This window comes from Perca flavescens, chromosome 7, assembly GCF_004354835.1.
Source record: "Perca flavescens isolate YP-PL-M2 chromosome 7, PFLA_1.0, whole genome shotgun sequence".
NCBI lineage: Eukaryota > Metazoa > Chordata > Actinopteri > Perciformes > Percidae > Perca > Perca flavescens.
The window spans coordinates 34,533,806-34,605,626 of record NC_041337.1 but is presented as its reverse complement, the minus strand read 5'-3'; the positions used below and the strand labels follow the sequence as shown (position 1 = coordinate 34,605,626).

The following is a 71,821-nucleotide window of genomic DNA, read 5'->3' as shown; positions in this document are numbered from 1 at the left end:
GAAGCGACTGCACCAGGGCTGCCACTAACTATTATTTCCATCCTTCGATCATCTGCATAGATGGCTTAGTTGTTCGGTTTATAAAACGTCAGATATCAATCTATCTTTTGGTCGACAAAATGTCAGAATTTAGTGGGGAAAAAAACTAAGATATTTAATTTAATTGTATATTGCAACGAGCAAACACTCACATCTGGGAATGTTTGTATTTGTTACTTAAATAAATATTACTCAACCCTTGTGTTTTCCCGTCGATCGTGCAATAGGGCTGTGCAATTAATCAAAATTTAATCGTGATTATGATTTCGGCTCCCAACGATCACAAAAAACAGGATAATCGAGAAAAACAATTATTTAGCTCATTACGTTTTGCAAGTGCGCCTAAACTCTTATTTTCTGTGTTCTGAATGAAAAAATTAAGTTTCAATAGGAAAAGTATTGAGGCAAAGTTCACAGTTGTGTTTTTTTTGGGTTTTTTTTTTAAACTGTTTTTCGTTTTAAAATCGTGTCAAATTATCGTGATTTCAATATTGACCGAAATAATCGTGATTATGTTTTTTTCCATAATTGAGCAGCCCTACCGTGCACTTTGGTTTTCTGGCTCAAAATTTTTAATTTAAACTTTCATCCTCATCGTTTTGGTTGTCTTTTTCGACACTCGTAGCTTTGTCCCTTTTTGTGGCTTATTTTTTTTCACGTTTATCGTTTTGTTTTTGGTCACTTTTACCTTGCCCCCACTGCTTAAAAAAAAAAAAAAAAAAAATAATCCTAAAAGAAAACACTGCTAAACAATTGATGGATTATCAAAATAGATGCAGATTAATTTAATAGTTGACAACAAATTGATTGACTGATTAATCTCTGCAGCTCTATTATTATTATTATTATTATTATCCAAAAGTGTCTGAAAACCCCCTGAATGTCCCTTTAGTGTGCGACAGAGTAATGTCCTTCGCACGGATGGAAAAAAAATAAGAAATAAAACACACTCGCCACGTCACACAGAGAGGTGCTAACGAGTAACGTTGGCACTCACCCACACGCCACGCTGCGGATCTTCCAGCCACACAGATCCTGCACGACTTTGGGGTACATGGTGGACTCTCTGGAAGTGTTCGTCACGCCCCAGAAAAACAGACCGCCTGCAAACACAACACGATCACACATCTAAGTACACAAGTACAGCGGCACACAAACAGCATCATTTACTCTCAGACATGACTCTGAGCCGACTTTATAGCCAATAGGTAAACCATCTGTGCAGTCAATCGATTTAAATATTTACTCAAGGAAGTATTACATGATTGTCCATAGTTTAACTCGCGATTCCTCGCACATTTATCGGTTCTAGATGTACTTCGAGGGCCACTAGGAGTTCGTAATGAGGCACAGCGGACTAGGGCTGCACGACGTTTTGTTTCGTCGTCTGCATTGCGATGTGCGCGTGGCGGGGGGGATGTGACGTAGCGTTAGTCCGAAGAGGTGCGTTATGGGAAGTGAAGCTCTCACGTGTGTAGAACAGTGTTACACATACTTCCCCCATGGGTAGTGAAGCTACAGAAGTCACTGTTTTATGGTCGCTGCAAAGATGTAATAACTCACCCGATTACCGATTAATGCAACGTTATCACGACGTCTCCCGACCATTTTTCACCGCAGAAAGCTGCTACCAGCCAGGCCAAAGCTAATATAGTTAGGCCGGCTACACACTGCCTGAGTGGCGTGTCAGCTGCGTGGCGTTTGCGTGGATTTTTCTTTAGTCTTTACCCACCAGAAACGTGTCTGACGTGGCGCTGCTGCTGCTAGGCTTGTCTGGACACATGTAGGTTTCCCATTGATAAAATGAAATACCACGTTAAACATAAACATATACTGATCCGATTAGAGCAAAGACGACGTCGGCAGTATTGACGGCAAAATAGGCTCCAGAATATTTCCTTCTGTATTGACGTGCAATATTAGAAAATTAATTTTTTTTTTTTTCCAAAGACAGACAGACATGTCTGTCTGTCTGTTTGTCAACATGTCATTTCTTAATATGTATTTGTGTCAACATGACACACAAACACCTTTTCCTATTCTATTTTGCCAGGAAACGCTTCCAACACGCTGGCGTGTCGCGTGATCAATAGTTCTATTTCTAGCGTGCACACACGTTTTCGGAGACGTGCGTGTCACGCGGGCAGCGTGTAAGCTCTAACCTGTTAACACGGGAGCCGAAATAAAAACCGACACGCCACGCAGCAAGTGTGTAGCCGGCCTCAGCCTAAAGAAACAAGGCGTCTGCCCAATTAAAATCAGGGTTCGGAGCCACGAAGCTGGAACGTAAAACTAATTTACAACAGCAGTCTGTTTGTGATACAACGTAATTTAAACTGATCTAAGTGCTCTTGGATACAGAGTTTGTCGCTTGTGTGTGTGTGTGTGTGTGTGTGTGTGTGTGTGACATGTAGGCGCTGCATGGACAGCAAACAACCAATCACAATCAATGTTGATCAATTTATCAAAACAACCAAAGCAGACCCCGCTAGTCGACCACAACCTGAAATTTGGAGGAGGAAGCGACCTGCATGCTTTATTAATATCATTAGCTTTAGCCTGCATCGATAGTATTGTATGAATACAATGGTGTCATGTCTCCAAAATCACTTCAGAAGAGCAGTCACAGCGCTTACCTTAATTGTGATCATTTTTAAACTAGACCACTATCTAACCGAGCCTACTTGAGTCAGACGGTGTCCAGAAATTGCGCTCTCGTCTTACCCATTTCACTGACCGCGAAGGAACACTGGTAGCCCGAACAGATCTGACTGGCGCCGCGTCCGGGAAAGTCAAACAGTTTGACAAGCCGAGGAACCATCTCGTCCTTCGGCTCCGTGTGACCTAGACGCCCGTAACCACCGAAACCCCAGCTGAACACGCGCTTCTGGGAGTCCAGCACCAGCTGCAAAAAACACAGACACATACACACAGTTTTAATGCTCCGTCTTAAAGGGTAACTTCTGGGTTTTTTTTTCAACCTGGACATATTTCCCAATGCGTTTGTGTCTAATTGACCGATGGCAACAACGATCGGTCCAGTATTAAGTGAGATCGCTGCAGTCGGCAGCGGTGAAACAAGCTACAGTGTAAGTTAATAGGACAATGGTATAACTTGTATTTACCTTCACAAAAGTGCTGGTTAAGCCACTGACAGACTCAGTTTAATATTAAGTAAGTGTCTGACAACATTATGGGAAGGATTTCTAAGGAGGTCGACCCTTCTGTTAAAAGACTAAGATCCTTGGCCTTCGGCCGAACCCCCGAAAATCTGGATTCGGTGCATCCCTAAATGAAACCAACGAGAGCACTTTCTCACCGTGTGGTTGCAGCCACAGGCCACATCTCGGACCACCACGTTGGGCACCGGCGTGACCTGGCCGTCCTTGGACTTCTCGATGAAGATGGCGACACGGCGAGGGATGAGTTCACAGTCGAACTCGATGCGCTGGGCGCGGGCTATGAACTTGCCGTCGCTGTTGTGACCTGCGATATAAGAGAGAGAGAGAGAGAGAGAGAGAGAGATTTATTTAGGGCGATATGGAGAAAAATCACACATGAGTTATGATAAATAATCACCAGTAATGTGGATATAATGACTAAGTGGAGTGAAAGCAAATAATAGAACAGCTAGAACAGTCTGGTAAGTTCAGAAAAGGACATCACTTTACTGTAATATGTACAGTGGCGTGCATAGGTTTACACACCCATGCTAAAGTTGACTGAAGAGGAATAAAAAATAAATAAATCATCTTTTGGAAAATGATCTTAATGCCTTAATAAAAAAAAAAAAATTAGGAAAACTCCAGCCTTTAAGGGCACCAATTTTCTTTGTGAATGAATAATGTATCATTCATAAATAAATAAATGTTCTTCCTTAAAATACAGGGGCCATAATTATACATACCCCTATGTTAGATTCCCATAGAGGCAGGCAGATGTTTATTATTAAAGGCCAGTTATTTCATGGATCCAGGATACTATGCATCCTGATAAAGTTCCTTTGGAATTAAAATAGCCCCCCCCCCATCATCACATACCCTTCACCATACCCCCACATCATCACATACCCTTCATCATACCACCCCATCATCACATACCCTTCACCATACCCCCCATCATCACATACCCTTCACCATACCCCCCATCATCACATACCCTTCACCATACACCCCCCCATCATCACATACCCTTCACCATACCCCCCCATCATCACATACCCTTCACCATACACCCCCCCATCATCACATACCCTTCACCATACCCCCACATCATCACATACCCTTCACCATACCCCCCATCATCACATACCCTTCACCATACCCCCCATCATCACATACCCTTCACCATACCCCCACATCATCACATACCCTTCACCATACCCCCCCCCATCATCACATACCCTTCACCATACCCCCACATCATCACATACCCTTCACCATACCCCCCCATCATCACATACCCTTCACCATACCCCCCCCCATCATCACATACCCTTCACCATACCCCCCCATCATCACATACCCTTCACCATACCTAGAGATTGGCATGGGGTACTATCCATAAAATCATCTCTCAATTCAAATCAAACCAGCTATTAGGCTAACCATGAAATAAAACCATGCCAATCTCTAAGCAAACAGAGACCTTTGGCGACACAGACGCCAAAGGTCTCCATTAAAACACTTTAAAACAGAGTGTCTGTCTGTCTGTCTGTCGTGAGCGTACCCAGCTGTCCGTACTCGGGGCAGCCGAAGGAGTACAGGTTTCCTTTGCAGTCCACCACCATGCTGAATTCGGCACCACAGGCCACCTTCACCAGCGGCTGGCCGTTGTAGCAAATCTACGAGAGCGAGAGAGAAGGAAGACATCAAGAAGCCACTCTAACAAGCTTCCTACGAAGCATCCATTTTCGGTGGCCCAAATGTAAACTTTTAAAAACAAAACAAAGAAGACATTTAATGCAACTGAACACAGCCTTATACCTGTAACACTTCCACCAATAAAAAAAGACAGAATGAGAATATATAATTATGTATTCAAATTGAAAACTAAAGTTCTTTGTAAACATTTATATTGTTTCACAATCTCTTCTTCAGTCTGTTACGATCTGTTGTGTCCAGAAGTGCTCACAGACAGGGTTGGAGGGCTACGGGTAGGCTAAGGCTAACTCCTTATTGGCTAATCTCGTTCCACTTCAGGAAATTCCACCAGATGCATGTATTGTTTTCTCTCGCACGACTATTTTCAGCGGCTCTGTGCAGAGCTTAGCACCGACCATTGGTTTAAAGAAATTCCAATAAACCAGAGCACGTTTTCCTCCCATCCCCCAGATGCTGTGTAGACTAGCAAGACCCTCCTTCAGCGCACTTTGGACGAGGGTCTGGCAAAGCGAGACTATATCCCCCCCCCCCCGACTCCTTTCCTGGTTCTCCTTCTCCATCAACAACATGAGATCAAGGAGAGGGTTAACTTCTCCTGCTCCAGATCTCCCACCGTGGTCAGAAAGAACAGGGGAGACTCTTCTCTCACTAGGACTCTAGAGTCGCTACTCGCTCCGAAGCTAATCGCCGTCACTCTCTCACTGATGCCTCTCTGCGCACACACACACACACACACACACACACACACACACACACACACACACGCTACGGCGAAAGCCCTGTGTGGAGCTTCCACAGAACCATAAATCACGCTTTAGACGTAGCCATATTTCCAAATCACTAGTTGGAATTAGAAAAAGATGTATTGCCAGGTAAGTAGCACATACGAGGAATTTGCCTCGGGTGAAGGTGCATACATATAAAACATATTTATACAATAATATGAAATAAACAAATAACACATAAATAGAACTATTTAACATTTAGAAAAAAAAAAAAAAAAAAAAATGTATAGCGTGAGTGCAGGGTGCTAAAAAGTTTGCTTTTAGGACTGACTTAATGTTGGGCCCTATGGAATCTGTCATAGCTATTTTAAATTCTCAATTTCACTATTCTGCCATGATTCTGTTATCACAGATATTATGGTGCTCTACATTAATGCTGCCATCGGTCTGAGACTGGCCCCACGGGGCTAAACAACTTTGTGGGGGAAACCCTGGAGCCCCATCTGTTCCCCGGCTCTACAGTGTGTGGCGAGTGCGACGGTGATGGCGTACCGGTGCTGGGCTGAGGACTGCGTCGGTCTGGTTGCCTTGGCCGAGTTGGCCCAGCTTGTTCTCGCCAAAAGAATATGCAGTGCCGTCCTCTGGGGGAGAAGAGAATGACATCAGCAAACACAGCAGCATATCACAACGCTCACATTCTGTCTGTTAATTAAGATCTGGACCAAAAAGATATCATGGAACAGGTTTCCCTGCCACGGCTGTTGATGAGTTTTCATCTTTGTACTATACAGGTATGTGTAATTGTTGTCTAACTCTGTGTGTGTGTTGTTGTTTTAAAGAATTTAAAAAAGTTGATTACATCATTTTTGGAAATCTGCTGTTAATGTCCAATGAAATCAAACAACTTCTGCATTAAATTATGACCCCAGAGTATGCTGCACTCAACAGATGACCAATTAAAAAAGGCACTAAGGGCCCTTTCACACCGATACGTATAGTGCAATCAGAGATGGTCCAATACCATTTTTTTTTCTTTCCAATATGGTATTAGTGTGCTAAAAAAATACACACATTTTATCATATTTTAACAGCTGTACACTACTATCACTGTATGGATGGGATATGATTGCTATCAGGTTAACTTCTGTGTAAAACATAAACATACATCTTTCTTTTATTGTCTAGTTTGACAGTCGGTCATAACGGAAAAAGAACAAAAATGTGTGTAATTAAGCTGAGGATTAGATGAGGTGAGCAACATATTGCCTGTTTGAGGGTATATTCATATGGTTTTAAAATTTCTGCTATATTTATTACATTGCTAATGTATTAGATTTATAGTGTATTTGTCTTGATTTTTGTATTTTAGAGTGCCTGTTAAGACCTGGCTAGGGACAACAGATGGAAACTAGCACTTGTAGCTAACTCTGGCTTGTTTACAGTAAGTAATTTGTCTGTTGATCAATGAGCATTGTCCCTATCAAATAAACAAACAAACAAACAAACTACTTTAAAAAGGAGATTTTCTTCGGGCCTAAATTACGTGGTATCGGATCGGTGAATAAACTCCAGCACTACCGATTCCGAGACCAGCGTTACAGGCGGTATCGGAGGCTTTTCCCGATACTAGTATCAGAAGACAGTAAACAGAACGTCGTCGGGGCTCAGCCTACCTGTGAGTGCCAGGGTGTGATTGCGTCCACAGGCTGCAGCAACAATCACGTGCTCCGCCAGGCCCTCGATTAACTTGGGAGCCTCCAGACGCTTGGTGTCGCCGTGTCCCAGCTGACCTTTCTCGTTGCGACCTGCAGAAGCCAGAAACCGAGAGCTCAGAGGTGGACGACTCGCGCCGCTCTAGCCTCAGACACGGACTACGTTTACATGCACGTATTATTCCGGTTGTTGCCCTTGTTCCCCCAAAAAGGCAAAATTAGGACTAATCTGTACACATGGCTAATGAAAGTAAATATTCCTCTAATATTCCCGCTTACATGCAGCCGTGCAAAACAGGATTTTTCTAAGTTTCCCAGCAGTGGAGGACTTGTTGGACCGTGTGAACACAGCGTCCCTCTTACATTCCTTCAACCAGCTTCTTAAAAAGGTTTGTGCATATCCAAAAACCTGTTTATATCCAAGTCTTTGATAATATTTAACGATAGCAGTGTTTCTGCCTTTTCTTTTTGGCCGTGCATCTCTACCGCAGCCCTGCAAACTGTCGGCTGATTGGTGTACAGTAGGGCTGCCACCTCTTAGTCGATTAGTCGACTAATCGGTGGTGTTGGTCTTAGTCGACTAAGATTTCTTTAGTCGACTAGTCATTTTTTATGCTTATTCATGCTTAATTACTTATTTCCAAGAAACTTCTGAGCACATTTATGGTAAACACAAGATTTAAAGTGGTGCTTTTGCAGGATTAATTGTGGAGAAACTCAGTTTTACAGATGGTTAATTAACTACATTTATATTGTGCTTTTCTAGTCTTAACCACCTCTCAAAGCTCACAGCTCTGTCAATTAAATCAACTAATCGATTAGTCGTCAAAATCGTATAAGTGTTAGTCGACTAAGGATATCTTTAGTTGAGGACAGCCCTAGTGTACAGCATCCATAGCAACGCACAGAGCTGACCGTAAGCCCTAAACAGGCGAGAGGCCGTAAACTGTCACAAACTGTAAAAGCCCTGATTGAGACGTAGATTTTAAATGCGCTGGATGTCCAAAGAATGCCTCTAAAACCTGAATAATAACAGCTTATCTCACATGTCTTAATCGGAAAATGCTATACTGAGAAAAAGGCCTTATTCTGTATATCCAAACAGAATATGACCTGTATCAAAAGGCGGAATAATATTGGAATATTAGTGTGCATGTAAACATACTCTGTGTGACACAAACATGTTTACAAATCCACTTCCTTGAAGTCAGTAATCCCAGCTGTATTTCCTGGGTATCAACTCGTAACCGTACACAATATTTTAAAATCAGGAACTTCATTTGCGGCTGAGTGCAGCGCGTCACTTACCCCAGCTCCACAGCTTGCCCTCGGTGGTCATGAGGAGACTGTGCGCGGCACACGGACCAGACACCACACAGCTGACCTGAATATCATTCAGGCAGCCGTAGCGGTGAGGACCCCACAGATTCTGGCCCAGGTTGCGAAAAGCAGCTGCAAAACAGACACAGACCACACATCATATGAATCATTAGGTTATCCATTTAAACACACACACACACACACACACACACACACACACACACACACACACACAGTTCCTTGAGCACTGTACGAGAGGAAATCATAATGTAATGCATCCTCGTAAACCAACCAAAGCCTCATACTTACCACTAAGGTTCTGACTTATTCTTTAAATAAAGGGGTTTATATTAGTGGGGTCAGGGTTCTCCTAATCCGCGATTCGAAGTGATTTTAAGGTCACGAGGGACAGAGAGAAAAAAAATACTCTGGGAATCATGCAGATCATGCTTCTGATTTCGAGCCAATTTCGCAATTTTCGATTCAAAATGGAAATCAAGACACCCTTACTTTATATTCATATACATTAAACTGAAATCTGCACTCTCCGTGCCTGCAGTCTAGCCTAGACTTTAAGGGCCGCAATGGAGAAAAAAAATAAAAATAAAAAAAGTTTATTGCGATATCGTAATAAAGTCACAAGACTTGTTTTCCGGATATCATATCCTGATTAACTAGAGTACTTTAAGCGCACGTATTCTGCGTTATAATTCATCACATCACTCTTCATGTCAATAGTACTATGATGAGCTGTTAGTTACTAGAACCAAGCTAGATCACTCCAAAAAATAAAAATAAAAAAATCACAAGATTAAGGCTAAATTCAGACTGCAGGCACAAGTGGCCCAAACCTGATTTATTATGGGTCAAGTGACCAGGTCAAACTTCTTCAGAAGTAATGTGAACACTCAAAACTTGCCCAGATCTGATTTTTTCAAAATCAGATTCAGATCACTTCCATATGTGGTCCTGAATCAGATCCAGGTCTGATCTTTTTCAATCTTATTTTGTGCATGCGGGTCAGTTCGAAACCGCACAACAGTTCACACTGGAATCTGATGAAGGCCACATTTTAAACGTGAACAGCCATACAAGAAATCTGATCGGAGCAAAAAAATCCAAATTAAGCATTAAGACTTGCGGTGTGAACGTAGCCATAGTCTCCATTTATTTGAAAACAAAGGCGGTTCCAATCAAGACAAACTACTGCTACACTTCCACCAGAAGTGCTGAACATACCCAACCAAGCCTTTATATGCAAGCACACTAGAAAACAATGATTGGAAAGTGTTTTGGTGCTTTGGTAGTCGCAGCATCTCGCCCATCCAGAGATAGTCTTTGTCTATGCAGCTGCTCCGGCTGACACCCCCCACCCCAACCCCCCTCTAGTCTCAACAAAGCAGAGTTATCAGCGCGTACCAGAGTGGAGAAGCGAGGGTGGAACAAGGCAGAGCACAGCCTACCCCAGGCATCAGCGGGCCAACACGCATACATATGAAAAGACATTACTGTCACAATCCATTAATGGGATCTCACCGGGCTTTTAATCCATATGTGGCTTGTGCATACCCAAACAAAGAGACACATACGCCCTAACATGTGGTCACCCTGAAGCTTGATTTATGGTTCTGCGTTGAAGCTACACTGTAAGTACGCAAGTAGGCACACGTAGATAAATTACGGACCCTACGCTGTAGGCGGACGTACACCCCCGCAGAAACGCAACTACACGCGTTCCGCTCGGTAGCGTCGCATTGGTCTCTACTCATTTCCGGGAGTTTTCTTCTACCGTTTCAGCTGCCTGTGGAAACCCAGCGTCAGAAAGAAAGAGAACGAGTGTATTTCCTTGTTTATTGAAAGGGGGGCCTTTAACGGGATGGGTTGCACTGAACATCTTTTAAATCACGACCAATCAATGACCAGGTCACCTTGTTAAGACCCCACACTACTTCCTGAAAAGTCTTCACAGGTGCATCTTAAAAAAAAGCCACCAGGCCAATGTAGACACATTTATCCAAGACAGAACCTGACGTTAACTACTAACTTTACTTTGAATACTAACTTAACTAAATACATTACTTTACTACATCCATACCCAAAGGAAAAACTTTCCCCCAAGACTCTCGGACACTTTATTATCACATCTAAATTGTTACTTTAAATGCAATTGCGTAGCTGAGATACAGTTAGTGAAGACGCGTTTTGGCTCTGCACAGACCATGGTACCAAACATAAACTCCATACACACACACTGCACGCAGTCACTGCACTGACTGTTTGCCAAGAAACAGTTCCAGCATGTAACTGCCTGTAAAACACATTGACTCCTGTTCAAAAAGGTGACAGCTGCACTTGCTTTAAGTTAAGTTTCAAAATGTTATCACAAAAAAAAAAAAAAAAAAAAAAAAAAAGCATTTCTTCTCACTGAAAAGGAGACACATGGCTTTACCATGCCAACGGCTTTCTTCTCTTGGCTTTAGAGATGATAATAGCTAGGGCTGGGTTAAAATAATCCATTCTCCAATTAAAATCAACCTTGGTTTGAGTGATCCGATATCGATCTTTTAGGGGGCTTTCGGACATCAAAGTCCGAACAAAGGTCCGAGCCAAGGTTCCCAACCATCTCTCTCATGCACACTAAGCGCTGAGCGGAGCTTCCCCGGTCTTCTAACACGAAGATAGCCTTGCTTTCACACTAGAAACAAACCGGACCCTGATTCAGTTTGGTTCGGACCGTGGTCCGGGGGAGGCTTCACACCTCTAATTTTGGTTTGGATCAAACTAATAAGTCCGGACCAAACGAGGTAGATGTGAAAGCCCCCTTAATACACGCCTTTTCACCGTGGATGTATAACCGACAACAAACTTTTTGGGGCACAATTCTCAAAGTGCTCATATTAGGGTTCATAATTGTATTTTAGAGGTTATATCAGAATAGGTTTACATGGTTTAAATTTTCAAAAAAAAAAAAACAACCATATTTTTGTTGTACTGCACATTGCTGCAGCTCCTCTTTTCACCCTGTGTGTTGAGCTCTCTGTTTTAGCTACAGAGTGAGACATCTCACTTCTGTTCCATCTTTGTTGGGAGTCACACATGCTCAGTACCATGTAAGGACTACTAGCCAGTCAGGAGCAGAGTATGAGGGCGTGTCCTGACAGTACCTAGGTAAGGACTACTAGCCAGTCAGAAGCAGAGTATGAGGGCGTGCCTGACAGTATCTAGGTAAGGACTACTAGCCAGTCAGAAGCAGAGTATGAGGGCGTGCCCTGACAGTACCTAGGTAAGGACTACTAGCCAGTCAGAAGCAGAGTATGAGGGCGTGCCCTGACAGTACCTAGGTAAGGACTACTAGCCAGTCAGGAGCAGAGTATGAGGGCGTGTCCTGACAGTACCTAGTAAGGACTACTAGCCAGTCAGAAGCAGAGTATGAGGGCGTGTCCTGACAGTACCTAGTAAGGACTACTAGCCAGTCAGGAGCAGAGTATGAGGGCGTGTCCTGACAGTACCTAGGTAAGGACTACTAGCCAGTCAGAAGCAGAGTATGAGGGCGTGCCCTGACAGTACCTAGTAAGGACTACTAGCCAGTCAGAAGCAGAGTATGAGGGCGTGCCCTGACAGTACCTAGTAAGGACTACTAGCCAGTCAGAAGCAGAGTATGAGGGCATACCCTGACAGTACCTAGTAAGGACTACTAGTCAGTCAGAAGCAGAGTATGAGGGCGTGCCCTGACAGTACCTAGGTAAGGACTACTAGCCAGTCAGAAGCAGAGTATGAGGGTGTACCCTGACAGTACCTAGGTAAGGACTACTAGCCAGTCAGAAGCAGAGTATGAGGGCGTGCCCTGACAGTACCTAGGTAAGGACTACTAGCCAGTCAGAAGCAGAGTATGAGGGTGTGCCATGCTAGCAGCTAGGTGAGCATTATAACGTGTGTTCCAAAGTGACCACGTTGGTCTCTGAAGTAAAGGCTGGACTACAATAGAGCTGTTTGGAGCAGTTGGTGAACAGTGTTTTCTGTTGGAGATGGTTAGTCCATTTGGGGGGGACTTTGGGCTTTTTATTCACTTTGTAAACCTATAACGTTCACAAAAAAAGAAACATAACACAATAAAGGGAAAAAGCCAAAAGCATAATATGAGCAGTTTAATATAAACATGAACCTGGTGCATTATAAAGCAATATTTCAGGTCTCTGGGAATCTCTTTTGTAGCCACGCAAAATTGGTATTGTAGCTGAAATTTCCCTAACCTCAATGATATTGAATCGAATAAGAAATTTAATCAAATCGGGAACTTGTAAATCGGTACTGAATCGGGAAATCCTTGGCAATACCCGTCCCAAATAATAGCTATAAGTTCAAATGACTTTTATAGGATACATATTTGACCATTGCTAGTGTGAAATCCATGCAGTAGTAACGTTTGGCTGCCGTTATCAGCCACAGGTATCGGTCCTACTGTAGACCGGATTCAGACATTTGATATAAAAAAATAAAAAGATTCTACCTTGTTGTTTGGGCACCTCCTTTCGTCCAATCAAATCCCAGTTGGTTGCTCCAAAGATGAGCAGTTGACCTTTCACCTTTGAGCCCTCAAGTTTCTGTAGAAAAGGACAAAATGAGGTCAAAGAAAAAAAACTGGTTATCTTCTGCACACACGCTGAAGGATGTCCAAACAGCTGACATGTTGCAGGTTAATTCACCAGGTTCCCTACATGTGGGAGAATAGCGCCGACACGCGCTTCACACCGCGAGCGGGTACACGCCACACTCGGCGGAGAAGTTGAGAGGAAGGAGAACGAGAGCGTGCTGGTATGTTGTCAGTTAATTGTAGCGTTGACCGGCACGAAATCGCCATATGTCACACTGACCTGCCGGTCACCGGTCACGGGCGAGCACGTGAAAACCGGCCAATTCCGGTCACCGGCCGGTCTATCGGTGCATCTCTACTGATTTTTAATCACTATACTGTGTGTAACTATCCTTCTGCAATCATATTTAAAGAATCCATCCTTGCAGACGGCCCTGTGGACATAAGTACGCTTTTTGAAGAAACTAAGTGTGCAGCAAAACTCATCCTGGGCAGAATATTCACTTTTATCAGAAAGCAGATAAAAGATGTTGAAGAAAACTAAATTCCAGGCCAAGGGTCAGACTGTCCTCCATCAAGAGGAAAACACTAAAACATAAACACACGTGCAGATTTGTAAAGAAAAATAAGAGTAAACGACTGACTCGCTGACTGGAAGTCATCACAATGTGGTACGAATTCAATATTCTGAGTTTACGAGCTACACGTTTGTTTTCTTTTTTATCAAAAAGGAAATCAAACAACGGGTGCACACACTTTCCACCTCTGCATTTGATTTATTTGTCGACATTTCTGTCGACAAATAATAAATGGACACGCAATAGTCTTGAGAAACGTCGACAAATAAACTAAATGCAGATGTGAAAAGTGTGTGCCGGAATCAGGTTTTTTATTCTATATGGATCTTCGGCAGATTTAATTCCCGGCACCACTAATGAGACTAAGAACGTGGTGTGCATGTTGCAGACTATTCATCTCTCTTTTTAATAGTTAAGTAATTGTCACACATAAACAGGGTTTCTACGGGTTTTACCAAATCAAATTTAAGACTTTTTAAAAGACCATTATGAATGAAATTCAAGACCTACGGTATATCACGACATAAAAAAAAAACAAATCCCCCGATTTCCTCAATGACATTACAGGACAGGACGGCTAGATTGGCTGCAAACAAAGTTGCATGTTGGTCTCATTTGTAGTCCCAATACAGCGAATTATATTTGGACTAGCGAAAGAAAGAACTACAACACCACAGAATAAAAAATTAAAAAAAGAACATTGTAAAGCGCTGCGGGAACCTTTCACTGAGCATTAGACATTGCGTTACACTGACGTAGGAAAATTAAGACCTTTTTGAAAATTATTTAAGACCTAGAAAACAATACTTCAGCAAATTTAAGACAGAGGTTTAAAATGTTCATTTTGAAAGATTTGACTTTAAAAAGACCCCGCGGAAAGCCTGATAAAAATGGGATGCCATACAAAAAGATACACGTTTTAAAATTAAAAATACAATTCTGGTAGTTGTCTTAAAATAGCCAACTGGCAGCGCAAGTTTTAAAACCGAGTGCATCAAACCCACTATTTTCTCTTTGACGTCGTCTGCCACAGTGACGGGCTGGAGACCAGACTTGGCAGAGAGCTTTCCCGGTTTCTTGTTGTTTTCCTGTTCGTAATCAAACTCATCGTCGCTGCTGAAGTCCCTCTCTTTCCTCTTGCCGCTGGCCCTCTTCTTCTTCACCCCACCGTTCCCTGAGACGTCTGTCACCTTCGTACGCGGCATGTTTTCAATCCAAAAGCTGTTTGTGGGAAAGAGTTTGTACACAGAGAGAGAGAGAGAGAACAACACCAGTGTTATTAGGGCCGCACGATATGAGGAAAAGGTCAAATTGCGATTATTTTGATTGACATTGCGATAAGGTTCACGATATCAGAGGTGGAATGATACATTTTTTTGGATCATCATTCTCATTGAAACAAAGATGAACTATAGTCATGTAGTGTGATTTTTGCAAGAATCTGTACCAAACAAAGATGATTTCTTTTGTTTATCAGTGTTTTTTGCCCCCAACGGTGCCTTCCAGGCAGGCACTGGTTATGGCTACGTTTACGGTTAAGGTTAGGTGCCTTGAAGGCGCCGGTCGCAGCGCTGCCTGGAAGGAGCAGTTAGCATTTCTTTTAGTCTGAAGGATGGGATTTGTAGGCCCAGGACGTCTCTGCAGCCCCCACAATACTTCATTCAGAACGGTAAGACACATATTTTGCAATTAACAAATATTGCGCCCCCTCCCCCTTATTAATGCGATTTGGATATTGCACTAGTCCATATTGCAATTTGGATAAAATTGCGATTAATTGTGCAGCCCTAAGGGCGCCTGGATAGCTCAGTTGGTAGAACAGGCACCCATATATAGTGCTGCATGTCATTCTCCCCCCCCTCTCTCCTTTCATGTCTTCTGCTGTCAAATCAAAATAAAAGGCTGAAAATGCCCAAAAAATAACCTTTAAAAAAAAAAGAAAATTGTTATTGGCTGCAAACGGGAGACATTTGAGGCTGTGGTGGGAGAGGATGTCACTGAAAAAACTCTTATCTATCACGGTTAACCACTTCATCACTTAGTGTTTGATAAGACTCGTATACATCACAACGCTGCACCAAGTGCAACTTGCACAGACATAGGTTTTACTTTTATTAATACTATTTATTTAAGCAGTTGTACATTTTTATTCCCAACATGTAAATATACATTTGTACATTCTCCACTTTGTATTTTTTAAATCTTCATTTTTTGAATATTTGTTTTTATATTCTATCCTGTTTATTATTTCTTGGAGACTCTGTATGTGTGCTGTGTGTCTGAGTTTCCCATTTTGGGATCAATAAAAAAATATATCGTGTAATTCAGACTGTAACTGTACTTGATATAAAAATATGCAATATAGTTGTTGAATAACAGCATAAGATACTACTTGCGGTAAACAGATAAAAGTGAACATTGAATTGAACATAAAAGGTAGCACTAAAAAGAAGAATGGTAATTACATTTTGAAGTGCAGTTTTCTACTTATATTTTCTTTCAACCGACACAAAAAACTCTAAGTGCCTTTTTATGATACGCAGCAGTCTTTCGCCATGCGTTTATTGCGCAAGTTGATATTGCAATGACAATAAAAAAAACGGTTTATAGCACACATCTACGTGAAATAAATAGTTTTATTATTTTATAATTTATTTTTCCGCACTTTTGGTTCAACCTTCTCCAACTAAAAACGGACAGCTGTCCCAGTTTCTGCCCGTTATAGGAAAACAGTTGTTTCTGATGAACTTCGGCTAGCATTTTACTTCTTTTTTCTTTAAATGCTAAATTCAAGTCAATTTAGCTCAAGAATAATTTAAACAGGACTGCATCTCTAGTAAGTATGAATTATAGAAGCGTGTTTATAGAAAGAAACAATTAGGAAGTAAAAATAAAATAATCTAATTTGTTTGATGCGCAAAAATAAAAACTGGCTGACGTTACATTAAATACGTAGCACGTCAAATAATAAATACTATGAACACACACACACACACTTATTCAAGTTGTCTGTATGTGTTTACCGTTATTGTATGTGTCTTTGAATAATAAAGTTTTAATAAAAAAAAAAAAAAATAAAAAAAAAGGAGACCCTACACATATGTCAATGACCCTACAGTGCGTCTTTAAATGGACCAACGTTCGAAGTAGTAACGTAAGTTTAACGTTACTATACGTAATCCAAGCCTGGTTACCTCTATTTTCAAGTACCGGCCATTGAAATTGAAAACGTGGCCACTTTTCTCAAATTACCTTCTTCAATGACAGTCAAATCATTAGCCAACGGAAACAAACTGCCAACTAAAACATGTAACTGGTGTCCGTCTGGTAGCTAGCGTTAGCTGCTAGCTAGCTTCATTAGGCTAAGCAGCTAACGCACTGCCGTTCTTTGTTCACATAATGGTTAGGTAGCAAGCTAGCTGATGCGCTAACGTCCCTAACACAAGTTACATAGTTAGCCGCTACACTAACACGCTAGGCAAAGGCTGTGCGTTATATAAAAACAGCAAATTCTCAGAAACCCAGACTTAAATAAAGTTGCGCAAGAATTGCAAAATAACTGACTGATAGGGTTAATTAAGCTAACGTCCCCCCAGTTACTGTAAGCTAACAGGCAGTCTAAATAAAGCCATGGAAACTAACGTTACATTAAACGATGCTACACGACAAAAAAACTTTTTCAATCTTTTCAAGATTGGACACGTTTTAAGTTTAGCGTACGCAAGTTACAATGTCTGTGATTTCGAAAAAATATATAAGTGTAATTTCGTAAAGCTACGACTAAATAAATGTAACGTTACCGGTGATTTCCTGATTCAGCAGCTCTCTGGCCGTCTCCGGTTTGATTGATTTGAACAAAAGAAGCTGCAGTCTGCTTTCACACCACGTGGTTGGCATTAAGTATTCATACAGGAAACCAAGCACTCACCAATACAGCTGGACGCAGAAACCACACATCCGTACGGCAGAGATCCGTCTTGTATAAAGTAATTGAGTAAAAGTACTAGTATCTTACCAGAAAATGACTTTGGCAGAAGTTATTAATAGTAATAATGTATACTTTATTAATCCCACAAAGGGGAAATGACAATGTTTTCACTCTGTTGTTATTATAATACACATTACACACAGGCCTGAATTACACACACACATGCTCAGTACCTAGTAGGGCTGCTTTCTTAGTCGATTAGTCGACTAATCGGTCGTTTTGGTCTTAGTCAACTTAGATCTCTTTAGGCCATTAGTCGTGTTTGATGCTTTTTTTCATGATGAATGACTTATTTCCAAGAAATCGTACGAGCACATCTCTGGTAAACACAAGAATTAAAGTGATGATTTTGCATGACTCTTTGCGGAGAAACTCAGATTTACAGATCTGTCATATAAAACGACTAATCGATTAGTCGATACAATTGAATGAGTGTTAGTTGACTAAGAATTTCTTCAATCGAGCACAGCCATAGTACCTAGATACTAATGGAGAGATGTCATAGTGAGGGGGGGCTGTCCATTAAGAGGCACCCTGAGCAGTTGGGGGGTTCAGGGCCTTGCTCAAGAGTACCTAACCTCAGCAGTGCCCAGGAGGTGAACTGGCACCTCTCCAGCTACCAGTCCACCACCATCCTTTGGTCCGTACGGGGACTTGAACCAACAACCCTCCGGTTCTCGGCCCAACTCCCTTCTTCCTACTGACTGAGCTACTGCCACCCCCTAAAGTCACCTTTTGGAATATTTCTTGAGTAAAAGTCTTAAAGTATCTGATATGTACAAAGATATCAACAAAGAGAAGAAAAAAACAAACAGAAACAGAATAGCAAAATGTAAAAGCAAAATGTAGCCCATCGGAGTAAAAGTAGGCTATTGCCTAGGCCTACATTTTAGGTATTTTATGTAATGTAGGCTAGTCCGGTAAAAGTAAAGTTTCCAAAAATATGAATAGTCTAAAGAAGTAAAGTACAAATACGTTAAAATTCTTACTAAGTATTTATACTTCGTTACATTACAACACTGTGGACCCCAGGAAGAATAGTTGTAACACTTAACAAATCTATCAAAACTTGGAATGCTTACAAAAACTTACAAAGATACCTAACAGCTACAAGTGTATGCACTATACCCTATTATACTTTATCGACAGGGGTTGATAGGTCAACAGCCAGCCACAAATAGTCTATAAACAAAGCATCAGGCTGTTTTTGAGATTTCACGTGAACAACGGTTAAAGTTACTCAGGCTACAGAAGAATACCATCATTCCTCCGTTCAGTTGGGCCTAAGTGACGCATCCCAAGCTTCCATCCTTAACCGTTTAGCCAGCAGCGTGTTAGCATTTGAACAAAGTGCTGTGTGTCCACAGTGTGTGCAGACTGTAGTTACAGTATTGCCTGAGGCCTTTTGGAGGAGCAACACTCAGGTTTTAGTTTGTGATCTCCCTGCAGGGGAAACGGCCTCTAACATGTTCCGTTTGAGCTTCAACTTTACTCGGCAAACAAGAGTGTATCGGGAGTTGCACCTGGAATCGCCTCCAGCCTGATAATAAACTTTTGCTATTAAGTTGTGAAAAGGGGGAAGTGAAAAACATGCAGCTGTTACTTGCATCTATTCTGACTAAAACCAAAGGATGCAGCCAATGGCCAAGTGTGACTTTTGCTCAAGATGCAAAGGCTTTATACTGTCAGCTATTCCATCAGTCAATAGATGATCTCTCTCACGGGTTAAAGATGACACAAGGGCTAACAAACAGCCATGTACTGTATATCAGCTCTTCCAATCTCTCCACTGCTGGCTGTTCCAGTTTAATGGGAGAGAGGAGCAAGAGGGGTTAGGATGGCCTCTGACGAGCTGTTACCACCACCATCTTCAGCCAGAGAGGACATTATTTCTTCAGCTTCTTCTTGCGTTGTCACCCCGGTGGGAGGTGTGCCAACAGGGCTTGCAGCAGGTGAATCGGTCGTGCTATTAATGTCATCGCTACACAATTTCTTAGTGAAACCAAAATCAATTAAACTGCCTTGTTTTCTTTTTGCCATGGCTATATGACTCTAACTGCAGAATGGATTTCAAGGACTTGCTCATGACAAGAACAGCATGTATAGTTAGTTATCTTTATTGAAGTGAATTAGATTTAAATCGCTGTCATGCATGAATGAATGATATTTTTGCAATTTTACACATAATAATCTATTATGATCACATTACACAAAACTGAAATTGAACGTCAAAATGACACACTGTTAATATTTTGATTTTTTGATTCTCAGTGTTGTCCAGCAGAGAGCAGCATAGACAAACTCAAAACACTGTCATTTTTAGACTTGGACGTTAACCCTTGTGTTGTCCTTGGGTGAAATTTGACCCTTTTCCAAAGTTTTTTTATATCAGAAATATGGGTTTCTTTCAACCTAATTGCCCAAAAATAACACGGATGCATCCATGTATGTCGCAAGTAAAGTGAATGATTCCTTTTGTTGCATTTTTAGAGTAGGCTCTTGGTAGGCGGTGTCTGACGATGCCGGTTGGGGGGTGTGATGAACAGTGGCGATAATATTCACGATAAAGATAATGGAACAGTGACTACAAATGGTAGTCGTTGTCAAAGGCCTTTACATCTCTATGGAAACAATGTTAACTGTTTGTTGTAACATTAACACATTTGTTAATGGATGAATTAAAGATAGATTCTGCCATCCCCTCTCTGCCAATATTATTTGCATAACATTATTACTTTTGGCCTTTATTTTGATAGGACAGCTGAAGACGTGAAAGGGGAGAGAGTGGGGGGGAATGACATGCAGCAAAGGGCCACAAGTTCGAATTGAACCCCATCATTTATTTTTGATAACATAACTCACAGTTCAGATATCTGTACTAATTTAACAAGAGGAGCCAGTAGGGGGCAGATGATCGCACCTTTACCAAAATCCAATAACCTGAAAAAAAACTCTCATTTATAGAGCAAGTTCTTTGTGGAATAAAATAACCAAGTAACATTCGTTTTATCACAGGAAAGGTATATTTTAAAAAGAAAGTCAAATCTTACCTTCACTTAAATTATTTATCATGAGGCTTCTTATTGTGTGATTAAAAATATTTGTATAAATATAATTTGCGCCATGTAATATATTGTAATATATAACCTTTTTTCAAGATATTTCTCTATTTGCTTGGTTTGTCATTGTTTTTATTTAATTTTAATGTCTTTTTTTGTTATCAAGTTCTGTAAGCAGATGTTGTATTTTCTTTTCTTCTCTGTATATGTTGTGAAATGTTTTAATATTGTCTGATTAAATGCTGTTTTGGAGACTAGCTGGTCGTCTAGGTGTCAGCTAATGGGGATCCTTATAATAAATACAAATAAGAAAAAAAACCTGCGGCCGCTGCAGCAAGGACTGAGCATCTATACATGGGGCGCACGCTCTACCAAGTGAGCTACCCAGGCACTCCAAAAGGTGGTGAAATGATGATGAAAACGCTATTGAACTGACAATTCTCTGGAGGTTCATCACTACTAGAGACACCTTCCACATTGTCACACTGTTTTCACAATTTCATTTGATACGCCTACGTTTTTTAAGCCAAGGACCCCTTAATTGAAAGAGAGACGGATCAAGGACCCCCTACTACAAATATTGTATAAAATGAAGTTGCATATTAATCTGGTCCTACAATAACTTTTAGGGCAACCTAAAGCATTTATAGATACCGTTTTTGCATAGAATACTAAGCTATTCATATAGCCTAATAATTGTTGGCATACTTTTATAAATCATATTTTAATGTTAACCCTTAAATGTGAAACAAATGTGGAACATTCAATCCTTTGGGATGAACTGTATCTGTGGATGGCTACCTTAGTGACTACATTACTTACTGGCCAGTAAGCCTACCATCAGTGGATTTATATTTGCTAATAATATGTTGGAATCATGTTAGACTTTTTAATATTTGAAAAAACTTTCAAAAATTAACAATAATTTGGAGGCTTAATTTGGAGATTTGTTGAAGATCCCTGGCCTACATTGTTACTAACAAATATAGATACCGGCTGTTTTTAGTAGAAGTCTTGACTAAAGCAACTTTTATGAAAATAAGTACAAACATCATACAAAAATCACCACTTTATCAAATAAGAAACCCAAGAAAGGACGGATGCAAACTTTATTTATACTTCACATTTAAGACACAGTGCTTCACATTGACAAAAAGGAAACTAACAAACAAACAATATATACATACAAATATACACACATACTGTGAATAAATAAATAAATTAACAGCACAGATAAACAACAGCTACTACTCCCCAAAAAAATCTGCTTTGAGATCAGGTGACTCGTTTAAAAAACTACTAACTAAACTATTCTTATTTATTTTTTTAAGATGATTTTTTGGGACTTTTTTCTTTATGAGATATAGACAGATATGAAAGGGAGGAGAGAGAGGGGACGATACGCAGCAAAAGGGCCGTGGGTTGGGTTCGAACTACCAGGTAAGAGGTCGCCCCCCAAAAAAACTATTTTTAATAGAGTTTGTCCAATGCGTATTTTTTACAAATAAGAAAGCAAAAAAAGAAACTGTACTATTCCTTTAAAGGTGCCCTGCCACACGTATTTCATGACTTTGTGGTGATGTCTGAAGTTCTACCCTGGACTCTGTAAAACATTTTTGTGGAAAAAATGCCTTGGTTACCTTGTTTCAAGCCATTCTAGCGCGGTATAGAAAGCCTATAGGAAGACTCAGCTCGATTTGTGCCAGTTCTCATTAATATTCAACGAGCTAAGCTGCTTGACTCTGATTGGCTAACAGCTAGCCAATGAGAGCCTGGCTATCAGCATCCTTTACCCAGCCCAACTGGGCGAGCTCATGAATAGTAATGAGCTCAGGCAGTATGATGTCAGACTGACCAGCTGTTGTGATTGGTCTGATTTCTCTGCTTATTTCTTTTCAGTGGCTAGAGGTGACAGAGGAGGTAGCAGTTCATTTTCACATTCACCACATAACACAAACACATATGGACCTGACATATTTCAAAAAATGCAAGTAAAACGTTTTTGTGAGGCAGGGCACCTATAATGTGACAAGTTATCACATTATTCAGCAGTTATTACACTACCTATGACAAACAAATCCCGGTCATTCTCCTGGGTCGACTGATGTTCCCGTAGAAGTCCCGAGCCGGTTCCATGTGGATGTTCGGAGACAGGCAGTAGGTCAAGGTTCGCATCTGAAGCTGCTCCTATACGTTGGCTGGTTCGTCTACTCCCTGCAGCCCCCCAATCATGGAGCCCAGGGTGCCGTAGCCGCCGTTGTAATGCTCCATGTGAGCCGCCACGCTCAGGCCGGGCCGGTCTGAGGAGGGAAGGGAGACTGCGGTGGTGGTGTTCTCACTGAGGCTCTGCACTGTCACTGATGACTGGCATAGAGGTACGTATGTGAGGGAAACTCATGACATATGTATGCATGTAAATAACATTTCCTACAATTTCATAAAAGATTAAAAAAACGTAAACATTGTACATTGTGCACTGTGCTGGCGGCAAACTTATTAAGTTCTTCACATAAAATCATTGTGTCACTGGGTGGAGCCATCCAACCATAAATAACTAGGGCTGGGTTAAAATAATCGATTCTCTAACCAGGGGTGGAGGGACGTTGTAAACATTTGGGGCTTAGCCCAAACCAATGGGGGGGAGGGGGGAGGGGGCAGCGATATTACAAATCCCACTATGGCCACGCCAAGACCTGCCCTTCAATAGCATTCACACACTACTATTGGCCAGGCATCCATGCTTAAATTTACCGGTCCTATCCCCTGACCAATCCTTTAACCTTAACCACTCGAGGTGAAATGCCTAACCCCAACCAATCGAGCTGCTTCGTACGGCGGGTCTTGGCGTGGCCATAGTGGGATTCGTAATTTTGCAGGGGGGCATGCTCCATTTACGCCAGCTATTTTCAAGCCATTTGATTAAAGAATGCCACATAAAGGCTGATTTATGGCTGTAGGTAGGCTCCATGCTGACGTAGCGAGTGAGAGAGTAATGCTGCGTTCCAGACACAATTGTTAGCCTATAAGTTACGACTTCAAGTCACGACTCACAACTTGGTAGCGTTCCTGGGTTCAGGTTAGGCTGCCTAACGTTAACGTTAGCTAACGGCTACCTAACGCTGACGTTAGCGAGCACTAGCGGATACTAGCAATTTCTAGTCGGCAAATTAATTTGGGCTTCATTTAATCAACATACTGTAACTGTAGTAGTACACAATCATATGTGTATTGTTTTGATTACAATGTGCGGAATCACTTTACATTGCCTATTTATGTCTATTTAAGCACACACGGAGATGAGAAGGGTATGTATTGACTTGTCTTACTCTGGGGGTTACAGTGAATAAGCTAAATTCCCAATAAGTCGGTGTGTTCCTTTAAGTATATTCGTTCAGTATCTCATCTTATGTTCATCCGACTGTTGAGAAAAATGTATTTCTATTTCTCACCGTTAATCACCGGCGTCTGTACAGTGTCAACATGGGGCGCCATTGTTGTTTATGTGTGTGTGTGACGTCAAAAACTGTAACTGGGAGTACAACCATCTGGTACGAGTTCATGGGTAATAAGTTACAGGTTTGACTGCTGTTCCAGGGCGCTTTTACCGGGAGAAGGTCGTGAAAACACGAGTTACGGGCTGCCTGGAACGCACCATTAGCTTTGGAGGGAGTACCTCTGTGCTTTCTGACCACGGCCGTGAAGCTGTAGCATGAAAAGTTAACCCTCTCCTCGATTTTATTTAGTTCACGGTAGGGCTGTCAACGAATATTCTAAATTCGAATATATATTCGAATAGTTTTTAAAAACGAATTTCGAAGGTGAAAATTAATATTCAAATAAAAAAAAAATAAAAAATGTGGAAAAAAACGCTTGCGGTAGCAGAGGCTGTCCGGCTGTCTGCTTTGCTAGCGCGCCTGAAAGTCGTTACATACCGGACGCAGCCCAGCTGACGCATGCAAATGTGACATCATGAGATCACCGTGACTATTTATACCTGCGCTGGTGGTCGCGACACTAGCTGCAGTCTTCTTGAACAGAGGTGGCACTAATGAGCAAAGGCTACCAACGCTGCCCTTTCTACGGACTAGAAAAAGAAGAAGAAAAAGGTAAACAACGGCAGAACTGGCAGCAGCATTGACATCAATGCTTCACTTTGATTCAATGACCTACTTGGTGGGATCGAGCCTTTCGTTCACCATAAAAGAACTCATCTTAACCCGGTAAGTTTACCAGAGAGACCTGCAGTCACTCTGAGAGTCCTGGCATCAGGTTGTCGGCGAACTCATTCAGGCTCCTGTTTCCGCTTTGTCGCGCGCGATGAAAAAAACAGTCGTGCGCGAAGGCGCGACCTCGGCTCGAGCGCCATAAATCGCGCCGGCCAGATATTACATCATTTTGACATCACGATGTCGTGCGCCACCTTGTGATGTTCGAATAGTTTGAATATTCTGTGTTTTTTTAGAGGGAATATTTGAACGTCATTTTTGAGCAATTTTGACAGAGAACCCAGAAACGAACAGGTGGAAATGAGATACTCCCAAGCCACGGCCAAGCGGACCAATCACAGTTGTCTGCATCGCCGCGGCATGTAGTTACATTACTGGGAAGATGCATGACAGGCTACGGCGTAGGGTCCGAGTCTACGCGTACCTACGTACGTACCCACGGCGCTGATTCAACGCAGAATCATAAATCAAGCTTAAGGCTCTGCGTAGAGCTACTGTACATACAAGCATAAATCAGCCTTTAAAGGACAAATCCGGTGCAAAATGACCCTACGGGTTAATAACACGTGTGTACCGAGTTTGACCGTTCTCTGGGATATATTTTCATGCTAATCGAATGTGACCAGTTTTCCCATCTTGGGAAAACAGTCCGACTGGTCGAACAATGAACGCTGTGCAACGTGATTGGGAAACCACGGACCATGGGAGATTTCAAGTGACGATTCAGCTCATGTTGCACGCCGTTCGTCGTTTGACTGGCCGAGACTGTTTTCCCAAGATGGTGCCCGCCTGTAAACTTGTAAAACTGTAAACAGTTTATTAAAAAACTCTTTTTTTAAATAAACTGTCTGTACAATTACAAAGTTCTCGATTCTTCTGTTTACATGTAGGGACCTTCATTATGCTACCGTGGAAGTGTGGTGCTATTTTGAGCCTTGTTAGTGGTGTAGAAATAGAGATTTATTTTTACTTTACCCTCTGCCCCGACGACTAGCGTTATAAGCTAATTAGAGGTTTGCGCTAAAACTGGTCACATTGGATTATCATGAAAACATATCCCAGAGAACGGTTGACTTGGTAGACGTGTGTTATTAACCCCTAGGTTCATTTTGCGCCAGATTTGTCCTTTAATGGTGAACACATGGGAAAACTTTAACTCACATTGGCTGCAGAGACATCAGTGCCGGCCACTGTCTTCTTCTTTCTGGTCTTGTTAGGATTCCAGTGGCAAACCAGACTGTCATTCTGCACACTGTAGTTCTTATGGCCGATCAACCAGTATGTGTTCATTTTGCCTTTACCCTGGCACGGGACGGAAAGACACAAGAAAGGAGCAGTGACAATTAGGTGTGGTTACCAACCCGTCAGAGAAATGACTGTTAATGAGAAATCCAACTTGAAGGGTCTGTTCACCCAAATCAACAAAAAATCCATCCGATACCAAGGGCGCTTCCACACCTGTAGTTCGGTAGAATCGGTGCGATTTGGGGGTGAGGTTGCGTTCAAACTGTACTTTGTCAAACGCACCAAACATTGTAAACAAAAGTCACACGGTGGAAACGGTCGCTCGTCTATTGGACAGAATATCTGAGTGAAACTCTCCAACACTTACGTATATATCGGGTTTTCTGGTTTTTGCTTCACTGTTTGTAATATTTAAGAAGAAGAAGAACAATGTGATCAGCAAGTGAATGGGAGAGATGATGATGATGATGTCACACAGACGACCAGCGATGTGTGCTCAGAAGTCAGAATAGCTTATGGATCTGAAAGTTATCGTCCCTTAAATCATATAGAAGTCTTTAAAGCCCCAGTGTGTAACGTGTTTAGATGTCCATTATCAAAATCTGTGTTGCCCGTTCACAAACGTGTCCTTTTTCATGAATATTTACCACCACCATCAATTCCAAGTATTCCTTTTGGCCTAGACGCTTCATATTCATATCACATACTGCTGCGTCTTTCGTGTTTTCTCTGTCACATGATAAACTCACACTGCTAATGCTGCTAACGGGTATTGTAGCTTCCCGGCCTACGAGTTTTGAAGAAGGATACATGGAGGACCACACGTATTCAAAATCCAATTTTCAGGAACAGGAGTCTTGTTCTTGCGTGAAGCGTGAAGGCTACCGTAGCTGTAATACCTACTTTGAACTGCGTGGTGCGAGAGAGCTGATTGCGATATATGATCTCAACGCTAGATGGGAGAAATTCCTACACATTGGACCTTTAAATTGTGTGCAAAGTTGAAATGTCAGGCTAGTAAATGCTCTGTTTTTTGGTTCACTTCCTGTATTTGGGTCGGATCACGTTCTCACCTGAAGCGAACTGAACTCTAGAGGAGTGGTTCCCAACCTTTCTTCCTTGCCGCCCCCCCCTACTCATTTCTAAGAAAAGCTGAGCCCCCCCGAAACCTAAGTTGAGGTAACTCTCGAGATAGAGCCTTACTTTCTTTTTTGATACAGAGGAGTTATCAGCACTTTTACATTTCTCCGCCATGTTTCATTCCTAAAATAGTGATGCCGTGGCGGCAGGAAAAACGAGGATACAACTAAATATATCGTTTTCATACAGACTTTTGTATACATTATATATTCTAATGTATCATCATAATTTGTTTAACATGTGCAAATATATATATATATATATATATATATATATATATATATATATATTTTTTACCTCAACCTCAAACCAGATAAAGACTTGCGCCCCCCCTGTGATCTTTGCCGCCCCCCCTGGGGGTGCCCGGACCCCAGGTTGGGAACCACTGCTCTAGAGCACTCAGTGGCAAACAGAGACCCCCGTCTTTAAGCGGACTAGAGTTCGGTTGTTTGGTCCGCACCAGAGCTCAAATGAGCTTTCACATCGCCCCAAACCAACCGGACTATCAGATCAAATGCTCCAGGGTTCGGTTAAAACTGACCAAACTGCTCACGTGTGAAAGCAACCTGAATCTCACAAAAAAAAAGAAAGTTAAACACAAGAGTAGACAGTACTTGGACTGTATGAGAAACGAATGTTGATTTGTGTGAACGGACCCTTTCATTTTGTAAACTTTGTAAATAAAAAATTGTCCTGGGACATGACATAACATATGAAAACTGTGACTGAATTTAGTGATTTTACATTTGCAGTATGAGGCATGGATTTAAAGGAACACGCAGACTTATTGGGAATTTATCTTATTCACCGTAACCCCCAGAGTTAGACAAGTCCATACATACCCTTCAGCCTGCAGAACATGCAGGTGAATGGTTCCAGTAATCCTACTGCTCCGAATAAGTGACAAAATAACACCAACATGTTCCTATTTACATGTTGTGATTTATAGAGTCACAGCGTGTACCAATAACAACGTAACATGAGACACAGCCATCTTCTAACTGTAAACAGGAACTATATTCTCAGGCGGAAGAATAATGTACTTTGGCGGAGCAAGCCTGTCTGAGAATATAGTTCCCGGTTTGTTTACTGTTAGAAGATGGCTGTGTCTCATGTTACGTTGTTTTTTTGTACACGCTGTGACTCTACAAATCACAACATGTAAATAGGAACATGTTGGCGTTATTTTGTCACTTTTGTCACAATTCGGAGCAGTAGGCTAGCTGGAACCAGTCACCTGCAGGATCTGTGCTAGGCTAAGCTAATGCTGGAACCCTCAGACAGCGTTACAGCACGCACGGAGATGAGAAGGGTATGTATCAACTTGTCTTACTCAGGGGGTTACGGTGAATAAGACAAAGTCCCAATAAGTCGGCGTGTTCCTTTAAGTATATTCGTTCAGTATCTCATCTTATTTTCATCCGACTGTTGAGAAAAATCAACAGCTTCCTTGATGCAATAAGAAACCTAAGGTTTGACTGCCTCACTGCTACTCAGAAAAGGAGTTTGACGGCTCGGTTGGGATCTTTTTACCTTAACCTCGATCTCTCCGCGAAGCTGCAGCTCGTAGGCGTTGTCTTTGATCAGAGCCAAGTAGGTTTCGGAACTGGTGTGGATTCTTTGAGCTGACACATGAACAACAATACATACTGTCAAACACAACTGAGGTTTGGCCAAAGTCAATTAAGCAAGTGCGTAACTTTGGGTTCAACATTGGGGGTGGAGGGGGGCGTTTGAGATCTCCACTTTTGAACATTCAAATTTTGAGCATATCAAACACTTCATTTCCTGCATTCTGGTGATTTTTCTGCAACTATTTGTGCCTTTTCTGTATCAAGTTATGTTTCAAATGTCTTTATTTATGTAAAGGAAATTATAATAGGTTTTTGGAGTGGGTTGCACTGGCCAGTTTTGATTATTTGGAGGGTTTGTAACCCCCCATCCCCCCTTGTAAATTACGCTAATGCATCTACTTACAAATTTAAAATGACCATTACCATTACCAACAATGTATATATAAAAGCACATGTGTAAATTGTAGAAGTTATTAGAAAGTATATTTCAGAAGCGGACACAAACACACATGCACACAGATGACTGTGTTTGTGTGTTTCGTGTGCAGGTACACATACGCAGGCTGGTCGACTCCATTCTGGACGCCGTGTTGACAGTATCTCCAAACAGACAGTATCTTGGCATCTTGTAGCCGACTATTCCCGCCACACATGGACCTGAAGAACAAGGAGAAAAAAAGCTGCGCTTCACTGTGCTGCAGGAAGCTCGAACCGTATACCACAATGCAACAGGGCTGGAGAAAAATACAAACACATTTTCTCAAAGCCTCACCAGTAAAAGGATTCAAACAAATGTTCTAATTTAAATTTAAAAAAAAGGAAATTTGGACGGTGCAACAAGGCAGGCCTGCTTGGATCTTTCGGGGAATGATTGTAAAGATTTACAAAGAATATGTTTACGTCGTTTCCTCTCTAACTGGGACATTTTGGGACCGATTGGTGGAGATTGCTGTGGACAAAGTACACACGGAGATACACTGGTAAGAGCCAATGAGGTTTAACCATGTATCAGCTAATTTAAATAGCTCACGTTACTGTATTATGTCAACAGTTAACCTCATTTAATATTGGATGTGGTGTTATTTTTTGCAGGGTGCAAAAACAAGTTCCTTCCCGAGACTAATCTGCAGAGCCACCGTTGCTGCATCCGGAGCTTAGCGCCGCCCAATACGATTGTGATTGGTTTAAAGAAATGCTCCTATCCCAGAATGCATCTGTGGTGTACCCAGACCTTACTGCACCGCGTTGTGGAGATAGAGCTGGCGATGTGAGACCAGTACAAACCCAACTTGCTGCATTTTACAGGGAAGACTGATCTCATGAAGTGGCGTATGTATGACACGGCAATTCGTATGCCATTTTGGCGTGTTATCAAGACGCATAATCGCTTTTTAGAGTGTTTATCAACGCTCCTTGGCCTCCATTGACTTACATGCATTGCGATTGCGTGTCAATTTACGCAAAGTTCTCTTGAGAAAAGAACGGTATTGAGTAGTATGAAAGCCCGAAAATCTGAATAGGGAGGTTGGTTTGGGGGGGGGCATGGGTCAAACAACACAGGACCCTCACCCAGGACACCGGGGATCGTGTCCCGCGTGTTACATTTCCTAAACCCAACCTGTCCGCTGTATACAGTGTAGACATACACGCGGACAGCTTAAAATGCGTACAGATAACACGCCCACTCGGCTTTAGAAAGTGGTGTTTATGCGAAGTCATGATGTCACGTTGTACAGGGAGCTCCTCTCACCTGTGTGGATGCCGGCTCGGAGCTCCAGCCTGTGGTCGGGCATGTGAGGGATGGAGACCTGTCTGACGGCTGCTAACAGATCCAGCGCCATCTTTGCGATCTCATCGGCATGCCTATCGCCGTTCCTCTCAGGCAGACCGCTCACCACCATGTATGCATCCCCGATTGTCTCCACCTGGTTTGGTAGTTTGATAAAAAAAATGTTTGCTCAAAGTCAGGTGTAGAAATGGTTCACGTTGGGAAGGGAGCTGCACGATGTATATGCTCCTCTTAGGCATGAACGGAAGGAGGTGCCCAATCTAAAGAAAGCAAATAAGGATATTTTCTAAATCTTTCAAGAAAATAAATGCCGACTTTTAAGGTGTGTCACACTTGGTCTGTTTCGTTTGTAATGAAACCAAGATTTAACAAGACTGTTACATGTGCCTCTGGTGTGTGTGTGTGTGTCTTGTTTTCTCCCTCTGTGTGTCTCTCTCTCTCTCTCTCTCTCTCTCTCTCTCTCTCTCTCTCTGTGTCCCTCGTTCTGCCCTCCTCCCTCTGCCTGTTGCACACCTCAGCGTAACCAGTGCTCAGGTAGAGCGGGAAGGCAGAGAGTGAAGGGACAGAGGCACATGGAGAGCACACCAGCAGCACACTATGAATGAATGAATGAATGAATAAATGTATTGGTCGTAACCAAAGGGTAGGGTCAGAAGCTTCAGCTTATATCAGGCCCCTCCCCTTCTCACATTTTTAAGTTTGAGTAACAAACAAATTGTCAAGAAAAACATTTACAAGACAAGAACGATAAAATAAATGACACAAAAAAACTAAAGAACATACATACATATACCCATAAGGGTCAGTACTTATATACAGCACATTGCCACCATAAGGTGAATAATATCCTAAATAATGATGATAACCATAATGATAATAATGATGTTCATCATCACCATTATTTAATTAATACTACTCAATGTCTATACTTATCTAGTGCCATGTCTTTGAACCCTTTTTTTTTTATTTGAAGACATTCCTAGTAAGGACTTTCCTCCTCACCTTTTTTTTATGTACAACAAGCAGGTTTGCGTTTCCCGACCTCCATGCACAGTTTATTGTGCTAGTTTGGGCTGGAGTTTACCAGTAGTTCACTTATTTGTCTCTTTTTTTGTTGTTTTAGGATTAGTTTTTTAGGTAGTTTAGGGGGAGACGCGGGGAGCGATGGCCCACTGCGAGGTTGGTCCAGCGTCTTCCCATCTTTTTGCTCCTTTTGGCCCGGGTCTCCAGTCCCTTTTTGTTTCTCTTTGTTTGCTACTTTTGGGAATATTTTAACGTTATTTAATATAGCTTGTTGGTTAATTGTTAACCTTGTGTCTGGCATCCTTTTTTATATGTTGCATCCTCCAATCTCTTTTTAGCCTTGGTTAGTTTCTTGAAATGGAGGCCGTAACAAAAACAACATACACATGCATATGTTAAAGGGCTCAAAGTTTAAAATGTTGTAGAGCCCCGCTCTCCGCCCCTGGCCCTGAGGTGATATTATGAATCCCACTATGGCCTCATAAAGACCCGCCTTTCAATAGCATTTATTGGCCAGGCGTCCATGCTTAAGTAAGGTAACGTAACCCCATTTGTTCAGGTCCTATCCCCTGACCAATCGGCTATCCTAACCTTAACCACTCAAGGTCAAATGCCTAACCCCAACCAATCAAGCTGCTTCATAGGCGGGTCCGTTGTGGAAACGCTGCCGAATATCCAGAAGTTAAAGCCCGAGCAGGAACAATCTTTGCTGAGTTTTTGTTGGGGGCCATGATGTTGTGGCCCTCCTTCCCACAGGGTTCAGGAACAGTTTGATTTTCCAGCTTGCTCTGTTAGTGGTGAAGGAGTTGGCTAAGGCTAACGCTAGCGATGCTAATGCTAAATGTAAGCCGATAGTTGTTGTCGTCTGCCTCCCCTCTTGTTGCCATTGACATATATATAATGGACCAATAGACCCCGTGTCTCTGGACGGAGACCAGTGAAGGCTATTAGAAGCACTTTTCCGGTGATCTCTTGCTTTACTGAGCAGCTTCAAACTGAGAGAGACAACGTAAATGTGACGTGAGCAACGTGTCTGAAAGTTGTAAATCTTTTGGTAGCTGTGCCAAGAGAAATCTCAATCATTTCCAATCTTACAGAGACGGAGAGCGTAGGTATATGTAAGGAGATAACATAGACACAGGCTAATTATTGATCACTAACATGCTAGTTAACATTAGTCATTAAAGCTAAACAGCTAATGGAAGTCCAAACTGCCTGTGAGCTTCTCCTGTACTGTACAGTAATTCCTCTACTGTGTGACAATAAGTCTCGTGGTTATGACAAAATCGTTTTTATTTTTATAAAAGCGTCTGCTACTGAGCCATAACGTGAGCTACAAGGTAATGGAGCCTTTTATACATTGTCGTGTTTCTTTAGAAATAAACAACGGACAAATAGAGTCTTTAAACGCTTAAAAAAAAAAATGACGGTCAGTGGAATGCTAACAGGAGGTGATACCTTTGTAGCAACAAAATGGCGCCATCGGAGTTTCGAGTTCTGAAGCGAAGCTTACCCCCCTTGGTTGTTGCACATGCCCATAACATACATCACGACCAAACGTTAGCGATTGGTTCTGGCAGATCCAGAGTGGCTCCGGGGAGATCCAATAGTTTTAAACTTCAACAGAGTACCCGCCTTTAAGGAAGTTAACACTTGTCAATGGAGAGTGGCCAGACTCTCTGGACTAATGAAATGGACCAGAGTCTGGTAGGACCAGACTAGTGGACCAGAGTCTGGTAGGACCAGGCTAGTAGACCAGAGTCTGGTAGGACCAGGCTAATGGACCAGGCTAGTGGACCAGAGTCTAGTAGGACCAGGCTAGTGGACCAGAGTCTGGTAGGACCAGGCTAGTGGACCAGACTCTGGTAGGACCAGGCTAATGGACCAGGCTAGTGGACCAGAGTCTAGTAGGACCAGGCTAATGGACCAGAGTCTAGTAGGACCAGGCTAGTGGACCAGAGTCTGGTAGGACCAGGCTAGTGGACCAGAGTCTAGTAGGACCAGGCTAGTGGACCAGAGTCTGGTAGGACCAGGCTAGTGGACCAGAGTCTAGTAGGACCAGGCTACTATCAGAGCTGTAGTGGACCAGAAATAGAACTGAGTACTCTTTCAAGTAAACGGACAATGTGAACGCAAAGAGAACTGAGTCCCTTATCTGTTGGTCCACACGTTTGGTTTGTTTTAAAAGCGGACTATACAAGACCTTTTTAAAAGTAGCCTCCAATTTTAGAGGCAAAAGGCAGTGTGTAAGTTTTCTGTGCATGCCTTGATATGTCACGTTTACCTTGTAGACATTGTAGGAGTCGATGCGTGTGTCGAAGCACATGTAGAGGTTGTTGAGCATCTCCACCACTTGCAGAGGGGCACAGGACGCAGAGATGGAGGTGAAGCCCACGATGTCGGAGAAAAAAATGGTGACCTGGAACAAAATGCAAAGACGGGTTCGGTTGTACTGGACAAAACTGGGCAAAAATAATACAGCCTATTATTACACAGTCCAACTAGCAAAAACTAATGCAGTCCAACACAACAATCTTACTATTCTTGTTAGGATAATTATTTATCATATTATGGGTGGTGATGGTGCAGTGGATATGACCCGTACCTTTGGTGTGGGAGACCTGGGTTCGATTCCCACTGTGATACCTCAACCAATGTGTCCCTGAGGAAGACACTAAACCCCCTAGTTGCTCCATGGGCATGTGACATCTGCAACATCTGACATATATAGCAACTGTAAGACGCTTTGGATAAAAGCGTCAGCTAAATGACATGTAATGTAATGTTATCAAAAAATTGAGTTCTCTTAAAAGTTTGTTTACTTGCAAGTAGAGCCAGTTTACAGCACTTCAGTATAAGTACAGATAATGACTGTCGATAGTCTTTAACGGTAGCTTTTTATATGGAAACGGGAGTAATATCACACAGAGAAACTCTCTTATCCGTGGTCAGGCTTGACATCTCCTCCGCATGCCCTGCCCTCAGGGGTTTTCTGTGCTTTCCGTAAGGTCAGTGATAATCAGGATTATCACATGAGAAACAGAAATGGATGCACAGTTTCTTATGCAAATAGTTTAACACTAAAATGAAGCAAAGACTATAGCAAGCATAACTTTTCTAACAATCCTCCTACTGTCAGTGTTGTAATGTAACAAAGTGCAACTCGCTACTGTACTAAAGTAGAATTTTCACATATCTGTACTTTACATCGTTATTTATATTTCCGGAAACTTTTACTTATACTCCACTACATTTCCCCTGAGCATCTTCGTTACTACAAAATAAAATCAGAAGAAATTTGTTACACTGGAAAAGAAAGCATGTTTTTGCAAATCGCTGCTCCTTAAATTGCCAAGATACAGCACGCTCCATTCCAGTTGGTGACCTAATGCCTGTTTGTTGCCAAGCGGCTAAAAAAAACTAAAGAAGAGGAGGAAGCATAATAACTGGTGATCATGAAAGCACCTGGTGCAGGTTCTGCCGCAATGATAACAGACGATGATCAAGATAACGTCACGCACCTTTGGCCGTAAAGTTCATAATCAAAGTTTTTTTTACTTTTACTTCTAATACTTAAGTACATTTTATATCAGAACATTACTTTTGATACTTAAGTACAGTGAATATCAGATAAGACTTTTACTCAAGTAATATTCCAAAAGGAGACTTTGACTTCTACCAAAGTCATTTTCTGGTAGTACTTTATACAAACTCCCTACTGTGCCAGGGCTTAACATTAACTTTTTGAGGCACTTGTCCTTTGGACAAGTACATTTACGTTTCACTTGTCCATGCACAAAAGTCACTTGTCCGGGTAAAGATTCATTTTATTTTATAAAAAATTTTGCTAATGCAGAATTTGAACAAACCTTTGAAAGCATCCAAACACTATCAATATTAATAACATTCTGTTGAAACCGTAGAAACAAACGACTCCCAACAAAAGATTTCCCATTCAACAAGAAAAAAGGTTCTCCAGACTTCATAATACAAAGTAATATGTTGCACGCCGGTGTGCAGAAGTTAATATATTGAGATTCTAAGTCAATATTTTAAAGGTTTGTCATTACTTTCAGATTCCTAGTCAATATTCTAAGTTACTAAGTCAATATATTGAGATATTAAGTTGATACTTGGAGATGTTGAGTCAATTTATCGAGATTGTAAGTCAATATTTTAAATTTTCTCATTGGTTTGAGATTCTTAGTCAATATTCTGAGTTACTAAGTCAGTATATTGAGATACTAAGTCAATATTTTGAGGTAAGTCAATATATTGAGATACTAAGTCAATATTTTGAGATAAATTAATATATTGGACTCCCTTGAAAAAGAGGTTTTTAATCTCAATGGGACTTTCCTGGTTAAATAAAGGTAAAATAAAAAAATTGAGATACTAAGTCAATATATTGAGATTCTAAGTCAATATTTTACATTTTCTCATTACTTTGAGATTTTTAATTTATATTCTAAGATACTAATATTTTGACCAGAGGTAGTGGTGACTTGAACTTATACTATATCTAAAATAATTTTGTAGACATAACAATGGATTTTGCCACTAAATGTTGGTCTTTTTTTTATACAATTTCACTAATTTCTACCCAGCAGAGACTGATTTAGAGATTTTTTAAAAGGTGTAGCTACTTTACAGTTGATTATTACCTGATATTTAATCCGCATATTATTTATTTGTTTCAAAAAGTAGCACAAAGAAATGACATTATAGAACGGCAAAAACGACCACTAGATGGGAAAATGGGTATTTTACAACAACTTTGAATGCAGCACGAGGATGGCGAGGCCAATTTCAAGTGAACGCAACATCTGTGTTTTTCCGACAACAGCAACTACACACTGTCATACGTTCCTTTCCAGTGAAATACACAGATAGAATCTAGATGTCAATATTATTCAGAAAAGTTTTTAGCCATTTTCAGAAAATAGTGCCAACCATTAGTCAAAATTGTTTCATACTGCATTTTGGAAATGCTTTTCCATGGTTACATATCCGATTTCATTTGTAATACCACCTCACTTTTATAGTTATGGTCCTGTGGCTCAGCATTAAAGTATTTTTTCTCAGAAATGTTGGTGTCTTTCTATTTATTTATTATTATAATTCAGTGTATCGCCTACCATGATGGTTTCAAAATGATGTAAAAATGCACCGTTAGCACGGTAGAATAACGTTTAAAAAAAAAGTATGTTAAAAGGGGGCCAGGCACCCCTAAAGCTCTGATCCTAGAATGGCCCCTGGTCTCGTCTCTTTGTTTTTACCAGATCCCTCCGCAATAATTGGCATCTTTGATCATGATCATTTTTAGTGCTGCATGTACGTGCTGTGTGCCTGTCTCAAGTAAAGCTCAAAGTCTAGGAACACCTCTGATTGGTGGACTTGGTGGATTGTAATTTGTTAAGTATGTGCAATACACTCTGCACTTTGTCGATTTTTGTATTATTTTATTTCGTCTCTCTTTATCGTCTTTGTTCAGTTCTTATTTCAAGTATTGTTCTTGTTGTACACTTCTGGATCTTACACTTTCCCATATATGAATGTGTGTATGTGTTTCGGCGGACTGTAGAAACTGAATTGCCCCTTCGGGGGTAAATAAAGCTATCTGTATCTGTATGTGTATCTGTATCATTTACCCTCTGATTTCAGGGGGATCTTTACCAGGCATCATCCTTCTGGGATCAGCAAGTCATGTTTTACTTTTCTGGTTAGTTACAAAAAAGAAAAAGAATCGGTGGGTCCTACATTTTCTTTATCAAACACCCTAGAGCTACAAATCAGTTTGTGCCGAGGATCCTTTTCAGTAATATTCCCCCTGTGTGCAGAGTGCTTTTGGTACAGCTGCTTCAAACCTCTTCAATAAGCCAGACGCAATTTTCACCGAATTACTTGTTTTATCTGCTGATGAATATGGAACAGGGCAATTATAGGTAATTACGCCAACAATAGCAACAAAGGCAGGAAACGCACACATTCATTCATCCCGTTGGCAGATCTTGCAGAGGTAGCGCCCCACAACCCTTGCTACATTACAAGCTCTAAATTTACTCGGTTAAATGTTAGAAGTGAACGGGGAGCAGCGAGGGAAAGGGTTATTGTCCTATCTGTCTCCAACACTGTTGTCTAGGCTATTTCTTCCATTTGCCTTTAAGTAAGGTTTACAAATGTACTGCAGTGCCTTAGTTGCAGGATGTTGCAGGATGAGTTACCCTCATGTCATGGACATTAGTAAAAGTAAAACAAATGTATATTATCAGTCGCTGTTGCAGTGTTTTAAAATAAAAATCACTTTAACACAATCACAGTTCCATCAACACTTAAATACTGTGGTTTCCATCTCCTCATTATTCATAGAAAGAAAGATTGTGGAAAGAGGGAGCAGTTGTTTTCCAAGTAACAAATAATTTCAAGTCATTACTATGAAATCCACAGTCATGTCCCAAGTCAGAACCATAGACAGTGAAATAAATGGACACAGCGACGCCATAGACTTCGGCAGAGACCAGTGAAGGATATTAGAAGCACTTTTCCGGTGCTGGCTGAGCGTTACTGAGCAGCCTCAAACTGATCTTGACGACATAAATGTGACGTGAGCAACCAAAGTTGGAAGTCTTCTGGTAGCTGTGCCGAGAGAAATCTCAATCATTCCCAATCTTACAGAGACGGAGAGTGTGAGTAGCAGCTGTCCATGAGCGTAGGAGCAGGAGGAAAACGTTGCTGAAATATTTGGTTCCGATGCTTTCATGGTTTCTCTATGGGCTTCTCCCTTGACTGTATGATGCCTCCAAGTCCCCCCAATTGCCTGTGAGCTTCTCCTGATCCTATACGGTAATTCCTCCACTTTGCGACAGTAAGTCACGTAGTTATGACACAATCGTTAGCCTATGGGGCCATAACGTGAGATACAAGGTAATGGAACCTTTTATAAATTGTCGTGTTTCTTTAGAAATAAACTACGGACAAATAGAGTCTTTAAACGCTTCAGATGTAAAGATATTCACTGTCAAAGTGACGCCAAAACGAATGGGAGTCAATGGGATGCTAACGGGAGGTGATAGCTTGTTAGCCTCAGAATCTCCCTAAAGGAGGTACGCTTTCCGGATGCTCGCTTAATCCCTTGGTCAGAACTATTAAGTCTCAAGTCAAGAGCATCGACTGTAAAAATAAAAGACAAAACAGCAGTCAACCCCTGTTGTTTTGGGACTGCCGTTTTGAAGCCTTGAGTTTGGGAATTTGGATGTCGCCATCTTGGTTTCTTTGAACCGGACGTGGCGATTTTGACGAAAGCGTGGAGCTGGGGAGGATGCCATTGTTGTTTATGTGAAATGGCGCTGCGCTAAGCTAAACGCTAAAGAAGGAAAAGTTGCAGATTTTCAACCCTTCTGAAGTCATCCAGTGGAGATTAAACGTTAGCTTGTTCGGCAGAACACTGAACGGGACAATTTTTAGGTGACCAAATGTCCCAGTTAACTTTGCTGAAGTGAAAGCACACAGTGAGAGGGTCGAAGTGTAAGACAAAAACATTGACAACACCCAAAAACAAGTTGAGGTCTATTTTAATGTCTACAGTGTTAACATAGTTAGCATTGCTGATTGACAGGTCGGCATGTGCCAACTTTGAACTAACAAGCTAAACGCTGAATATGTCAAGTTTTTAATGAAATTTAGATTGTACAACAAGGAGGGTCTGCTTGGTTCTTTCGGGGAATGATTGTAAAGATTGACAAAGAATATGTTTAGCTCATTTCCTCTCTAACTGGGAGGTTTTGGGACTGATTGGTGGGATAGCTGTGGACGACTGGCGAGAGCTAATGAGGTTTAACCATGTATCAGCTAATTTAAATAGCTCACGTTACTGTGTTGTGTCAGCAGTTAACTTCATTTAATATTATATGAGGCGTTTTATTTTGGGGGGTGGCAAATGTTCCACCAAAACAAGTTCCTTCCCGAGACTATTCAGCAGAGCCACCGTCACTGCGTCGGGGAGCTTAGCGCCGTCCAAGACGGCTGTGATTGGTTTAAAGAAATGCAAACGAACCAGAGCATTTTTTTTCTCCTATGACCAGAATGCATCTTTGGTGTAGCCAAACCTTACTGCACAGCGCTGTGAAGATAAAGCTGGCTATGCGAGACTTATCTTGAGCCATCCTGACCCAGAATGCGAGAAGCAAAGATCAATGCACCAACCTTTTCATAGCTCTCCGCCTCGACATGTTTTTGCTGGCGGAGCTGCTTGGCAACCGACTTGGGCAGCATTTGGTGCAGCAGATCCTCAGCCAGCTGCCTCTGGCGCTTTAGGTCCTCAGTCTTCTCCTTCAAGCTCTGGGCGTAGTTCTGTATCCACTCCGTCATCTGCTTGAAGGAGAACATCACCACCGGGTAGATGAGGCAGGCAATGGCCAGCAGGCAGACCTTCATACTGAGGCCCGAAGACACGGATCGAGACTCCAGTCTGAGAGCGGGCACGGCACGATCAAACAAGCACCGCTGGGTGTTTGTCAGAGCCTGGATTCCAGTGTGAGACCCAGACAGAAGCTCCGTACCTGCTCCAGAGATCTGCCACAGACTCGTGTCAAAAATATAAGAATGTTTTACACGCTGGCTGGAGTTTAACTTGAAGTCTATGTTCTCTAACCAGCATTCGTTCAGTCGTTCTGTCATAACCCTGGCGAAGCCGAGGTAGCTTAGTTCGTAAGTCCACTTGTGTTGGAAGTCAGTGTGAGTTGCCACGTGGGGGAAGTCCATCAACTGGTGGTTGAGCTCTATGAATTTTATCAGAAGTCTTGCGGACAGTACATCTCTCCAGTTGTAATGCTGTTTGACTTTGACTAAAGTTTCTTCTGCCGTACCCCAGATGTCAAGAAGTCTTCCGATGGCCAGGGAGTAAGCAGAAGTACCGTTTTCACTCGTGCCGTTTGTATCCAATGAAGCGTTTAGGAATCCTTGAACACTCCACAGCATCTCCTGGCAGAATCCAGCCAACTCAACACCACAAGGGACCCCGTGGCCATTGCTGTGACCCAACTTTTCACCACAGAGATGATCGAACACAGGAAACACAACCTCTGAAAAACTGGCCTTCAATGTCTCATTTGCCACGTCTTTGGCGAATAAGCGTCTCATGTTTTGAAGCTTCCTGACGAGTTGCAGGATGGCTATCGTCCTGCAGGAAGTCAGCTCGTTGTAGGCGCCCTCTGTGGTGTGCAGCAGGTCAAAGTTGGAGCTGAGGTCGATGGATACGGAGCCAAGCAGGGCGAGGAAAGAGAGGACGCAGGCTGTCAAAATCCGACGCACAGTGCGACTACTGCCAGACAGGGAAAATATGGAACACCTGGAAACACAGGAACACGACTAGTGAATTACTGAGGGAGGCTTACGTACAAAGAATTGATTATTTGACAGCAAGTGTGACCCTGGATTGAATGTATTGGTTATTTATCAAGCAAAAGTGCAAAATAGGGCCGGGTTAAAATAATCGATTCTCAAATTAAAATCTTTTTTGTTTGAGTGATCCGATATCGATTCATAAAATCCAGAAATCAATCTTTTAAAAATGCCATTTCGCAATGGATGTTTTAAGTAAAAAGTACTGTTAAACACTAATCTGGTGCAATATAAAAAATGTGAGGGTTGCTTCTTGCTTGTACAATTTACAGCCGAATTTCTCTGAGAATCTCTTGTATATCCAATGTAAATTGGTAATGCAGCTGAAATTTCCCTAACCTAAATGATCTCACATCAAATCAGGATCTTGTGAATCGGAATCAAATCGATTTGGGAAATCATTGGCGAAGCCCAGCCTCTAGTGAAAACGTTTCTTAAATATGAGGATTTGCTCCTGTGATGGGCATCTTTCACAATGTTCTTACCTTTATGTGGCTAAACCATAAAAAGAATAATAATTGGTAATACGAAATAATTAGTTAGTTGCAGCCCTAAATAATACATTTGGAAGAAAAACACTTTCGGTTATAATATAATCTTAAAGACATGACATCTTTAATCAGTCAATTAATCAATCAATCAATCAATCAATCAGACAATCAATATTTATATATAAATAGCACCTTTAGCACCCAAATGCTTGCTATGGGAAAGTCATTCCTAGTAAGACCTACCTGGCAATAAATCTATTTCTGATTGGGATTTTAACCCAGTCCTAGTTTATTATTGAGACAAATCAAAGATCAACCAGCAGCTGCAGCAATAGATTGCGTTTCTTCCAGTGAATTCCCAACTTTCCGGGGGAGTTGTGAGTGTGTGTGTGTGTGTGTGTGTGTGTGTGTGTGTGTGTGTGTGTGTGTGTGTGTGTGTGTGTGTGTGTGTGTGTGTGTGTGTGTGTGTGTGTGTCTCACCTGCACAGCTGACACTCGCTGTCCGCATCCTGCTGCGCCCGCGGAGCGACCCTCCTCTTGAACCTTCTTTTTAGGGAAGCCGAGGACAGAGTCCCAGATGCGAAACACTCTTTTTTCATCAAGTCCAGCGATGACATGAGACCCGCGCTGCAGCTGGTTTACCTCCCTCAGACAGACACAGGCATAGCAGAGGGGGGGCCGCACTCAACACATGATCAACACCTAGTGGGAGTCACGGAGAGTACCAAGTCTGCATCAGCGTCTACTCAGCTTCCGGTTCCTTACTTCAAAATAAACGTTTTAATATTAATTATACTATATGAGAAGCTACCTAGGCCAAAATTGAATCCTTCACTTGCACATACAATACATATACCAGTGTGTGTGCATGTGAAGTATATATGTATGTGCAAGTGTTTAGCAGCCTACCAGTATAGTATGTCAAGTTATATGCAATTTAAGTATTCAATTCTGGTCATAATAAAAGCCTACTATACAAATACATTTCTATATTTCTACTTAATATATTTCTCTATATTTAATTTGTTTGTTTTTTTTTGTATTTAATTTGAATTTACATTTCCAATACTTTTTTGCTTGTTCATTTTACTGTTAGTGGATCTTATATTTTAACAATGTTTCTATTGTGAAGCACTTTGTCTGTAAAAGGTTAAATGAACTTATAAAACATACATCTTTCTTAAAACTGATTACATTGAAGTTGGTCCGAGCTTCTGGCTACATCACAGATATAATCTGCGATAGGAAAAAAATGCTCTGGGTTGTTAACAGTTTAAAGATGAATCAATGCACATCTGATAGCATACAGTGTCAACAATTGAAAGTCATTTACTTAGAATAGGATAATTAAATTACAAAATAAGTGTACAATATAAAAATAATTAGCATCAAAGATCACTTCCTTCCCAGCAGTTTTACATTCAAATTAAAAACACTCAAATTCATAACATGTTGGAGATATTCCTATCCCAGAATGTATCAGCGGTGTGCGAGATTGTGACTGGACTGTTTTCCATTCTCTACTACTACGGCTGTGTTAAGCTAGCGAACGTATAATACCAGAACTTCCGTAATAGGTCTACGCTTTGCCTTCAAAATAAATTTATGAAACAGCCCGAAATAAAGACAACCCGTAACGTTACGGTTGGTATACTGGCTTCGTTTTATGTGGCTTTTAACCGCATGACAACGACCGTAAACTACAGAAAAAGGCCAAAAACATTGGGAAAAGCACAAAAAATGCCAAAAAGTGTCGAAAAAAACCAATAAAACGATAAAAAACATCGAAAACATGTCAAAAATGTAAAAAAAGAAAACAAAAACGTGAAAATGTCGAAGAAGCGACAATAACGTCGGAAGAAAATCAACAAATGTGGGGAAAAACGACAAAAAAACATCACAAAAAACAGCTGAAATCTTGCATTGGGCACCAAATTTGTTAGGGACGGCTCTGTAGCAAACGCATTTTGCAAGACAGAAACAAATATCCATTCATCAAAACCTATCTCTATATAAAGTGCTTTACTTTGAAATCTGTTACCGGAAGTCCTTCATGTGACTCTGTCTGGCTTCCCCATTGAGGACACGCACCAAGTGGATTGTTGTGTCTGCTGTTTGAATAAGTAGAAAGCCGAAGTGAGGTTATGAATCATTTGCTAACTTTGCGTATCCTCGTGTAACGAGAGGATCCGCGGCTTTTAGCTGCTTAAACATTAGTCGGTGTTAAAAGTGGCGGTGGCGGGCTGGCTCCTCGCCGTCTCGGCGGACGGAGTGTAAGTAAATGAAAGCGCTGTTTGGAGCCGTTGAACAAAGAGCTTTTCTTCCCTCTGCCATTGTTACCGAGCGGAGCGCCTGGTTTCTGACTTATTCAGAGGTGGTTTCGGACTGTAAAAGTAAGAGAACTACTCTGAAGTTTTTCTTGTTTTTAAACGGGGGCATTAAAAAGGTCGGTTTTCACGCTGCGTAGTTTAATTCATTCATACATTCAACTAGCAAAGCCCTGTTACCACTGGGCTAACGTTGAAGTGATTTGATAGGCTGTTAAGTTGACGTTAACGGTAACAAACGGACGGAACTGTCCACACTCGGATACCTTGTCGCTAACATTCTATCAAAATATATGTTCAAATAGTATATAAAAGAACACTTTGGTGTAAAACTAAAGTGTAACTACTTACCTTTCTAACGGTCTAGCGTTGTAACTATTTACTTTAGCCTTACTGGGTTTGGTCTTCATAACCGCCACCTAGCGATAAATTTAATGTGTGCAATTTAAACGTAAACAACTTAGCGAGTTTGGACTTAGCTTATTAACGCTCAGTAAGCTCGTAGTTATTTACAGTCAGTCTAGGCTGCTTGATAATACGCTATTTTGCTACAGTCATACCGTTGCCTGGCTGACAAAGTGTAAGGCACGTATTAAATTAAGTCTTTTCTACTTTTAATAAGACCTTTTCAATTAAATCCCATTGCTAGGCAACAGCCTGGACCCTTGTTAACGGCCTGTCATATGATGTCATTCACTTACACTGTAGGGGCGGGAATCACCAGAGGTCTCACGATACCATATCATCATGATACTTACTTTACGATACGATATTATTGCAATTTTCGACGTATTGCGAAATATTGAAATTTATTACCTTTTTTCCCAACTTCAAATTTTTCCCAATTTCAAATGATCTGTTTTATCTAAAAAAATACATTTCTGTGTTTGTTCTTCTCACTTCAATTTTGTTGCTGCAAAATGGGATTGTCAAGCAGAAGACTGACCAACACATATATAATAATAGATTGATACTTGGCATTTGTGTATCGATACAGTATTGCCACAGAAAATATCACAATACTAGGCTGTATTGATTTTTTTTCCCTCAACCCCTAATACACCGCAACAGGAAATCAACTTGGGGCCATTTACAATGTTTATGTTTACTACTGTTAAATGATCTACGTCAGGGGTCTTCAACATATTTTACGCCAAGGACCCCTCAACTGAATGTGAGACGTAGCAGGGCCCCCCTACTAAATATATTGTATTAAATGAAGTTGCATATTAAACTGGGCCTAATAATTGTTGGCGTGAGTTTATAAATCATGTTTTAATGTTAAACACACATGTGGCCCAGTTACTCCTTAGGATTAACTCCTTAGTGACTACCTTACCTATAGAGTTACAGTATATTTGCTAGTATTTTGGTGGATTCATGTTAAGACTTTTTAATTTTTTGAAAAAACTTTTATAAATTAACAAAAAAATTTGGAGGCCCCCTTGCATTGACTCTGAGGACCCCCTAGGTGTCCCGGACCCCCTAGGTGTCCCGGACCCCCTGTTGAAGATCCCTGATCTACAGTATAGATGCTTTTCAATAACCACAATGTACTAGTCCAGTGTCCTGAGTCAGAATCAGCTGTGTGTCACACAATCACAAACAAGGAATCTGACTCCCTTTTTGCGCCCCCATTACTTTCAGTGTGATTACACAGAAATAGAAATACAGCAATAAAGAACAAGGAAAACAAAGCTGTACAAATAGAGGTAAAGAATAGACAGGACTATGAACACAAGTGATCACAGTGTGAAGAGACAGTCGAGCCAGACTGCATTCTGAAATCTGGAAATTCAGGGTCTTCTTTATCACAACAAAAAGTCCTAAAATATGACTCAAAACGCAGTCTGACAAATTGGGAGCCACTCCTGAAATCCCACACAGTAACATTACTTGTAAGTCTGATTACTTACTCAGGGCTTGACATTAACTTTTTGAGGCACTTGTCCTTTGGACAAGTACATTTACGTTTCACTTGTCCATGCACAAAAGTCACTTGTCCGGGTAAAGAGTCATCATTTTATAAAAAAAAATAGTTTTGCTAATGCATGCATATAATATAATAATGCAAACCGTTGAAAGCATCCAAACACTATCAGCATTAATAAAATTCAGTTGAAACAGTAGAAACAAACGTGTCCCAACAATAGATTTCCCCTTCAACAAGAAAAAAGGATCTCCAGACTCCATAGTACAAAGTAATATGTTGCACGCCAGTGTGCAGAAGTTAATATATTGAGATTCTAAGTCAGTATTTTAAAGGTTTGTCATTACTTTCAGATTCCTAGTCAATATTCTAAGTTACTAAGTCAATATATTGAGATACTAAGTCGATACTTTGAGATGTTGAGTCAATTTATTGAGATTGTAAGTCAATATTTTAAATGTTCTCATTGGTTTGAGATTCTTAGTCAATATTCTGAGTTACTAAGTCAGTATATTGAGATACTAAGTCACTATTTTGAGATAAGTCAATATATTGAGATTCTAAATCAATATATTGAGATTCTAAAGCAATATTCTTAGTTTATATTCTGAGATACTAAGTCAATATTTTGACCAGACGTAGTGGTGACTTAAACTTGAACTTATACTATATCTAAAATAATTTTGTAGACATAACAATGGATTTTGCCACTAAATGTTGGTGTTAACTATTTTTTTTAAAAGCAAGATAAAACTATGTGGCGCTGTCTAGAATACTATTGTACTTTTGCCAAAACATGGTGCCACATTAAACTGCCATGTTTGAATGCTATTGGCGGGGAAGGGGCAGGTTCACGTGGCCGGCCGGCGCTTGTTGAGTTTTCCGTGCTGCTTGTGTTGACAGGTGAGGGGGCGGCCTGTGCTCCAGTCATGACCTCTGGCAACGGGAACACTAACAGCAACGGCAGCCAGCACAATGGAGAGAGTAAAGCAGCCCAGCCCGTAGTCACGTCCCACATCCTCACCCATCTGATAGAAGGCTTCGTCATCCAGGAGGGTGCCGAGCCGTTCCCTGTGAGTACTCAGCGCTTCCTCTATGTTGGTTTTGTAGTGGCGGCCCGCCATGGCAAAATGTCTGCCGCCACGGTATCAGAAATAGGGCAGACGCACAATGTAGTCGCGGTTGCCTTTTAAATTATCCTGCCGACATAATGCACCCACCCCCGTTGGCTCACATTGCAATTTAACAACAAGTAGAACTATTCAGAGGTTATTGGACCCGTCCAGTTTAACAACCAGTAGAACTATTCAGAGGTTATTGGACCCGTCCAGTTTAACAACCAGTAGAACTATTCAGAGGTTATTGGACCCGTCCAGTTTAACAACCAGTAGAACTATTCAGAGGTTATTGGACCCGTCCAGTTTAACAACCAGTAGAACTATTCAGAGGTTATTGGACCCGTCCAGTTTAACAACCATTCAGTAGAACTATATTTAGAGGTTATTGGACCCGTCCAGTTTAACAACCAAGTAGAACTATTCAGAGGTTATTGGACCCGTTTAACCAGTTTAACAACCAGTAGAACTATTCAGAGGTTATTGGACCCGTCCAGTTTAACAACCAGTAGAACTATTCAGAGGTTATTGGAGTTTAACAACCAGTAGAACTATTTTTAACCCGTCCAAACAACCAGTAGAACTATTCAGAGGTTATTGGACCCGTCCCAGTTTAACAACCAGTAGAACTATTCAGAGGTTATTGGACCCGTCCAGTTTAACAACCAGTAGAACTATTCAGAGGTTATTGGACCCGTCCCCGTCCAGTTTAACAACCAGTAGAACTATTCAGAGGTTATTGGACCCGTCCAGTTTAACAACCAGTAGAACTATTCAGAGGTTATTGGACCCGTCCAGTTTAACAACCAGTAGAACTATTCAGAGGTTATTGGACCCGTCCAGTTTAACAACCAGTAGAACTATTCAGAGGTTATTGGACCCGTCCCAGTTTAACAACCAGTAGAACTATTCAGAGGTTATTGGACCCGTCCAGTTTAACAACCAGTAGAACTATTCAGAGGTTATTGGACCCGTCCAGTTTAACAACCAGTAGAACTATTCAGAGGTTATTGGACCCGTCCCAGTTTAACAACCAGTAGAACTATTCAGAGGTTATTGGACCCGTCCAGTTTAACAACCAGTAGAACTATTCAGAGGTTATTGGACCCGTCCCAGTTTAACAACCAGTAGAACTATTCAGAGGTTATTGGACCCGTCCAGTTTAACAACAGGTAGAACTATTCAGAGGTTATTGGACCCGTCCCAGTTTAACAACCAGTAGAACTATTCAGAGGTTATTGGACCCGTCCAGTTTAACAACCAGTAGAACTATTCAGAGGTTATTGGACCCGTCCAGTTTAACAACAAGTAGAACTATTCAGAGGTTATTGGACCCGTCCAGTTTAACAACCAGTAGAACTATTCAGAGGTTATTGGACCCGTCCAGTTTAACAACCAGTAGAACTATTCAGAGGTTATTGGACCCGTCCAGTTTAACAACCAGTAGAACTATTCAGAGGTTATTGGACCCGTCCAGTTTAACAACAGGTAGAACTATTCAGAGGTTATTGGACCCGTCCAGTTTAACAACCAGTAGAACTATTCAGAGGTTATTGGACCCGTCCAGTTTAACAACCAGTAGAACTATTCAGAGGTTATTGGACCCGTCCAGTTTAACAACAAGTAGAACTATTCAGAGGTTATTGGACCCGTCCAGTTTAACAACCAGTAGAACTATTCAGAGGTTATTGGACCCGTCCAGTTTAACAACCAGTAGAACTATTCAGAGGTTATTGGACCCGTCCAGTTTAACAACCAGTAGAACTATTCAGAGGTTATTGGACCCGTCCAGTTTAACAACCAGTAGAACTATTCAGAGGTTATTGGACCCGTCCAGTTTAACAACGAGTAGAACTATTCAGAGGTTATTGGACCCGAGTAGAACTATTCAGAGGTTATTGGACCCGTCCAGTTTAACAACCAGTAGAACTATTCAGAGGTTATTGGACCCGTCCAGTTTAACAACAAGTAGAACTATTCAGAGGTTATTGGACCCGTCCAGTTTAACAACCAGTAGAACTATTCAGAGGTTATTGGACCCGTCCAGTTTAACAACCAGTAGAACTATTCAGAGGTTATTGGACCCGTCCCAGTTTAACAACAAGTAGAACTATTCAGAGGTTATTGGACCCGTCCAGTTTAACAACCAGTAGAACTATTCAGAGGTTTAACAACCAGTAGAACTATTCAGGGTTACCCCGTCCCAGTTTAACAACCAGTAGAACTATTCAGAGGTTATTGGACCCGTCCAGTTTAACAACCAGTAGAACTATTCAGAGGTTATTGGACCCGTCCAGTTTAACAACCAGTAGAACTATTCAGAGGTTATTGGACCCGTCCAGTTTAACAACCAGTAGAACTATTCATTCCCGTCCAGTTTAACAACCAGTAGGTTATTGGACCCGTCCCAGTTTAACAACCAGTAGAACTATTCAGAGGTTATTGGACCCGTCCAGTTTAACAACCAGTAGAACTATTCAGAGGTTATTGGACCCGTCCAGTTTAACAACCAGTAGAACTATTCAGATGTTATTGGACCCGGACAACAAGTAGAACTATTCAGAGGTTATTGGACCCGTCCAGTTTAACAACCAGTAGAACTATTCAGAGGTTATTGGACCCGTCCAGTTTAACAAGTAGAACTATTCAGAGGTTATTGGACCCGTCCAGTTTAACAACAAGTAGAACTATTCAGAGGTTATTGGACCCGTCCAGTTTAATAAGTAGAACTATTCAGAGGTTATTGGACCCGTCCAGTTTAACAACCAGTAGAACTATTCAGATGTTATTGGACCCGTCCAATTTAACTCCACATACTGTTTTGTTGATGGAGTTTATTGTCAAAACGTTCGCTTTCTTCCGAGTCGACTATTAAACCAACAGCTCCACCAAAAACGTCACGGCGGTGGATCCGTTCTAACTTGTCAGTTCTGTCAGCTCATCGTCCTGATATCAAACATCTGGAAACATTAAAACGGTAAGTGAGTCAGCGTTAGGGATGTCACAAGAGAACCGATACTACCGACACCTTCCGGTTCTAATACGACAAAACACTGACTACGTTTACAAGCTGTCAATTTTCGGGTTATGGTCGGGTTAACGTCACTATTTGGCTTTCTGAAACATTGTGAATAACCCGTTTACATGCGTGAGCAGAGAGAGTTACTCCTGTATACATGTAATCTGTAATCAATTGGCGATATCCCGATGTAAACGGCGACGCACGGTTAGCGTCTGGACGTACGGACAACCTTAAGACGCAGTAACTTTTTGGTGAACTTCTTATAAATCTCACTATCTCGGTACTTTCTGCCGTCAACATAAGACATTATATTCATGGTTTTCACCACACTAATAAAGAAACTGGTTTCCTCCTCGCTCCAAAAGTGTGGTGCTGTGCTGCGTCGAGCCATGTTTACCTCTACTTCTTGTTTACTTCTGGTATACTGCGCGCAGGTTTTCTGCATTGACATATATATATATATATATATATATATATATATATATATATATATATATATATATATATATATATATATATTATTATAGTATATAATTATTCTTATTATAACTGTTTTCTGGCGCATACAAGAAGTTCCTCTACTCAAAAGACCAAGATATTTCTTGCGAATAGAACATGCGCAGAACACAAATCAATGTTCCTTTTGATGGGGATATGCCGATACGCGTTTACATTACCAAAATTTCTGATTAGAAAAGGGGTAACCCAGGGATCATTTTCGGATTTTTAAAAACCGGAATATGAGCATATTACATGGCCGTGCGCGACCGGGTTATTGGCTGCATGTAAACGTAGTCACTGACGATGCCTTTTTATTTATTTTTTATTTTTATTTTTTTGAAGGACTGTAGGCACCGTTAGCGATGATGCCAGTGTTAGCAGCATCGGTGCTGCGCCTCTTCCCAAGCTGATGGGGGCAGTACACGCTTCAGAGTGTTCCAGTTGATATATTCAGAAGAACAAGGTCACAAACAAGTGGCACTTCTGGTACATATCTTTCGGAAAAATATAAACAAGAGTCAACTCTACCCGACCTAAAAAACGGCATGTTCACTGCAAACTCACGGTCCTCTCTTCCCGATTTACAGTACTTTGGATCTCTTTTATATAGACCTTAGTGGTTCCCTAATACTGTATCTGAAGTCTCTTTTATATAGACCTTAGTGGTTCCCTAATACTGTATCTGAAGTCTCTTTTATATAGACCTTAGTGGTCCCCTAATACTGTATCTGAAGTCTCTTTTATATAGACCTTAGTGGTCCCCTAATACTGTATCTGAAGTCTCTTTTATATAGACCTTAGTGGTCCCCTAATACTGTATCTGAAGTCTCTTTTATATAGACCTTAGTGGTCCCCTAATACTGTATCTGAAGTCTCTTTTATATAGACCTTAGTGGTCCCCTAATACTGTATCTGAAGTCTCTTTTATATAGACCTTAGTGGTCCCCCCCTAATACTGTATCTGAAGTCTCTTTTATATAGACCTTAGTGGTCCCCTAATACTGTATCTGAAGTCTCTTTTATATAGACCTTAGTGGTCCCCTAATACTGTATCTGAAGTCTCTTTTATATAGACCTTAGTGGTTCCCTAATACTGTATCTGAAGTCTCTTTCCCGAAATTCAGCCTTGGTGCAGAATTACAGCCACTAGAGCCAGTCCCACAATGAGTTTTCCCACAATGAGTGTCCAGATCGGCCCATCTGAGCTTTCATTTTCTCAAAGGCAGAGCAGGATACCCAGGGCTCGGTTTACACCTATCACCATTTCTAGCCACTGGGGGACCATAGGCAGGCTGGGGGAACGCATATTAATGTTAAAAAACCTCATAAAGTGACATTTTCATGCCATGGGACCTTTAAAACATTGGTGATGTTTGATGAACAATATACCTTCAGTTTAAAAATGTATTCTATGTACACTGCAGCTAGGCGAAAAACATTGTGTCAACATTTGACTGCCTCACACCAACCCTAGCTTCTAAAGGGTTGTGTTAATTAGGTCATGTCTGGCATTTTAACATATAGAAAGAAAACGTTTGTCCCACAGCAGGAAGCAAACTTTTGTCTCTGCCTTGAAACCATCCCCTGCTGTGTTGAGAGTAGATTAAAACAAAAGAAATGCTTATCTCTGTAAGATTGAACAGAATTGACCCTCACATGATAGTCTTTGATCAGTGTCCGGGAGGAACCCCCAATGTGCATGCTTGGAGGTATGGCCTTCTTACCTAAAGGCCCGGACACATAGAGCCGATACGTCATTAAAGCTCTAATTTACATTTCAGCATATTTAAACGACTGTTGGTCTAGTGAGCTTCTCCGTGAACCATCACCTTATCGTGGTGGAGAGGTTTGTGTGTCTCTGTGAACCTGAGGGCTGTGTTGTCTGGAGCTTTGTGCTCCTGGTAGGGTCTCCCAAGGCAAAGTGGTCTCAGGTGAGGGGCCAGACAAAGAATGGTTCAAAAACCCCAATGAAGAAGCAAGGTAGAGATGGAGTGACCCTGCCCGGAGGAAGCCCGGGGCCCCGCCTGGAGCCAGGCCCAGACGGGCGGGCTCGCCGGGCGAGCGCCTGGTGGCCGGGTTTGCCACGGAGCCCGGCCGGGCACAGCCCGAACAAGCGACGTGGCTCCCATCTCTCCAGCCCATGGGCCCACCACCTGTGGGAGGAACCGTTGGGGTCGGGTGCGATGCCACATGGGTGGCAGTGAAGGTCAGGGGCCTCGACGGACCAGACCCGGGCGGCAGACGCTGGCTCTGGGGCGTGGAACGTCACCTCTGTGGGGGGAAGGAGCCGGAACTGGTGCGGGAGGTGGGCGCTACCGTTAGATCTGGTGGGGCTTACCTCTACGCACAGTCTCGGTTCTGGAACCATACTCCTGGATAGGGGTTGGACTCTTTTTCTTCTCCGGAGTTGCCCAGGGTGTGAGGCGCCGGGCGGGTGTGGGGATACTCACAAGCCCCGGCTGAGCGCCCGCTGTGTTGGAGTTTACCCGGTGGACGAGAGGGTCGCCTCCCTCGCCTGCGGGTTGTGGGGGGGAAAACTCTGACTGTTGTTTGTGCATATGCACCAAACAGGAGTTCGGAGTATTCGGCCTTCTTGAGACCTTGACTGGAGTCCTGCATGGGGCTCCAGTGGGGACTCCATTGTTCTGCTGGGGACTTCAACGCACACGTGGGCAATGATGGAGACACCTGGAGAGGCGTGATTGGGAGGAACGGCCTCCTGATCTAAACCAGAGTGGTTGTTTGTTGTTGGACTTCTGTGCTAGTCATGGATTGTCTATAACGAACACCATGTTCGAACATAGGGATGCTCATAAGTGTACCTGGTACCAGAGCACCCTAGGCCAAGGTCAATGATCGATTTCATAATCGTTTCATCTGATCTGAGGCCGTATGTTTTGGACACTCGGGTGAAGAGAGGGGCAGAGCTGTCAACCGATCACCATCTGGTGGTGAGTTGGGTCAGGGGTGGGGAAGACTCTGGACAGACCTGGTAAGCCCAAACGTGTAGTGCGGGTAAATTGGGAACGTCTGGAGGAGGCCCCTGTCCGACAGACTTTCAACTCACACCTCCGGCGGAGCTTTTCGTGCATCCCTGTGGAGGCTGGGGGCATTGAACCCGAGTGGACAATGTTCAAAGTTTCCATTGCTGAAGCTGCGGCGAGGAGCTGTGGTCTTAGGATCTTAGGTGCCTCAAGGGGCGGTAACCCACGAACACCGTGGTGGACACCAGTGGTCAGGGAAGCCGTCCGACTGAAGAAGGAGTCCTTCCGGGATATGTTATCTCGGAGGACTCCGGAGGCAGTTGCAGGGTACCGAAGGGCCCGAAGGGCTGCAGCCTCTGCCGTGAAAGAGGCAAAGCAGCGGGTGTGGGAGAAGTTTGGAGAAGACATGGAGAAGGACTTTCGGTCGGCACCAAAGTGTTTCTGGAAAACTGTTCGCCACCTCAGGAGGGGGAAGGGGAACCATCCAAGCTGTGTACAGTAAGGATGGGACACTGTTGACCTCCACTGAGGAGGTAATAGGGCGGTGGAGGGAGCACTTTGAGGAACTCCTGAATCCGACTAATACGCCCTCTATGTTAGAGGCAGAGCTGGAGGATAACGGGGATTGTCATCGATTTCCCAGGCGGAAGTCACTGATGTAGTCAAACAACTACACAGTGGCAAAGCCCCGGGATTGATGAGATCCGTCCAGAAATGCTCAAGGCTCTGGGTGTGGAGGGGCTGTCCTGGTTGACACGCCTCTTCAACATTGCGTGGAAGTCTGGGACGGTGCCAAAGGAGTGGCAGACTGGGGTGGTGGTTCCTCTTTTTAAAAGGGGGACCAGAGGGTGTGTGCCAATTATAGGGGTATCACACTTCTCAGCCTCCCTGGTAAAGTCTACTCCAAGGTGCTGGAAAGGAGGGTTCGGCCGATAGTCGAACCTCGGGTTGAGGAGGAACAATGCGGATTCCGTCCTGGTCGTGGAACAACGGACCAGCTCTTCACTCTCGCAAGGATCCTGGAGGGAGCCTGGGAGTATGCCCAACCGGTCTACATGTGTTTTGTGGATTTGGAGAAGGCGTATGACCGGGTCCCCGGGAGATACTGTGGGAGGTGCTGCGGGAGTATGGGGTGAGGGGTCTCTACTCAGGGCCATCCAATCTCTGTATGACCAAAGTGAGAGCTGTGTCCGGGTTCTCGGTAGTAAGTCGGACTCGTTTCAGGTGAGGGTTGGCCTCCGGCAGGGCTGCGCTTTGTCACCAATCCTGTTTGTAATATTTATGGACAGGATATCGAGGCGTAGTCGGGTGGGGAGGGTTGCAGTTTGGTGGGCTGGGGATCTCATCGCTGCTCTTTGCAGATGATGTGGTCCTGATGGCATCATCGGCCTGCGACCTTCAGCACTCACTGGATCGGTTCGCAACCGAGTGTGAAGCGGTTGGGATGAGGATCAGCACCTCTAAATCGGAGGCCATGGTTCTCAGCAGGAAACCGATGGAATGCCTTCTCCAGGTAGGGAATGAGTCCTTACCCCAAGTGAAGGAGTTCAAGTACCTTGGGGTTTTGTTCGCGAGTGAGGGGACAATGGAGCGGGAGATTGGTCGGAGAATCGGGCGCAGCGGGTGCGGTATTGCATTCAATCTATCGCACCGCCAGACGAAAAAGAGAGCTGAGCCAGAAGGCAAAGCTCTCGATCTACCGGGTCAGTTTTCGCCTCCTACCCTCACCTATGGTCATGAAGGCTGGGTCATGACCGAAAGAACGAGATCCAGGGTACAAGCGGCGAAATGGGTTTCCTCAGGAGGGTGGCTGGCGTCTCCCTTAGAGATAGGGTGAGAAGCTCAGTCATCCGTGAGGAGCTCGGAGAGAGCCGCTGCTCCTTTGCGCCGAAAGGAGCCAGTTGAGGTGGTTCGGGCATCTGGTAAGGATGCCCCTGGGCGCCTCCCTAGGGAGGTGTTCCAGGCACGCCCAGCTGGGAGGAGGCCTCGGGAAGACCCAGGACTAGGTGGAGGGATTATATCTCCAACCTGGCCTGGGAACGCCTCGATCCCCAGTCGGAGCTGGTTAATGTTGCTCGGGAAAGGGAAGTTTGGGGTCCCCTGCTGGAGCTGCTCCCCCCGCGACCCGACACCGGATAAGCGGACGAAGATGGATGGATGGATGGATGGATGTTGGTCTAGTTGCTTTCCTCTTTCAGTAATTTAAGCGTTATCTGGCGAAGCCGCTAAGGCGGAGGTTGGCGGGAGTAACCATGGTTACGCGTCTCCAACGGCAAGGAGGCTCTCAGGAAGTGGACGTTGAAAATGACAGCTCAGTGCGTTCGCGGAGATACACACTGTTTATTTACACACAAGTATTTTGAGCGATAGTAGGCACGTCGAGTGTGTAGTGCCGAAAATGAGATTTCGGACGCAACCCAGCTCTATCTCCACAGCGCTGTGGAGGAAGGTCTGGCTACACTACAGATGCATTCTGGGACAGGAGATAAAAACACTCTGGGTTGTTTGCATTTCTTTAAACCAATCACAATCGTCCTTGGGCGGCGCTTTGGTGGAACAAGAAGCCAGAGCGTATTTGCACATCGTGTTCTTATAGTGTTCTGTGATTATTTCGGTCTTTTGAAGCGGTGTCAGCTGTCAAAATGAAGTATTTGTTTTCTGTCTGCAGGTGGAACGACCATCCTTCTCAATTGAGAGCCTAAGGAGACACACTGCAGACTCAAAGATGGACTGCTTCTCACCAAAGGGTAAAGGAACTTGTTTTGGGGGAACATTTGCACCCCACAATAGAAAACGCCACATACAATATTAAATGAAGTGAACTGTTGACACAATCCAGTAACGTGAGCTATTTAAATTAGCTGATACATTGTTAAACCTCATTAGCTCTTACCAGCGTATGTCCGTGTGTACTTGGGCCACAGCAATCCCACCAATCGGTCCCAAAACCTCCCAGTTCGAGAGGAAATGCCCTAAACATATTCTTTGTAAATCTTTACAATCATTCCCTGAAAGAACCAAGCAGGCCTGCGTTGTTGCACCATTCAAATTTACTTCAAAACTTGACATTTTTTAAAACTACAGGTTTTAAAGTGAAAGCGCCCTGATAAAAGGATGAAAGAATGAATGCTGTGTGCTAGGGGCGCATGATATATCGACTCAATATCGTTATCGCGAATTATATCGAAAGTATCGCAATAAGTATGCGATATTTAGTTTACTTTGTGGAGCGCTGCGTCCCGTCCGTTGGCTGTGTGGCTTAGTTGGGTTTGATTTAGAGCTTGAAACGCTGTAATGGTCATGTTTCATCGGCCAGGTACCGTGCCACGTGCACATGTTACTGCACATCAGCGCACGGGGCCCCTACGTGACCAACCCTATGGAGCGTACCATGTGTGTGCATATTTCAACAGAGGTACAGTGTGAGTGAAGGAATAGATACTGTAGAGACAACAAAACGGTACGAATCAGAGAAGAGAAAGAAAAGTTGTGTCCTGTTCTCTTTATTTATATATTCTATACTGTCCAACCAGTAGAACGTGTCCTGTTCTCTTTATTTATATATTCTATACTGTCCAACCAGTAGAACGTGTCCTGTTCTCTTTATTTATATATTCTATACTGTCCAACCAGTAGAACGTGTCCTGTTCTCTTTATTTATATATTCTATACTGTCCAACCAGTAGAACGTGTCCTGTTCTCTTTATTTATATATTCTATACTGTCCAACCAGTAGAACGTGTCCTGTTCTCTCTATTTATATATTCTATACTGTCCAACCAGTAGAACATGTCCTGTTCTGTAGACATGGTTCTTATTTATATAATGATGTTGGACCAGTCAGTTGAAATAAACCAAAACTATTTTGATGCGTTTTCCCATAACTTTTGTAAGTTTACATATGTTTAAAAATATCGAAATTAAAATCGATATCGCAATATAACATTTTATCCATATCGTGCGACCCTACTGGGTGCCATGTGGCGGACTCCTCGTCCCTCCACAGGGGTGTTTTTTCGGTGGATGTTTGTAGTGACTGCGTCCAGCTGACTGTGTGTCGACTGTGTTCCCCCAGAGGTAAAAGCCCAGCAGGAGCCCATGCTGACCTGCGAGCTGTGTGGCAGGGTGGATTTTGCCTACGTCTTCAAACGGTCCAAGAGGTTCTGTTCTACGGTGTGCGCCAAACGGTAAGGCAAAGCCGAGAAGACAACCTCTCCAGGTTGAGTCTCAAGTCGAGTCTGTCACTTGTGTGTGACTATAGTGATGTCTGGTACAGTCAGGTAGGGATCGACCGACGCTGGTTTTTCAAGGCTGATACCGATACGATTATTAGTAGTTAAGGAAACCGATTACCGATATTTTGGCACCGATATGCATTTACAGTGAAAATGAAAATCTTTTAGTCAAAATTAAGATGTTGGAATGTTACAAACTCCAACACAAAACTGTGTTAAAATGCTTGAAGCAATTATGTAATAAATACGAAACTTTCAACATATCCCCCAGTAACAGAGAGTCAGATAGTGGTGTGTGTGTGTGTGTGTGTGTGTGTGTGTGTGTGTGTGTGTGTGTGTGTGTGTGTGTGTGTGTGTGTGTGTGTGTGTGTGTGTGTGTGTGTGTGTGTGTGTGTGTGTGTGTGTGTGGGGGCATTAAGTCAGACTCAGTGCTGAGTGGAACCGGAGCAGAGGGACAGACACAGAGCTGTAGCCGAGCCAAAGTAGAGCACTTTATAATTCATTCACTTTATCGGTTATCAGGCCAATAAAAAGCTGACACAGATCATCTGAAAACGGCCAGAAAATTCACCCGATTATCGGCCTATCCCTAGAATCAGGATTCTAGGCTATGGTCTTAACCCTGGCGTTGTCTTCACCGTCGTCCATGAACTTGTCATGCCGGGTTAAAATTGAAAAACATGCTTTTTTTGGAACTTTTTTTACGCTTTTTTAAACGTTTTTATCCCTCTTTTCAATGCTTTTTTTTAAAATTCATGGTCAATAAACCTAATAAAATAACATTATACCTAATTTTTGAGTTTGAAAAAAAGCAGACATGAATTATTTTGACTAATACAATAGTAAAGATCAGAGGATGTTGAGTGAATCACAGACTGGTTTATGTCAACGTTCGTCGGGATGCTGTTTTGTGTGTGGTGGAGCAAGGGAGAAGTGAGAGAGTGACGGCGATTAGCTTTGGAGCAAGTAGGGCCCGGTGTCTCCGCGGACCTACGTTACGTAGCCATGGCGTCGATCTCACGCTAAAGCATAAATCACGCTTAAGTTTCAGCTTCTCCATGTTGCCTCTCTTTGTAGCTACAATGTGGGATGCACAAAGAGAATGGGTCTCTTCCCGAACCGCAAAACCACCCTGGAGAACATGAAGAAACAAAGACCGCTCGACGGAAACCACAAAAACGGCAGTTTCGAGTCAAAAAAGAAGGTGAGTGGTGGCTTCCAATTCATGTTATTCTGTGCAACGCCCTGCCGTGGTTGCTAACTGCCCGTCTGTACGTAACCAATAAAACCTGCACTCCACTATGTCTTCTTTATCTGACTCGTATGCATTTTTATCATCCCGACTGGACTACTGTAATGCTTTATATTACGGAATAAATTCTACAACTTTAACACGTCTTCAAATAGTCCAGAATGCGGCAGCGAGACTTTTAAAAGGCATTCGTAAATACGAACACATCACTCCAATTTTAGCTTCTCTTCACTGGTTGCCGGTTCGTTTTAGGGTCGATTTTAAAATTCTTTTATTTGTTTATAAGTGTCTTAACAATCAAGCTCCCCTCTATTTATCGGAGCTCCTAGTGCAATACACTCCTTCCAGGGATCTTAGGTCAGGGACACAGAAACTTTTATCCATACCACGGTACAGGTTAAAACACAGAGGTTATCGTGCCTTTGCCATTGCTGGCCCGACACTATGGAATAGCCCGACACTAAGCTAATAGCTTGCCCTTTAATATTCGCTCTGCTTCTGACTTGTCAGTTTTCAAGTCACTCTTGAAAACACACTTCTATTCAATTGCTTTTAATAGTGTTTAATTTGTTCTTAAATTTTTCTTGTTTTGTCTGTCGTGTGATATTCTATTGCTCTGTAAAGCACATTGGTCAGCTTGTCTGTATAAATAGTGCTGTATAAATAAACTTTGACTTGACTTGACTTATCTCATCACGTCAGAGGCCAGTGTAACTAAAGTGTCGGCTCCTCTCCTTCAGTCGTTGACACACGGTGTTGTTTTGAACCCTGTCCCGACTCTCCGACTGCTCCCTTTTGTGCAGAAGCCTGCTGCGGTCGCCGCTGCTCCGTCCGCTGGTCTCTCGGCCCACCCGGCCCACGGAGAGTCCAGCCAGTGTTCGGACTTAGCTGGCTACAGAACGCCCCCGTCCCCCCTGTCAGCCACGCAGCCCCGCAGCTTCCTGCCCAGTGACCCGGGCCAGTGGGACATCCAGGACGTCTACGAGTTCATCTCCCTTCTGCCAGGTGGGCTCCACTGTCACAGGCTTAGGCCTCCTGCACACTTGCTGCGTGAGTGTGTCCGTTTTTATTTGGGCTCCCATGGTAACAGGTTAGAGAGTGCACACTGCCTGCGTGACACGCACGTCTCAGGCGCGGCTTGAGCTGCTGCGAAAACGCGTGCGTGCTAGAAATAGGACCGACGCCTATTTTTCACGCGACACGCAAGCGTGATGGAAGCGTTTCCAGGCAAAATAGAATAGGAAAAGATGTCATTTAGACACAAATACATATTAATAAATGACCTGTTGATGTTTGAAAGTCTTGAGGTTTTGACATAAATGCAGATATTATATTACTTTTTCAAAATTATTTATATTATGGTCACACTTAAATATAATTTATATTATGGTTAATTACTTTCGCTGTTATGTAATTACATATTTTTCAATCTAATTTCACGTCAATTACTTACTTACATTACAGTATTTTTTTGTTGTTGCTCTATGGCCACCTCACTTTACTTAAATACTTTTTATATAATGCCCCTTTAGATTCATTCAGTGTTTTTTTTTTTTTGCACATTGTCTGTTTGTTGTTTGGTTGGTTGTTGGTTTGTTTTTATTGTGGAAAAACTGCTGCTGTAATAAATGAATTTCCACATTGTGGGATAAATAAAGTATTATCTAATCTAATCTAATATACAAATGTTATTTAAAAAAATTTATAATTATCGATTTTCTTATATTGCACCTATAAATACAGAAGGAAATATTCTGGAGCCTATTTTGCCGTTAATACTGCCGACGTTGTCTTTGCTGTAATCAGATCAGAATTTATTTATGTTTATGGGAAACATCCATGTGTCCAGACGAGGCTAGCAGCAGCGCCGCGTCAGGCACGTTTCTGGTGTGCAAAGACAGAAATAACCACGCAACAGAAACGCCACGCTCACGCCACGCAGGCAGCGTGCAGGAGGCCTTACATTTGTTCTAATCTGGATCAATGGAAGTACATTTCCAGAATAATTACCCTACCCTTCCGCTCTCTCTCTCTCTCTCTCTCTCTCTCTCTCTCTCTCTCTCTCTCTCTCTCTCTCTCTCTCGTGTTCCCGTTTGCTTCGGGAAACAACAGCAAACTTTGAGCTAGCACGCTACACGCTGAAAGAGAATGGGAATGGTTCCAAAGATTTACTAAGCATATGTTTAGGGCATTTCCTCTGGTGGGGTTGCTGTGGACTGTTTAGCAGAGCCACTGTTGCTGCGTCCGGAGCTTAGCGCCGCCCAAGACGATTGTGATTGGTTTAAAGAAATGCAAACGAACCAGAGCGTTTTATCTCCTATCCCAGAATCATGCCTGCAAACTAGTCCCTTTTTGGTGAAAATCCCCGTTTTGAAATGTCAATCACGTGAATTGTGTAAATCCGAAGAGTTTTTATTTGGCGGGGTGGTGGGGGGCTAGTTAACACTACACTCAACAGCAGGTAACGTTAGCCTACCGTTAGCTAGCAGCTGGAGTAAACACGGTAAAAATGTGACTGTATTTCACTGGAGAGGATTCCAACAACAGTCTGTAGCTGCCGTTGTTGTTGATGTGTCACCTTTTTCAGCCCTTCGGAGTTTGCAGGTATGCAGAATGCATCTGTGGTACAGCCGTGACCTCACTCCACAGCGCCCGTAGAGATGAGAGCCGGCAGTGCGAGTCGATGTGTTACGCTGACTGTTCACGTTTTTGTGGCTGCAGGTTGTCTGGAGATCGCCGAGGAGTTCCGTTCTCAGGAGATCGACGGACAGGCCCTGCTGCTGCTGAAGGAGGACCATCTCATGGGGACCATGAACATCAAACTGGGCCCTGCGCTCAAGATCTTTGCCCAGATTAGCACGCTCAAAGACTCGTAGCCAATCTCACCCTTTACACACCCTTTACACACACACACACACACACACACACACAGCTCTGCTGTGACTGGACAAACATGATGTGCTCAGGAAGTTGAATTCAGGTACTGGGCCACTAATTGTTTGATGGACATTTTGTCATTGCCTGCTGAATACATTGAGGACATTGGCTGGGACAGTTTGACTCACCTTTTTACACTGTTTACTTCACTCTGGAACTACCTTAGGAAAACTTCACCCCATAGTTTGAGAAGGTAGGCTGTGTTGGGTAAAGCGTTTGATTGAGAACATTGTTTTTTAATAATGTGTTACTGCCCCCTGGGTTCCTGCAAGGGAGGGTTTAAGTTGAGCAGTTGATTTGTTCTAGTATTTCTCACGGGAGCGTGACTGTAAAGATTTGCGCTTGCTGTTTTCAGCCCAACATTTAGGGAAAACATACTTGCTGGATTATGTGATCAACGTCAAGAACTTACATTAAGTTAATTCTGATCCGGGACTTCCGTACTACTTATTAAGGCCCTGCACTGCTATCTTCTTGAGCTCATAAAATTCATTACAGGGACAATTTTTTAAAATACAAACTCACTGGATGTTTTTTTTTTTTTTTTTTTTAAAAAAGGCAGGTGACCATAAACAATATTCTACTCTTGACCTAGAACTCTTCCAAGGTCTCTTCCATTAAACGTTCACTTTTTTTTCAACCTGGAGCCTTTTTTCCGTTTCTGTGTCTAAGTGACTGATGGGAACAACAATCTTTGACATCGGTCCAGTATGAAGCGAGATCGCTGCAGTCGACAGCGGCGAAACAAGCTACAGTGTAAGTTTTTCATCCACAAAAAGTGCTGTTTTATCACTGCCATTCTCAGATTATTATTTTAAATGTCTGACAACATTATGGAAATGATCCCTACAGAAGTTGTCCTTTTTTTGTTATAGAGAAAGAACTTTTTTGTTTAACAAAAAAGGACAACTTCTGTGCCGCGAACTTGCTATCGCCAAACCCACCAGACTTCCATTTAAATAAACTTGTATTAGCGTAAAACACATTTCATTCAAAGTCAACAGAAACAAATCAAAAGCCGTCTTGGTTCGTCTTTCCACTGTTCCAACAATCACCACTCTGGTTTGGTTGAAATAAACCCTTAATTCACCCATTTACATGTGGAGATATGCTGGCTCTATATACGCTAAAAGTCCTGATTATTTACATGGGGTCTGGTGGAAATATGCTGGCTCTATACACACTAAAAGTCCTGATTATTTACATGGAGTCTGGTGGAGATATGCTGGCTCTATAAACGCTAAAAGTCCTGATTATTTACATGGAGTCTGGTGGAGATATGCTGGCTCTATAAACGCTAAAAGTCCTGATTATTTACATGGAGTCTGGTGGAGATATGCTGGCTCTATACACGCTAAAAGTCCTGATTATTTACATGGAGTCTGGTGGAGATATGCTGGCTCTAAACACTAAAATTGTGTCTTTTTAAATGGAGTCTGGTGGGTTTGGTGATGGCGATTTTGGGGCAATGTCATGTCAAACAAAAAGGATCTTCTCTTTAACAAAAAGGTCTATCTCTGTAGGGATCCTTTCCATAATGTTGTCAGACACTTAGAATAATAATCTGAGCCTGTCAGCGGCAAAAAACAGCACTTTTTGTGGATGTAAATTCAAGGTGCGCAATTGCCCAATAACTTAAACAAAAACAGGAAAATAGGGTCAAGGTTGATGAAGTTAACTAAGTAATTTTTAGGCCACTTGGAGGCAGCACACAGAGCAACATTATCATTCATTTGGAGTGGTGTTTGTGTCCACCTGTTAAAGGTAAAGACATCTGGCTCTTTAGCTGCTACATGCTCCACTCGGTTCACCAGCTAGTCTGGGAACCAGGTTCATGAGAGCGCTGAGACTGAACCAAAACAGTATGAACAATGTACAACTACTAAAAAGCTTTTAATTGATAATAAAGTATATCATTGTTCTGGTGGTACACCCCAGACTCCGTATGCTTATTGTTTCCCATTGATACAATGCACTCAAGCAGTAGTATAATTCGTGTTAAACATAATTACATACTGATGTGATTACAGCAAAGACAACGGCGGCAGTATTGACGGCATAATAGGCTCCAGAATATTTTGTTCTACAGGTGCAAAATTAGAAAATCGATAATTATTTATTAAATTACATTTATATATCTGCATTTATGTCAAAACCTCAAGACTTTCAAACATCAACATGTCATTTATTAACATGTATTTGTGTCTAAATGACATACAAACATCTTTTCCTATTCTATTTTGCCTGGAAACGCTTCCAACACGTTTGCGTGTCGCGTGAAAAATAGGCGTCGGTCCTATTTCTTACGTGTTTTCGGCGCCTGAGACGTGCGTGTCACGCAGGCAGTGTTCAAGCTCTAACCTGTTAACATGGGAGCCGAAATAAAAACCGGACACGCTCGCGCCACGCAGGCGGTGTGAAACGGGCCTAAAGCTATAGTTCGTAGTTTCTGTCGCCTTTCGTGAGGAATTCTAAGTAATGACAACACTGTTGTTGCATCCACAATGCAAGCCTTCCATGATCGCGCACCACCCCCACCTCACGCAGCTGCTAGTAGCCACGGAGGACACGGAGGATGAAAAAAACATGGACTCTTCAGAAGAGGTCATTATCTTCACTGGAGTTTCTGTGCAGGAAAGTCGCCGTATGCTACAATGTTCTGAACGTAGCCATACTGAGAAATCCAGCGAGTTGTGTGGAGCTGACCGTCTTAATTAGCTTTGTAGAAACTCATTTGGCAACGGCTTGAATGTAACGGACGTTCATTATTATTATTATTTAAAAAAAGTTACACACTAAAGCTTTAAATGACAAAAACATGTTGCTGTTCCAAACCAAGAAATATATGCAACAAATTGTCAGACGACATAATTATACAGTTTCCCACAATAATTAACTTTTATTTGCAGTTAAACACAATTAAACGTTTACACAATCACAAACCATTCAAGTACAATCCAATCAAATTATGGCTATAGCCATTAGCTTATTATTGTTTTTTTTTCATTAAGGCACACTCAGTAGTTCACATGAAATAAGGAGACTGGATAAAACCCACAAACAATTCTCAAATATGTTAAATCAGAAAAGGCCATATAGGCTCAATCATAAATACACTCTGACATGACAATGATCTCCATTCACAAAAGAGAAGTTTCTAACACATTATTTGTGCCTTAATTAATATTGAATAAGGTATTTGTGCCTTATTATTACATTTACTTTATCTGTCACAATAAGCATGTGATTATGAAGCTAAGTGGGCTAAGAAATTGGAGAGAACCAATGAGAACCCATACATAGAATGCCGGCCATTAACAATTGTCATTGAAGTTATATATATATATATATATATATATATATATATATATATATATATATATATATATATATATATATATATATATATATATATATATACGTGTGTTTACATGAGTTGACAGTGGACAGAGTGATCAGTTTAGTAAAAGCATTTTTTGAAGCTAGATGTCCAACAGCCCCTACTCAGAAAGTGTATCTTTAAAAATACAAATAGAAATGTGGTAACTATGGCTTCCGGGTCTGAGAAGTGAAGCCGACGCTGAAGTCTGTTTCTATAGAAGTCTGTGAGAAAATGAGCCTACTTCTCTCGTTGATTTATTACCTCAGTAAATATTTTCATAATGAGTTTATGGTCTCAATCACTAGTTCCAAGTCTTCTTCAACACAGCATGATGTTCATTTAGTAAATGATGCTCCCATTTATTTTAAAACGGACGATAAAGCAGGGGATGCTTTAGGACCTGTCAGTCAGGACAGAGGCTTAGCGATGCTAACCATGCTAACACTGGGGACATTAAAATAGACCTCAACTTGTTTTTGGCTGTTGTCTGTGTTTTCTTCTCATACCTTGAACCTCTCGCTGTGCGTTTTCACCTCAGCAAAGTTAACTGGAACATTCTGGTCTCCTAAAACATGTCTTGTTCAGCGTTCTGCCTAACCAAGCTACTGCTAGCTAGCGAGCATTAGCATAACGTTAACTTAAGGGAATGATTGCCAATTTTCTGTTCTGTTCACACTGACCCCCAAAAAGTATGTGGTGGGTTATACATCCACGGTGAAAAGTCGTATATTGGCTCGGTTCTTTTCAGGGAATGATAGTAAAGATTTACTAAGAATATGTTTAGGGCGTTTCCTCTCTAACTGGGAGGTTTTGGGACCGATTGGTGGGATTGCTGTGGATGAAGTACACACGGAGATACACTGGTAAAAATCGATACAGCATAGTATCACGATATTTTCCGTGGCAATACTGTATCGATACACAGTCGCCAAGTATCGATCTATTATGATATATATGTTGGTCAGTTTGTCTGCTTGACAATCAGATTTTGCAGCAACAAAATTGAAGTGAGATGAACAAACAGAGATGTGTCTTTTTAGATAAAATAGATGTTGACAAAATTTGAAGTTGGGGGGGAAAAAAAGGTAATAAATTGCGATAAATAGAATACTGCAATAATGTTAAAAATCGCAATATCATATCGTGACATAAGTATCGTGATGATATATCGTATTGTGAGACCTCTGGTGATTCCCGCCCCTGGTAAGAGCCAATGAGGTTTAACCATGTATCAGCTGATTTAAATATCTCACGTTACGGTGTTGTGTCAACAGTTAACTTCATTTAATATCGGATGTGGTGTTTTCTTTTGCGGGGTGCAAATGTTCCACCAAAACAAGTTCCTTCCCGACAGCGGTGTAGCACAAAATCCTGGACCCTGTAGAAAAGCATTTTCTATGCGCCCCTCCCCACATCCACAGCTATTCATTCTAGCATCTTTTTGGGCCCTCCTCACATGAGGGCCCTTTGGGTACTCAGTCCCCCCGCCCCCCCAGTCCGAAGCCTCTGCTTCCCGAGACTGTTCAGCAGAGCCACCGTCGCTGCGTCCGGAGCTTAGCGACCATTCTGATTGGTTTAAAGAAATGCAAACGAACCAGAGTGGGTTTTTTTTCCCCTCCTATCCCAGAATGCATCTGTGGCGTAGCAAGACCTCACTGCACAGAGCTGTGGAGTAAAGTAAAAGTTCTAGTAACCTCTGAACTCGGAAGCCGGAGCTGGGAATGACGTCATACCCGAGTTGAATGCGTTCTATTTAAAAGTCAGATTTTCATTGTTTTCGTTAGCTCTAGCCTGGTCAGCTGTTGTTAGCAATACCAGTTGATAACGACGCATTACACCATTTTTTTTGTGCATGCTAACCGCGTAACAACATGTCCACAGATAGAAGTTGGACATGCCTGTGTGAACGACTGATTTTTAGTGACACAAATAAGACAGAAGTGCGTTTAACTTTGTTACTGCAGCTTTCACAACTGTTGATACAGGGGGGGAAGCCACGTTGGATATTGAACTCGGGGTACTGCGAGGTTGTACGAGTTACAAGCTCGTAAATCCGTGGTCAGGGAGGCGTGTTTCCGACTTTGACCTCGTTAAAACCCGAGGTCCAAGGTAAATAGAACGCGGCATAAGGTCTGGCAATGCGAGACTAGGTTTCATCCATCACCCATGTACGTGGTGGACAGTCACCACTGATTTAAGAATATAATGTGGGTGCAAAAGAGCAGTCAACAAAAGGTAATGCCCTAATTATTACAATGCTAACAATAGTTTCAAGTCAGCCTGGGGGGGGGCGCAACTTTAAGCATAAAAGTAGTCATTAGAAACTTACATTAGAGCCCCGTTTGTTACAGTGTTGTCGCTCCATGCTGGACCAATAACGATTTTTCTTCACATTAGTTACACACCAATGGGAAAACAGGGTCAGGGTTGAAAAAAAAAAAAAAAAAACTACAAAAATGACCCGATTGAAGAAAAAAAAAACACTCCTCTAGTTTCCAGTGAGATCAGAGTTTAATAGGTGGATTCTGCCACATTAATGTAGTCTAAAGGCGCTGACACACCAACCAGATTGTCGGCCGGTTGGTGTGTCCGCGCCTTTAAATGTTTTCTTAAAATGCTGTTTAAGCAAAAATGCTAAATATCCAGTTAAAATGGGAATATTTTCGGCATAAACTGAATAACTAAAGGTTGTGGACTGTTGGTCAGCTAAAAGACATTCATATATGTAAACTTGTGACGGGCATTTTTTTCTTTTTTATGATTTTCTAACATTTTTATAGACAAATTGATTAAATCAAGAAAACAAGCGGATCAATCAATAGTGACAATAGTCAATTACAGCCCTATTTGGTTTTAACATACACGTTTCCACATCAGGGGTGTCAAACACGCGGCCCGTGGGCCAGAAGCGGCCCGCCAAAGGGACAAATCAGGCCCCCACTGGATGACTCTGCAAAGTGTGAAAACTGCAGAGAAGTAATTCATTCCAATTCACCACTTAAAACTCAGAGCAGACTGATCTCATGAAGTGGCGTTATGTATGACACGCCAATTTGTACGCCATTATTGTCGTGACATCCAGATGTTGGGTCTGGGAACTCACCACTGGCAGGGCTCAATCCGAGGGGCGGGATAAACAGTTGTCTTTCAAATTCCCTCTGCACGTAATAGGATAGCGCTACAACCAATCAGAGCAACGAAGAAGGTAGCGAAGCTAGTTGATTGGTTACTCTTTTGCCGTATCCGGTCGGCAAAACTCCGAACACATCTTCCTTTTTTAAGAATGACTTCAGTGCCGTTCTTTGTTCTTTTCTCAAAGAAAAGCTGAACTCCAAGTCTTCCAGAAGACCTCTGTTCCCAGCAGCAGCAGCAGCAGCCATAAGCCCCGCCCACCGACTCTATACACGATGTGATTGGCCTGACCAAAATTTGGTTTTTCCAGCTCGCAAGCCAACGGAGAGTTGCTAGATCCCCCCTGGCTGCAAATTAAATTTGCTGCCGCTAGGGTGTTTCTAGATTTCTAGGCTAGCCGTGACTCTCTTTGTAGCGGGAGGATGGGTCAAACGGGGGGATCGTGTCCCGCGTGTGACGTTTCCTTTCCACGTTTGTTCTTTTTCCTAAACCCAATCGGTAACCTGACTCCACCAGATGGATCGCTTCCCATTTGCTCGGCATATCCATCTGGGAACTTTCCGTTGGAGAACTTTTGGGTAGGGGCGAAAATCCTGGTTAGCTGATTGGATAAACCATCTGTCTATCACCACCTATAGTTGATAGACGGGCCAAATCAACCAATCAGATCAAACTCTTGCTGAAACCAGTCGGGAGAAGAGCAAAAAACATCTTTTCCTCTGAGAAAAGCCTCCAGTGCCGGTTTTGTTTTTTGCTCTTCTTTCAATGAAGGAATATTTTCTAATGCAGATAAAACTCGCTGCAATTGCTATGCTCATCTCATCCGTGGAATCCGCCACGTCGTCTAGGGTTAGGGTTAAAACATATGTTTAACAGTTGTTAAAACATAATGAAATATATGACCCACTGGTATCGGATCGGTACTCGGTATCGGCCGATATGCAAGTTCAGGTATCGGAATCGGGAAGCAAAAAATGGTATCGGACCATCTCTACTCGCAATAACACACTACGTGGCTTTAGAAGTGGCGTGTGCGTTTACGTTGTGGCGTTGAAGACAGACATACACGCGATTAGTTCAAAACGCGTACAGATAACACGCAACTTAGCTTTAGCAAAGTGGGCTTGTATGTTTACGCAAAGTCACGATGCCATGTTGCTCAGAGAACAGAGTTCTTTTTCCATAAAAAACAACTTTAATCTTAGAGTTTTTTCTTGGAATATTACCCCTCTCTCCCGGGTCCGTCAACAACTAGCGTTTGCCAACATCAAGCTGACAAGAAACGGTGTGTGGCAGATCAAGTTTCTGGTTCCTTCTGGAGTGGTTTACTGGTCTGGTCCACTTGTGATCAAATCAGGGTTACTGTACGTGGCCCATGAACTAAAATGAGTTTGACACCCCTGGTGTACATCATCTCATAGCAGGATTAAATGTACGTTTTCCATTTTTGGCTCTCCTGGCTCCTAATGTCACATTCTAATGTTACCTTTCATCCAATCCATCTTGCACTTTTAATAAAAACACCAAATAGAAAAAGAATGGCTGTCATTCAGCTGCAGCACACCCATTATTTATTATGCATTATCTCGGCCTGCTGCCAAAGGTCAAGCAGAACACACACACACACACACACACACACACACACACACACACACACACACACACACACACACACACACACTGTATTACTATCTTTGTGGGGACTTGTCATTGACATAATGCATTCCCTAGCCCCTTACCCTAACCTTAACCATCACAACTAAATGCCTAACCTTAACCCTTACCCTAACCTTAACCATCACAACTAAATGCCTAACCTTAACCCTTACCCTCACCCTAACCATAACCTAATTCTAACCCTAATCCTAAAACCAAGTCTTAACCCTCAAACAGCCCTTTAAACTCGTGAGGACCAGCATTTTGGTCCCCACAAGTATACTGTAGTCCCCGGATTTGGACCCCACGAATATAGTAAAACGGGCACACACACACACACACACACACACACACACACACACACACACACACACACACACACACACACACACACACACACACACACACACACACACACACACACACACACACACACACACACACACACACACGTTGAATTCAACACGCGTTGCTCAAGCAGCATTCCTGGGGTCACAGCAGTCGTCCTCACTTTTGTGGGCGACCTGGTGAAGTCAGAGCGGAAGGATTAGAAAACAGCTGTTGAACAACGGACTCACGAACCCCAAACACCCCCCACACACACACACACCTGGCGGAGGCTAGAAGGGAGATCGCTACGGCGACGACAGTTACGTTTAGACGCCACGACAACGAAACGTTAAAAGGTGCCGTAGGTAGGACTGGGAAGATCCAGGACTTAGCCGAAGAACTTGAACATCGACAACGTCTCAGTCCCTCCTCTCCTTTTTACACTAAAGCCCAAAACGGTCTCCTAAGCCCCTCCCCCCACAAGGGAGAATGAATACGTGAGCAGTGATTGACACGCAGTTAGACACCTCCCCTGGCCCTGATTGGTGCATCTGAACAGTTAGACACCCCCCCCCTTGGCCCTGATTGGTGCATGTGAACAGTTAGACACCCCCCCTCACCCCCCCCTTGGCCCTGATTGGTGCATCTGAACAGGGAGAAGTGGATTTTTGCAAATCCCACTCCAGGCTGTAGGTGGAGCCAGAGGAGCTGGATTTATTTTTAAATTACTTGTTTCATGTAGTTCTCCTGGAACATAGGGTCAGTTTCAGCAGATATGACAGAAAGGTAGTTTTACAAGTCTTACCTACTGCACCTTTAAGTTAAGGAAAAAGATCCGTGGTTTGTATTAAAAAAAAACTCCCACTTCCTGGGAACAAACACGCGTTTCCTGGGCGAAAGTATTAAATTATATTAGATTGGCCAATAAATGCTATTGAAAGGCGAGTCTTTCCGTGGCCATAGTGGGATTCGTAATATCGCCTCAGGGCCAGGGGCGGAGCTCTACAACATTTTAAACTTTGAGACCTTTAACAAATGCACGTGTATGTTGTCTTGGTTACAGCCTCCATTTCAAGAAAGTTAGTTTTATTAGTCTTACCTACTACACCCTTTAAGTTTAGGAAAAAGAGGATTAAAAAAAACCTTCCTGGGAACGAACACGTGTTTCCTGGGCGAAAGTATTAAAAATATATTAATTATATTATATCAGCTTATATTAGATTGCACGAAATCAGA

The 71,821-nt window shown here is 42.3% G+C and overlaps 4 protein-coding genes across 8 annotated transcripts in view; 1 reads left to right on the top strand and 3 right to left on the bottom strand.

The window, feature by feature from the left end:
• Positions 1-17,756, bottom strand: part of rcc2 (regulator of chromosome condensation 2) — a 20,153-nt gene extending 2,397 nt beyond the window's left edge. The window contains exons 1-10 of the mRNA XM_028582779.1: positions 17,649-17,756; positions 14,853-15,069; positions 13,187-13,280; positions 8,668-8,811; positions 7,321-7,452; positions 6,200-6,288; positions 4,768-4,882; positions 3,359-3,525; positions 2,764-2,944; positions 1,037-1,142 (exon numbers count right to left, since the gene is read on the bottom strand). Coding sequence (XP_028438580.1) covers positions 1,037-1,142; positions 2,764-2,944; positions 3,359-3,525; positions 4,768-4,882; positions 6,200-6,288; positions 7,321-7,452; positions 8,668-8,811; positions 13,187-13,280; positions 14,853-15,053 — 1,229 coding nt within the window. The 5' untranslated portion in view covers positions 15,054-15,069; positions 17,649-17,756. The remainder of the gene's footprint in view (positions 1-1,036; positions 1,143-2,763; positions 2,945-3,358; positions 3,526-4,767; positions 4,883-6,199; positions 6,289-7,320; positions 7,453-8,667; positions 8,812-13,186; positions 13,281-14,852; positions 15,070-17,648) is intronic.
• Positions 17,757-22,824: 5,068 nt separating this feature from the next.
• Positions 22,825-44,924, bottom strand: LOC114558903 (uncharacterized). 4 transcript variants are annotated; one of them, XM_028583195.1, is made up of 10 exons: positions 44,461-44,924; positions 42,956-43,018; positions 42,263-42,484; positions 40,095-41,238; positions 34,177-34,311; positions 30,831-31,005; positions 29,639-29,737; positions 29,040-29,131; positions 26,283-26,423; positions 22,825-23,259 (listed from the first exon to the last, which is right to left on the bottom strand). In XM_028583195.1, exons 3-10 carry the CDS (start codon positions 42,397-42,399, stop codon positions 23,083-23,085), a joined length of 2,100 nt encoding a protein of 699 aa, XP_028438996.1. In that variant the 5' UTR covers positions 42,400-42,484; positions 42,956-43,018; positions 44,461-44,924; the 3' UTR covers positions 22,825-23,082. The 4 variants fall into 4 exon arrangements, with proteins under 4 accessions (XP_028438996.1, XP_028438997.1, XP_028438995.1 ...); XM_028583196.1 differs by lacking the exon at positions 44,461-44,924 and adding an exon at positions 43,809-43,843; XM_028583194.1 differs by lacking the exon at positions 42,956-43,018.
• On the top strand, positions 43,813-63,088 carry LOC114558904 (polyhomeotic-like protein 2). 2 transcript variants are annotated; one of them, XM_028583201.1, is made up of 7 exons: positions 43,813-44,055; positions 46,943-47,112; positions 56,330-56,408; positions 57,737-57,848; positions 58,974-59,100; positions 59,952-60,153; positions 61,870-63,088. In XM_028583201.1, the coding sequence occupies exons 2-7, from the start codon at positions 46,969-46,971 to the stop codon at positions 62,022-62,024; spliced, it is 819 nt and encodes a 272-aa protein (XP_028439002.1). In that variant the 5' UTR covers positions 43,813-44,055; positions 46,943-46,968; the 3' UTR covers positions 62,025-63,088. The 2 variants fall into 2 exon arrangements, with proteins under 2 accessions (XP_028439002.1, XP_028439001.1); XM_028583200.1 differs by having other exon boundaries at positions 43,813-44,175.
• A 7,582-nt stretch (positions 63,089-70,670) lies between these two features.
• kiaa2013 (KIAA2013 ortholog) overlaps positions 70,671-71,821 on the bottom strand; it is a 16,873-nt gene continuing 15,722 nt past the window's right edge. The window contains exon 4 of the mRNA XM_028584145.1: positions 70,671-70,779. Coding sequence (XP_028439946.1) covers positions 70,729-70,779 — 51 coding nt within the window. The 3' untranslated portion in view covers positions 70,671-70,728. The remainder of the gene's footprint in view (positions 70,780-71,821) is intronic.

Coding starts and splice junctions, on each gene's coding strand:
- LOC114558904 (XM_028583200.1), top strand. CDS start 44,064: ATGAAAGCGCTGTTTGGAGCCGTTGAACAAAGAGCTTTTCTTCCCTCT. Junction 47,113..56,329: donor AGGGTGCCGAGCCGTTCCCT/GTGAGTACTCAG, acceptor TTCTGTCTGCAG/GTGGAACGACCATCCTTCTC. Junction 60,154..61,869: donor GTTCATCTCCCTTCTGCCAG/GTGGGCTCCACT, acceptor TTGTGGCTGCAG/GTTGTCTGGAGATCGCCGAG.
- LOC114558903 (XM_028583195.1), bottom strand. CDS start 42,399: ATGTCATCGCTGGACTTGATGAAAAAAGAGTGTTTCGCATCTGGGACT. Junction 29,738..30,830: donor CCGAGCCGGCATCCACACAG/GTGAGAGGAGCT, acceptor CTTGTTCTTCAG/GTCCATGTGTGGCGGGAATA. Junction 29,132..29,638: donor AATGGAGTCGACCAGCCTGC/GTATGTGTACCT, acceptor TTCATGTGTCAG/CTCAAAGAATCCACACCAGT.